The sequence below is a fragment of the Patella vulgata genome, chromosome 6, assembly GCF_932274485.2.
Source record: "Patella vulgata chromosome 6, xgPatVulg1.2, whole genome shotgun sequence".
In the NCBI taxonomy this organism is placed as follows: domain Eukaryota; kingdom Metazoa; phylum Mollusca; class Gastropoda; family Patellidae; genus Patella; species Patella vulgata.
In genome coordinates this window covers 62508157-62570972 of record NC_065884.2, presented here as the reverse complement: position 1 = coordinate 62570972, position 62816 = coordinate 62508157, and the positions used below count along the sequence as shown (strand labels likewise).

Below are 62816 nucleotides of genomic sequence, written 5' to 3'. Positions count from 1 at the left end.
CCTACGACAATGTCAATGTATGAAATTATTGTTTTGACACACCACTCACTTACCTTCTTTGTTTTACGTTTATGTGTTTAGATTATTGAAACTAATAATATTGATGAAATTTAATGATCAACCCGACGTTATACCTATCAACACATTCTAAATACATGTTGTAATCATTCTGATAACAATTGTTTTAATATCTCCATCCGTCGAAATGTACGCCAACACTATTTTCACTCGTCACATGTGTTGCTCTTTATTGACTGTACAATGTTGACACAACAATGTACACCTTTCGTCACCTTTCAATCACAAGTTTTGTGTTTATTATTCTTTTTATTATTAAATTATTTCAAAGAAAGAGGACCAATTCAGTACTTTGTCTATTCTTAGACAGAAATACATGAAAAATATCGTATCCGCCGCCATATTGGCCATCGCAGCTTTTGATTGGCTATTATTTATTGACGAAGCCAGCGGTTGTTACGGAGATTTATGATTCGATTCCTTCGCTTTATTTTAAAGAATTGTATTTCCTGTTGACATCAAATACAATGTTTATCATTGAAACTATTAAACATTGTCACAGCCAACACAGAGAAAGTCGAAAAACAAAATATTAATACATGTTTTGCTTTTCACAACTTGTTTAATTTTCAGTTTTCCTTTCGAAGCTCACAATGCGAACACGTGTTGTGTTGTTTTGAAAATGCTTTGTTTACCGTTGATATCGATGCCTGTTACCTACTTCGCCCTTGACAATGTACGGCGAAATGAGGGCGACTTCAACTTCGCCCTATTGCCTTTTAGGGCGAAGTCATCAATGGGTTAGGCGACTATTTCCCACGTCGCCCGCTAATTCGAGCCCTGCTTGCGTGTAGGGGTCTTTAGCAGTGGGAGGAAACCGGAGGACCCGGAGAAAACCCATGAGGTTGGACAGACGACCCTACTCCTCGTCATGTACAACCGGGGATTTGAAACCACGCCAGTTAACTCAATGACAGGCCTTAGGATACAGCGCGCACGTGCTAACCATTCGGCCATCCAACCCCCCGAAACAAAATATAGATCTTTATTTTAATCAGATGGATCATGATAAAACCTAATACTTATGTCTATGTATAATCGTCGCCTGTCCAACCTCGTGGGTTTTCTCCGGGTCCTCCGGTTTCCTCCCACTGCTAAAAGACCCCTACGCGCAAGCGAATTATTGAAATAAAATTTAAAAACCATATGTTAGTCCCGAAATGACCTAGTTTGTGTCGAGTGGACGTTAAACCCCATTTCTCTCTCTCTCTCTCTATGTATAATCAGGGTTTTGTGTGGTCAAATGGTATAAGGCGTGAACTTTAGATTATAAGTTCTGTCATTGAGTTTCGATTGCTCAAGTAGGGTTGTCTCAGGTTCCTTGGTTTCCTCCCACTCCTAAAGACCGCTATGCTTAAGGGGAGGCAAGGGTCGACAAATGTCAATTTTGACTCAAATTATCGATTTTTTATATTTGCATATTTGTGATGTTCATTCATTTTTATTTCACTTGTAATTAAAGAAAATACATATAAAGTGGTTTATGATAGAAAAAATGCACTTTTGAACACTCATGCAATTCAAATTTTGCTGTTTTACCTCTTTATGTCTTAATTTCTCAAAAAGTAAAATATCAACAGTCGACAACCTTACAAAAAATTGTTCTTGAAAAGTTTACAACAGATATGTCTGAAACTTACACACATACTTAAGTAATGTTAGTTCCATGCAAATAAGGATTTTCAGTACTCTAAATGAATTTTTAGTGTAGTAAATTGGCATTTGAAATCTCTCATTGAAAACAACATTTTTCATAATTTTTGTTTTGTTGAATAGATTGACATGCAAGGACACAATAACAACACCATATTGATAATTGCACAGAGAAATGTCCTAGGAACATTTTTAAAAAAGTTCCAGGCTTCTACCTTTGATACTTTCAGAGAACGATTTTTTTTAAGCAGTAAAAATGATTTTTTTTGTTTCCATGGTAACCAGTAAAGCAGATTCCCCCCAAACTGCCGATTAGCCTATTTTGTCGATGTGAACAATTCCTGAAAATTTCAAGTTGATAGCATTATTAGAAGCCAGTTATTTAAAAATTCATATTTGTCGAGCAGTGCCTCCCCTTAGGAGAATTAATGAGGTAAAATTGAACCATATGTAACTCCTGAAATGACCTGAAATGGACATTGTCTGAGTGAAGAAACTGGACTTTCAATAGACTAAACAAGATATTTCTACCTGCATAATTATATTTCTATAATATTGTTTATTTTTACAGAATTACGAGATAAACGTTTTTTTACTCCAATTCACTTGGCTTCTAATTCTGGTAACCATGGTGTGGTCACGACCCTAATAGAGGGAGGATCAGAGGTCAACAGTAGAGGATTTATGGGATTGACCCCTTTACATATAACAGTAAGTATTTTGTTAACTTTTTTAGTGATTTGATTCAAATCTGCAAAGAATGATTTAGAAGAAATGAAATGGGGTTGAATGTGCTACTTTTTCAGAACTTTCCAGGCTATAGAAGATAGGCAGACACAAGGCATTGTGCTATGAGGCAAATGCTGGTGTTTGGACAAAATTATCACACTTGTGAACATAGATCAATATATTCTACTAGCGGTTGACCCGACATAGGACTGGTATAGCTACAAATCGGAAATAGCATAACTCTGAAACCGGAAGTGGGAGGCCATTGCCACCAGGCCTACGTTACTCCCGAGCTACCCCTATACACCAAAAGTTCAGTGCCGGGAGAGCCCTAGTGTAGCCACCAAATCTGAACAGATAGACAAACAAATGACAGTCACAAATATTAGTATAGATAATTTTCTTTAAATCACATAATTTCACAGATAAAAATTTAGTTCTAAAACTAGGTGTGCCACTCCTCGGTCCGAGCTACCCCATACACCAAATTTCAGCCCCAGGACAGCCCTAGTGTAGCCACCAAATCTGATCAGATAGACAAAAAAATGACAGTCACAAATATTAGTATAGATAATTTTCTTTAAATCACATAATTTCACAGATAAAAATATAGTTCTAAAACTAGGGTGTGCCACAAGGACTATGTTACTGCCCGGCCCAAGCTACCCCTATACACCAAAATTCAGTTCCGGGATAGCCCTAGTGTAGCCACCAAATCTGAACAGATAGACAAACCAAAGACAGTCACAAATATTAGTATAGATAATTCTGTTAAAATAACATAATTTCACAGATAAAAATTTAGTTCTAAAACTAGGGTGTGCCACCAGGACTAAGTTACTTCCTGGTCCGAGCTACCCCTATACACCAAAATTCAGTACCGGGACAGCCCTAGTGTAGCCACCAAATCTGAACAGATAGACAAACCAACGACGGTCACAAATATTAGCATAGATAATTCAGTTAAAATAACATTATTTCACAGATAAAAATTTAGTTCTGAAACTAAGATATGCTTCTCTTGAATTAAGTTAGTAAAAGTTGTCCTGTGCATGTTTTTTCTTCCACAGTCCCAGAAAGATCACCAGAGAGCAGCTGTAGTTTTACTAGAGAATGGTGCTGATGTGACATTAGTTGATGACCAGGGTAACTCGGCTGTTGATCTCGCCAAGAGCAAAAAAATGCGAACAACATTAAAAGAAGCATGGTCAGAAGCGACACAAAAAAAATCATCTCCGAATCTGGCTCCTATTAAAGCTCCCAGTAGAGAAGAGAAGAAAGCTCCCATCCAGAAGAAGAAAGGAGAAGTTATATTTGATGTAAGTATTTTGAAGCCCATCTGAACATTTGTTTTGAAAAAGTGATAAAGTTAAAGCAGTTTGAGGGGTAGGTTTGTTGAGGGATTGGGTTCTTTTTGTCCCATTCGATTGACTAGACAGAACTTCACTTGTCAACCCCACAGCTCCTGACTTGTCCTGTGAACCAATAATTTTGTTTATCAAATAGTAAAGATACATTATGTCCAAAAGTCATTTCTAAGCTCATTAACCCTTAACCGGTCATTGTCTTACTATAATCACCACAACGTTATACAGCTAAGTGTTATTTAGTTTCGTATTTAACTGATATGACATGGATGCGTGTCAGACAGGAACTTGTCTTGTCAAGGGCATTGAGAAAAAAAAACATGTCTTTGTTCAACATTTTTTGACAAAAAACGTAATTGAATGATGTCAGGAAGGTTAAAGACTCTCAAGGTCGTTTAAAATGCTTATGAATGATTCCAACTCGGATTATATCGATGACACTGATTGGTGTAAACAATCTGTCACTTATAATTATCCGGCATTAGTCGATTGAAATAGGCATACAAAATATTTCACTTTAGCCTTTATTTAGCCCGACCACTTGACGTCATGAAGTCAAAATGACGTCGACCGGTTAAGCTTTAATAAAGTTTCAGGTCACACTAGTACAGATGTTAGGCACAACACCTGGTTCGAACATGAGAACTCGTGATTAATGAGTGAGTTGGCATCTTGTTCTACGAGCCAGCTTCCACAGGTGGCCATTTTAGACTGATGACAGCCCTGTAACCACAAATGTAACCGAACATTTGATGAATACGTTTACTTTTTAAGATTCTTTTTTATTGAGTCAGAGTTTTATGTTGTTGATTTAATTTTTTCAGGGTTTGGTAGTCATGACAACACCTGCTCAAACATCTAGTAAGTGACAAAATTACTGTGTGTGATCTTTTGCAATTCACCATATTGAATCAATTCTTCACAGTACTATTTTGTTCTTTTATCTTATGGAAATATGACCAATAACATTGTTATAGACCAGTAATGTTGAATATGTATTTTTTAATAAAATGGAGATTTGTAATAATTTATATTTTTTTTTATAGGACCAGTGATGTCAAGATCAGGAACAACTCTCAGTAATGCTGATAAAGCTCGGAAAGCTGAGGAACAGATGATGCTAGATATTGATCATGGAACTTTTACTCACATGCCCAACGTCAAGTAAGTAATACACACATGGTCACACTATATCCACGTACCACACTAGGTCCATATACCACACTAGGTCCATGTGCTACTTTTTCATGCCACACTAGATCCACATACCACACTAGATTCACATACCCACATACTACGAGATCTGCATACCACACTAGTCTACATACCACACAAGATCCACACGCAACTCTGTTTAAATTGTGGCTTAATATTAAATGTTATATTTTAACAGAGAAGGGATGAAACGGTTGAATGCATTAAGGGGAGGCTGCAAATCCAAATCCTTACCAAAAGTATCGAAAAGCTGTGTGTCGCCGTCCGAGAGTTTATCACCAGAACTTTCAGAAGGTCGACGAACCAGACAGGGAGGAGAAAATGTGCGACGATCTTTAGAAGATGGGAGAAATATCACTACACCACGGAAATCAGGTGAGTTCTAGTTTGTCAGATATTCTCGACATGTCCCATCCTTAAAAAGGGGTGGATGATCAAGTGATCATAAGGTCTGTTATTGAGTCAAGTTTTTTGTAGTCAGGTATTTGTTTTTTATATACAATATTTTATTCTCAGAACAGGATTAAGGAACCGGCTATACTGTTATACCTCTCTCTTAGTCGGGGACCAACTGATAATTTCGATAAAAATTACTGAATTATATATTGTATTGTTTATCTGTGTATTTTAGTAGCATATACACCAGCAAGTAGAAGTAGAACAGGAACGACATCATCAATAGAAGACCTAGATCTCTGTATACAAAATAACAGGTAAATAAAATCAACCTTATCTCACTCTAGGACCAGTAGCAACTTGACCGTTGAGCTATCCCAACCACTGACAACCATAAAACTAGTATGACCGTCCACATCATAGATCGGGGGTGCGGGGGGGGGGGGGCTGAATGGTTAACACATGCGTTTTGGATCAGAAGGTCATTGAGGCAAGTGACATGGTTCCAATTCCCCGCTCATGACAATGGAGTTGGGTCGCCTGTCCAACTTTGTGGTTTTGGTCGAGTCCTCTGGTTTCCTCCCACTGCTAAAGACCCTTGTGAGCAAGCAAATTATTGAAATAAAATTGAACCATGTGTTAGTCCCGAATTTAGCTAGTTTGTGTCAAGTGGATGTTAAACCTCATCTCTCTCTCTCCACAGTGAATAAGGTGCTAGCTCAATAGCCACAATATGTAAAATATTGTTTGGCCTTTGAATGTCCCTTGAGGGATTGACCAATCCCTTGCAAACTACAATATTTTAAAAGAAGTTGAAACACTTAAACAAATATCAATCTAAAAATAGTTCAGTTCCATTCAGTATTTACAAAGATGCAGTGCTTTGAAAATTTGTCAACATTCAGGCGATATAAATAGGATTTAGTATAAAACGAGTGACCCATATCTAACATTGAAAGTTTTGAGTTTATTTTTTGTAATTAAAGATACATTATGGGTGATGAGATAAAGAGCTGGCAGTTCTCACTATTATAGTTAAAAACTAGAGAATGTAAAGGGAATTTGCTGAAAATTTCAGTCACATTGATCCACTCTGAACCGATATTTTAGCAATTGAATTTCCGGTCTAGCCACGATCATCATTACTAAAGTCGGTACGATAAAAAAAACATAGTCTTGATTATCCATTTCATGATTAAATTATGAATGGAAGTCGAAAGTGGATTAAGCTGTGGAAAATTTGACATTTTCAGAGACTTTTATGATATTTTAATTTATTTATTACAGATTATCTCCTGCTTCAACTTTTGAAAGAAGTAAATCACATCACAGAAGCGATTCCGATCCATTTTCATCTCCGAGTCTGTCAGAATTAACTGTATCTTATGATAATATTATCTCCCTTAGAAGAGGTCAGTATGTTTTATCATCATGTTGGTGTTCATGGATAGTTGAGCAATTGGGGCATTGTACTCTCTAGAGTAGCCCAGGTTCAAGTCTTTTTGTCGGTTAGAAGAACTTTGGTCGTAATCAAGCATGGTTCCCACATGCCAAGTGTAACACCTGGGGCCTGTTTCACTAAATTTTAACTAAGATAAAATCCAAATTTTAGTAATTTTATTGGATAATATTAAATTGATTTTAGTGCTTAGCCAATCAAAATTGAAGTATCAACTAAAATTTGAATTTTATCTTTAGTTAAGATTTCGAGAAACAGTACGTAAAAGAACCTTTGACAGAATTCAAGAAGAGTAAGGTGGAAACGCCACTGTCTGAGCGAAATTCTCCTCCCTTGCATTTGAGTGGACGTTAAACCCCATTTCTCTCTCTCTCCTCCCTTGCATTTTCATCCTAATTTTGCATATTACCAGTTGAGATTATGATTGGGTTTACCAAGTTTGTCTTGCCAGGTTAAAAGTGTCAAAAGAAAATTATGTTTTATTGAAACTGTGTATTTGTATGACCACAATTCCTCCTTTGGCTAAAATTCATCCCCTAATTCCTCTCCTGGCTAAAATTCCTCCCAAATTCCTCTCCTGGCTAAAAATCAGTAAAGGGATTTCAAAATTTTTCTTGTTGGACATTGTTACCAAAAATAAAGGGACATCACTCTTATCGTTATTTAAGCAGGCAGTTTTTAGACCACACACAAAAATCACATGCCAACAAAATATTAAAATTCGTACGTAATAAAAAAATAGGTGCACTTCGTTATTTTTCATATTTAATTTCCGTACGGTATTCAAATTTGTATCAGTAATAATACTACAAAATTAAGTGATGTTGTAATACGATAGAATGAAAGTGTACCGACTATACTGCCGATCGGTACAGTTTCAAATTCCTCCAAAATTACCATATTTTTCGGGTCATAAGTTTTAGCCTAAAATTCCTCCCAAATTCCTCTCCTGGCTAAAATTCCTCCCAAATTCCTTCCCAGGTTAATTCCTCCTTTGGCTAAAATTTCTCCCACATTCCTTTTTTGGGTAACATTTCATCCCATTTCCTCCCCTGACTAAAATTCCTCACCTTAGATTTGAAATTCTTCCCTCAGAGCCAAAAGCTTGCTGTTTGATAATCACTGAACTAAAAACATGCATGTTGTATTATTTTTATTTTTCAAGGACGAATTGAGTCTGATTCTACTACACAATTTAATGAAGAAACAGATGATGATGTTTTTAGTGGAGCACAGTCACGTGTGCTTCGTACACCTCTAGACCGCGAAATAACTGTTCTAAATATTCCAACCACAATCCCAGAATCCCTTAGTCCTCGAACTTGCCAAAAAGCAACAGTCAGCTATCTTGGTAAGCTTTAATACATGCAAAAGTCAAATTTATATTGAGTTCATCAGGATTTTCCATCATGGTTACTCCTTATCAGTGTGTTCGCCTTATTTTATATACTGTAGCCTTTCTGATTAGTGGGAGTTTGGTGTTCTAGTGGTTTAATGCATGAGTGTGAAATCACAAGGTCTATCATTAAGTCAAGAGGCGTGGTTTTGATTCCCTGCTTGAATATGACAAAGAGTAGGGTGGTCTGACTAACCTTGTGGGTTTTCTCTGGGTCCTCCGGTTTTCTCCTTAAAATAAAATTGAACCATATGTTAGCTCTCTCTCTCTCTCTCACTCTCTCTCTCTCTCTCAGTAGCATTATGTGTTCCAGATAGTAGTCATACCTTGCCTTATGTATGTCACAACTATGGGACAAAAAATGGTTCCTATACCGAATATAGTGAGAAAGAAATAGACATATCAAGTATTTTAAATCATAAAACAAAATTGAAATTTACACTTTTGATTTTGTTATTTGTATATTTCGTAGATACCAGCAGACACCAGACAACAGGTAGACAACAGATGTCAACACCAATTTGTATATCTCAGAGATCGTACAGTTTTCTTGATGCTAAACTGGTTGATGTGGAAGCAGGTGGAAACGGTTCAAAGGTATGTGTGATCATTGATATGACAATACTGGGTATTACCTCTCTATTAGAAGTATGGTTAATGTGATTTATTTTCTCTGGATTTTGTGGGTCAGTAAGGCCCTAACTCATTTACAAGGGGATCCCGGGTTTGGTCCCAGTGCTCCTTGGGATTTCCCAGCTTTAGTTTCCCCATATTATTATTAGTGTCGCATCATGAAAGCTGTGGCAAGGAACACCCTCTAATCATTTGCATGGTCCCTAAAGCATATTGGTGTGTGCATAAAAGAATCCTTGATAGTTGGGGTTTGATGAAGAGTAATGGAAAGGCTGCTGTCCAGGGAAAATGTCCTTAATAGAAAATTGCATGACATATTCCATTCTTTATTAATTAAGTAGAACTTTCCGATGGATTTTCTTTGAATTTGAGATTTTCTTCCACACATATAGATCCTATCATGTGTAATACGGATATACCATGTGCTGATCCCATACCTGCTTTGACTGGTTGTGAGAACATTCTACACTCATTATGGACATTCTGTGATGACTGGTTAATGGAAATTCCATGATGACTGGTTAATGGGCATGCCATTACAGTTGGTTAATGGACATTATATGACAGCTGGTTAATGAAAATGCCATTACAGTTTGTTAATGGACAAACCAATACAGTTGGTTGATGGACATTATATGACAGCTGGTTAATGAACAGCTGTTAAGAGATTACAGAGCAAGTACTGAATTTTGTAGAAATCATATTTATACTTCCAGGATTCATCACCAAGGTCAGATGAAGAAGATGTACCATTGAGTCGGGCCGGATCGCTCAGATTAATAATGGCTGCAGAATTACTACGCAATCGTTCTTTACTTAAAGAAGAATTTGTTCTGGAGGAAAGTCGCACAAGAGATCCGATGATGCAGTCATCGGGAAGCGATCCATTATCCAGTGGCAGCAGTTTAGCATCATCTCCACGAGATACAGGTATTAAGACTGGACTATCTGTTTCAAGCAAGCTTCCTGGAATAGACGTTCGCACCAACGGCATAAGTAGTGGAGGAAAACCTGTCAAGCGTAGTCAGAGTTTCACGCAAGGACTAAGAGCAGCCAATCAGAATAAAGAAATTTTTAGTGTACAGCGTCTTTCAATGAGGAGAGTAAAGGGTCAAATGCCAAAAAGGGACAATGTGAACAATTCTGTGGGTAATTCCAGTAGTGTTGCTGAATGTGAAAGAAGTGTTGATACAAATGTTGCGCATAAACTTGAATCACAAACTTCGAATGTTATAAATGAACGAAACAATGATTTAAAAAACATAGATGAAAACGACAATAAAAAAAATGATATATGTGATGTGAATAAGAATAGTAATAAAAAGTGTGAAATGAGTAACAAAAATAGCAGTGCCATGAATTTGAAAGGAGCGCAAACAAATGTCTCCAAAAAACAGGTAACAAAGCCCCAGGTGAAAACTGTGGACAGTGATGCTGAAAAATCTTCAAAAGCAAACAAAAACTGTGTCAGTGATGCCAAAAAGACAAAAAAATTTCAAAGCGGAGCAAAAGATCTTACTGTGAAAAATAAAACTGATGAAAACAGCAACTCAGATAAAAATTTAACTGATAATCCAAAATCAAAACCACAATCAAAAGATTTCAAAGTTTCTTTTAAGACTCAGATTGTTTCACCTGAATCGTGCACCACTCCGAGTGTGACGTCTGCTAAAACAAGAAGCATGTCTGCTGTTTCATCAAAATCTGTTAATTCAACCATTAGTGCTGCATCATGTAAAACAAATGTGTCATCTGTTGTCGGTAATGTTGGGGAGGCGGTAGTAAGAAATCGTAATGTGTCTGCTGTGAGTTCTAAGTCTGTAAATTCTTCAAATTCTGACCAAAGTTTCAAAAATGGTGATAAAGCTAAAACAGCTGTTGATGTAGAGAAAAATAAAGCTTCGGAAACCCAAAATGATAATAGCCATCAAAATGAAAATGTAGTAGAGAGCAGTAATCGCGATAAATCCAACTCAAGTTCTTTCAAACCAGTTTCAGTAGTTGCAAAATCAGTTAAAGACAGTCAACTCCAAACCCTTAAAAACCAAAACACTAACTCAAACCCATCTGTTAAAACTGACTGTCCGAAGCCAACTAGTGTTCAACAATCATCAAAACCCAGTGTTTCTTGTCCAACTAAAAACAAAATTCCTGCTAAGAAAGTCTCATCTTTGTTAAAAGTTATGGGTATAAAGACTGCTTCAAATGTTAAAGAATCTTCAGATTTCCAACAAACTTCTAAAGTACAAATAAATCAGGGTAAAAGTAGAAATCCTCAAATGATATCTCAGAGCTTGACCAGCATTCAAACTCCTAAAACTCCCAGAAAAGATGCAGTTATTACTGTGCCATCAGCAGCTACTACTGCTGCTTCTGGGAGTTCAGCTGCCGTCTCAAGGAAGTCTTCTGCAGCTTCAGGGAGTTCCTCTGCTGCTTCAGGGAACTCCTCAAAAGCAGGATGTTCACAGAAGTATAGAATAAACTCTGCAGGATCCCAGTCGAGTGTACCACCGCCTAAACGATCTGCATCACCTGCAAAAATGATTTCTGTTCAGAAATCACATTTGATGCCAAAGACTAGTGCTAGTACGAACAATAAAAACTCTGCTCGATCTTGTACCATCAGTGGAATTCAAGTGACCTTATCTGAATCCAGTACTCCAACTCCAGATAAAAGTGTAAAAATAAAAACAGAATTAAGGAAATCTTCTTCCAGCTCAAGCATTAATGCCCATGAAGAATCTTCCGGTTTAAAAACCTCCAAATCTGAATCTCATATACCCAAATCTTCCCACAAGAAGAAGCATTTAGAACCCAAAGAACCTCTTGTTCGTATATCTGTTCCCGGTGAAGAGCCAAAAGTGAATTTATCGCAACAGAATCTGAACGATTTTCTCGCAGAAATGCACACACCTGTGATCGTTAATCCATTTGAAAATTTTGTTGCTCATAACAACGAGGATGCAGAAAATCTGAATCGTGTTTCTGAAAAGAAACCTGACTATTCAATCGCAAAATCTAAAAAGGATGCCACAGTAAAAAATAAGACCCAAACCAAAGCAAAACCTATAAAGAGTGCAAGAAAACCCAGGGCACCGTCGTCAGCTTCTAGTCGACAGACTTCTGCTGGCAAGAAAAAAGGTGGGAAATGTAAAACTTCAAATAACACTGATCAAGTTCGTCCTAAAAGTGGCCGAGTTCCAAAGAGAGTCAAGTCGGCGAAGCGCAGCAAAAAGGGTACAAGTTTAGCTGACCATGCTGCTAAACATGATGTAGCATTGATTTCTGGGATTGGTTGGCAGTTAGCCACTGGTTGCATTGACAACTCTGATGTTAAAGTGGCTACTTTCATTGGTTCCGATTCGGATGTGTCAGACATTTACGATGATCCTGATATCAATACAGAACGTGATCTGTTACCGTCTCCATGTCCTTCACCTTTAACACCTGTCATTCTCCCCAGATACTGTGAGGTCAAATATGAAGATGAATCACCTGAAGTAAAATTTCCACCAATCTTTTCGGACAGCAACCATGACGATTTCAATTCAGATGGATATAATGAAATAACAGCGTCCCTTCACAGAGAAATACTGAGGAACAAAATGACTCCAATTCCAGAATCTCCTGGGAATTCGTTAGGTTCCTTGGTAACAAAACCCAAAGCAAACTTTTATGAAGCTATAACTGAAGATATTAGCCCAGGAAACCAAGCAAATAGGGATGTTAGATCAAAAAACTGTATAAACTCTGCACAACAAGGTGAAGGTCATTTAGAGGGTAATCAATATGAATCTCAGTCAAAATTTAAGGAGTATACAACAAATGATCGCAACAGCAGATCTGGTTGTGTTTCACCAGAATCAGATGAAAATGAAGAAAATATTAACGAGGTTATTGACGAAATATTAAACCTGACCTCATCATCCTTGAACTCTACACTGAAATCCAACAAGTCGATTAGATCTACCAACAGCACTTTAACAGATGTTGATGCACGAATATTGCGCGAACTTCGGAAACCTGTTGCTGGTTTTCATGCTAAATGTGCTGAAAGTGATGATGATGATGGTTCAGATGAATCTATCATCGAGGTAACCCCACCAAAGATCAAGGTCACTTCTCAAGCAGATGATGAAGGTTCAAAGTTTAATGATGAAGTTAATGTGCGAGCAGAAGCCAAAGAGTTAGCAAAGGTGAGTATCACATGAAGTGGATTTGGTTTTCGTGAAAAGTGTAATCAATTAAGTCATTAGCATTAGCTTCCTATAAATTCCCAAAGCTGCAGGAAACTACTGCTCCCTATATATTCCCAGAACAGCCAGAAACTAGAGCAGGACCATAACTAGCTCAGAGCAACGAGGGGGCCGGGAAGTGTTCTCAGGGGTGCTGTAAAATTGACGAACAATATATATCTATTGGCAACAATTTTTTCACAAGGGTGTCGAAACTTTTTGCAGGGGGGGTGGGGGTGGGGGGTTTCCTGGGCCCCCTCCCTAGCCTGAACTATATCCTCAAAATGGCCCCAAACTGTTTTTCCCAATAAATTCTCAAAACCACATGAGCTACAGATCCCTGTAAAGCATCCAGTTGGCCCAAAACTACTGCTCCCTATAAGTATAAAGCCGCAAAACTGCTGGAAACTACTGCTCCCTATAAAGCCCCCAAACTGCCGGAAACTAATTCTCCCCATAAAGACCCAAAACTTCCAGAAACTACTTATCCCTATAAAGCCTACAAACCAGTGATGGGATTTCAAATTTTTTCTTGTCAGACATTTTACCGAAAAGAAACCCCCCAAACGGCCTGAAGTTATAAAGCTCCAAAATACCGGGGTTATTATGCCCGAGAGGGAGCAGTACTTTCAGACCGTAAAGGTTAGTCACTATATGCACAGTGATTTAATTCATTGGCAAAAGTAATGCTGTTGTCAAGGTGAGATGCATTTAAGTGTTTTGATTTTAGATTTGTTTTTAATTTATTAAAGTTTTCCTTTGCTTTTCAGGTTGTTCGAACATTTGGTAATCTTGAACTGCATGCTGGTGGATCTTTTAGATCAACTAGTAAACGGTCTGGGCGACGAGACTATCCCTCCATACAACCAGACTCAAGCCTTCGGAAGCCTCCTTCCGGTCGCGCTTTATCTCCAGGGATCAGAGGTCACGGTCGTTTCCAAGAACTCAAACCAGTCAGTCCAAGAATGAAAGAATTAAGAATGGTAGGCATACATAGTTTGGTATTTAGACATAGATCTTTCATTTTTCAGAAAGACCTTCCTCTTGTAAATATGCTAAGCTTCACCCACATTTTCTGGAATTGAATGACAACAATTATTTAAGCAAGTTATTGAGCCTTCATAATAAGCATACTTGTTTTAAGTGCCCGGACGTTTATTAACTCCAATATGATACTAACTTTTTCGAGAGCCATGGTGGCTCAGTGAGAGAGACATTGGCTCAATAACCTGGAGGTCCTATGTTCGCTCCTTGGGTTGGTCAAGAATGTTTATCTGGATTTTCTAGCATTGACTCCCCCTTGTCAGTGGTGCAGGGCCGAGGGCCATGTATAACAGCCCATACTTATTATCATATTATCGTAGGATGCCAGTCAAATAAGGCCATATAACACAGCCCATACTTATTTCTAGAAGGGAAAAGGCTGTAGCGCCGCTGTAAAAGCAAAATTTAAAAACATTAATGAATGTCAGTCTCAAAGTATTGTTTTTACAAGACTCTAAAGCCCATTTCAGTCCACTAGGCCTACAACTTTTTAATTGTTTTCCTTCAATTCTAGAACACTTGATACCACCTCTCTGGTACTTTTGTAATTAAAATAAAATTTATCTACAGGATCCAAGACGATCGTCGGAAAAGAAATCGCCAGAAGATGCAGTTTTAGAACAGTTACATGAAGTAGTTGATGCGGAAATGCTCGTCCAGTCTCTTGTTCATGTTATTAAAGAAGATGCGAACAATTCTAATCAGGTAGGACTTTTCTAAAATAGACATGAATTAAAGAGAAACGGAATGAAATGAGGTTTAACGTCCTACCGGTCTTCTCCGACTGGGCTAATGAAAGCAGACAGACAGCATGTCGTGTGCTATGTACAAAATTTTGCACGGACAGCGGCAGTACAGCCTTCTCTTATATCAAATTCCAACTGCCAATGGATATTTTACATGCACGCTAATCTGTGCACGGGACCTCGGTTTTTCATCCCGTCCAGACAACTAGACAGCTGTCCTTGTTAAGCCCTCCATCTTGCACCACTGACAAGGGGAAACCACGCTGGAAAATATTGATGAACTTTCTCGACCAGTGCAGGGATTAAACGCGTGACCTCCAGGCTAGCGAGCCAGCGTCTTACCCACTTAGCCACCGTGGCTCCCTGAATTAAACAGAAAAACCTGACCGAAACATATTTTAAAATAAAATATCTATTTATCCCTTATTCCAATTTCCTAACTCATTTGGTTTCGATAACCCGGTTGTACATGACAAGGAGTAGGATCGCCTGTCCAACCTCATGAGTTTTCTCTGGGTCCTCTGGTTACGTCCCACTGCTAAAGACCCCAACGCGCATGTGAATTATTGAAATAAAAATTAACCATATGTTAGTCCCAAAATAACCTTGTTTGTGTCGTGTGGACGTTAAACCCTTCAAATAACACAGTATGGTATATGCCTGTCTAAATTATCCTGGTTGCTGTATGAAATTTGTTATTTTTTTAGATCAGCCATTTATCCCAGAGAAGAGGAAGTGGTGCCAGTTCAGCTTGTACAAGTGACAGTTTAACCTCGACTATAGATGAGACTATCCAGTGGAAAAAAGGCAATGTTTTAGGAAAAGGAGCATTTGGAGTGGTAAGATTTACATATTATGTAATTGTCCCCACCTTGTGGAGAAACTATATGGCACTATTAAAATGGATTCATCCATCTGTCTATTACATGCTTCGAAACACCATAACTCTACTTCTCATTGGGGTAAAATATTCATACTTGGTATAGATATTTCTCAGGTGAATATATTGACTGGGTTTAAGCAATTTGTATGTTGATGCTTTGGAACATGATAACTCTGATTCTATTTGAGTGGCAGTTATAAAACTTGATGTATAGTTTTATTACATCAAAACCTTGAGTAAGTTAGATAATGAGTATTTTCAATCTTAAAATTGTACACGGCACAGAATCGGCCATCTCTAATAGAAGGCTTGATCTCGCTATAACTCTGTACATCTTATCAAGGCCTTCGCGTAATACCCTGCATATTTTGGCACTAATTTCGATTGGGTATTCACCCAGCTTGTGAGCTGATCAGATTCCTTGATCATCCCGAATACTAAGTCTCGCACTTTCCAGCTAAAATGTCTACTTGTGATAATCAAGTTGCAATGTTCAAGGTTCGTTCAATGTCAAGGTTTACGTGGAGGTCGCTATGTTTGATTGGAGCGTGTTTGAGTCACAACCTCTGATTGGACGCCACTGTTCACATGTCTGCAATAAAAGAAGATATCATAGCTATAAGTTTGGGAATTGTACAGCAATCTAGCAACGTCTAGATGTTGTAAAAAATCACAGTCGTTGCTTCAGGAACATGGGAGTCGAATAGCTTCCTAACCTAAAATGAGTGCTCACATTATTTCATACATCTTTTTAAGTTCAGGTTGGCCGTAACAATCTGGAGGTTAGGATACCTTGTACATGTTGGTATCAACGTAAAAGAACCCCTTGCAAAGTTTTCTCCTGCACATACTCCTCGCAGTGTTTCGTTTGATTAGAGCTAATCCCACTACTCACTGCTGTAAAGAAGGCAAATTCTTGTTCTAAATTATGACTGGTCAATAGTCCGATTAACAACCAATAGCTAACTGCGTAACAATACCAAACAGAGCTCCAAATTGGACCAAATATGTTTACATAATGTTACTTAATGACTCACGATTTTATTATGCCCAATTAACCAGTGCATAGCAGAATAATTGTGTGAAAAACGAGGCTATCAGCACGGATATAATGTAAACAATACTGTTTTGAGTCGAACAATACTTTCACTGTTTTTAATACCTTAAATCACTGTCCAAAGTTTTAGGGAAGGCCCCTGATTAAAAGAAGGGCTGTCATGTTACTGTGCTTGGGGATAGATTTGATTGAACGGGAAGAATAGCAATGGCCGGAGAGGGATTTCTCGGGCCATTGCTTCAGGAATATGCCTCATGCACTGCATGGTATATTCTGTCTTCATTAGCCTGTTGGTTGCAGAAAAGTAGAATGTTTCGATACAATTTCATTTCCTTTTTATTTTAGGTGTTTTGTGGTTTAACAAATGAAGGGGAGTTGATCGCTGTTAAACAAATTGAACTCAATTCCATGGATCATGAAAAAGCTCAGAGGGAGTACGAGAAAGTCCAGGAGGAAGTTGAACTCTTAAAGAATCTCAAACATCAGAACATCGTTGGATATCTTGGCACGAGTTTTGAAGATAGCATCGTCAGTATATTCATGCAGTTTGTCCCTGGTGGATCGCTGGCTAATGTTCTTGGTCGGTTTGGAGCGTTGGAGGAGTCAGTGTTTCGTCGATACACCAAACAGATTCTAGAAGGTGTTGAATATCTCCATAACAACGAGGTTATTCATAGGTAGGTTTTTGATGAGTGTACCAAGTTCTCTGCCCACGGAATAGATTGTGGGTTTAGTGGTACATTTCGGTGAAGGAAACTGTAATGATATAGAATTACAATGTGAAGATAAACAGCTAACTGCGTAATTAAAATGAGAATATCCCCTAAATGACCAAGTTTGTGTTTAGTCTATGTTAAACCAATGACGTGTAAAGGGTAGATACCTGATGCCAACAGTGCGAGAAATGTAACAAAGTTAACAGATAATTTAAATTTTAATTTTTTTTATTTCACTCTTTGATTGGATATATCCCAGGGGCCATCACCCTCTCTACCCCTACTCTCTGCTCACCACTGCGTTAAACTCTATTTCTGACTATATTTAGGGGATCACGGTGGCTAAGTGGGAAAGACGCTGGCTCGCTAGCCTGGAGGTCAGTTGTTCGATCCCTGCATTGGCCGAGAAAGTTCATCCAGATTTTCCGGCGTGGTTGCCCCTTGTCAGTGTTGCAGGACGGAGGGCCTGACAACGTCAGCTGTCTAGTCGTTCGGATGGGACGAAAAATCCAGGCACCGTGTACACATTGGCGTGCACGTAAAGTTGGAATTCGATATAAGAGTAGGCCGTAGTGCCGCTGTCTGGGCAAAATTTCCCTCATAGCACATTGTATGGTGTATGCCCATCTTCATTAGCCCAGTTCGGAGCAGAACAGTAGAACGTTATTTCATTTCATTTCTGACTATATTTTATAATAGTTGTTTTGTCTTACAGAGATATAAAGGGAGGTAATGTGATGCTGATGCCAAATGGTATAATTAAACTCATTGATTTTGGATGTGCCAAACGTCTGTGCTTTAACCTAAGTATGAGCCAATCACAGATTCTCAAATCCATGAAAGGAACTCCATATTGGATGGCACCTGAAGTTGTCAGTGAAACTGGTCATGGGAAAAAATCTGACATTTGGTGAGTACCTTGAGTTGTAGAGCAACAGTTGTTCTTCTATTTCTTTATTTTGTTGAGCAACAGTTGTTTGCTTTACTAGAGTTGTATAGGAAAAAAATGTTGTTCTGCTTTTACTTGAGTTGTAGAGCATCAAATGTTTTGCTTTGTAGAGCAACGATTGTTCTGATTTTACTTGTTATGCAAAATTTGATTGATGTTTTGTTGCTATGATAAATTTGATTACCTGTTGCTATGAAAAATCTGACTGATTCTCTGTTGCAATGATAAATTTGATTGTGTGTTGCTATGATAAATTAGATTCTCTTTTGCCATGATAAATTTGATTCTCTGTTGCTATGGCACATTTGATTGATTGCCTGTTGCTATGTTAAATTTGATTGATTGTTGCTGTGTTAAATTTGATTGATTGTTGCTATGGTAAATTTGATGATGTATTATTGTTATTTTAACAGGAGTATTGGTTGTACTGTATTTGAGATGGCCACCAGAAAACCTCCATGGTAATATTATTTTCTTACTAATAATAGCCTACTTTATGTATGAATCATTGAATTTAATTATCTCAACAGGTCTGTCAAAATGGCTGCCCTAACTAAATCTACCACCATAATTGTTTTCATTCGGGTAGTTTGCATAGGAACTGAAATTAACTTTTCTGTGAAGGGTTCCACATTTAGCGTAACTGGCATGGTTCCGAGGCAGGTTATTGTAGACTAATGTAAACAGGTTATTTTCTTGAAATTTATCGCGACCTGGTACGGGGATCATGATAGCTGAAATCTGCTGAAACATATTTGCTGTGTCTAATTACACTATTTCATTTGACAGAGCTGTTACAAGACAGAATTCAATGTGACTCAGTTTCTAGTCCGTGAATTTTCAAAGGTTTAAATTTATTTGTAAATGACTTAATTGTAGTTTAATCGTTTCAGGTCTAATATGAACCCTATGGCTGCCATTTTTGCAATTGGTTCTAATCGACCAGTGCCTGAATTAGCAGAAACATTTTCTCTTCTAGCCAGAAAGTTTGTTAGTGATTGTCTAACTCGGTAAGTTTGAAATAAAATGAAAAATGTTTTAATTTTCTATGTTTCTACACCAACCATGCTAATGAAAACTGTATAAGACATGCAGTTTGCTGCTATGTAATGGAGATTTTGCTCGGACATGGGTGTTTCTGCCTACCCTTCATCAAATACTAACTGTCAAGATTTATTTTACATGGCTAGACCTTGGCTTTTAATTCCATCAGAAGGACTATACACTTTTTCCATGCTATGTCCACCATCGTGCACCACTGACATGAGAAAATCAGACTGAAATATCCTGAGAAACTTTTTGGGCCAACTACACCGGGATCAAACCCCTGGGACCTCTTGATTATAGTGAGCCAGCGCAACTCTGGCTCCTTGTTAACTTTATGTAAAATATTTTTATTTTTTTATTTTAGTGATCAAAATGATCGACCATCAGCGACTGAATTATTGTCTCATCCGTTTATCATAAAGAAACCACCTTCCAGAAAATAACAAGTCAACTACCTCCACTGATGAAATCATTCTGAATTGCCATTAAATGAACAACCTCGCATGCTGAAAAATGTTTGATGTTCCTTGGACCTTCTCACACCCGAGATATGAGAATAGCTTTCTGTATCAAAAAATCATTTACTAGTTCATGTGGAGCCACAACTGTGTAAGGTAAAGGGTGGTCTAAGGTGCCCTCATCAATTTAAGTATATTATATTGTGAATTAAAATCATCTCAATATATAGAACAGCTGGTGGATTACATAAAAAGTACAACAAAAGTCTTGGTTATTCTGGTGCATTTTTTATTTGTTTGTGATGTGCCAAAATTTGAATTGTGATACTGAAATGCTGCTTGTAGGGAATATAATTCTTGGAACATGTCAACATGTATTATTTATTTTTAAACGTGGATAAAAATCCTATTATCGTGTAGGTTTGGAATAGAAGTATAAATTATCTACTGGTGATTCTGTGCAGTTACATGACAGAGGTCGATGTTAGCCATGTTTGAAAATGTTTTTTGAAAAATATGCTAGTTTAAATTGACCAGTGAATCCAGAGACATTTCGGTCATTTTTTATCTCAAGTGGTCATGACCGGCATATATAACCAAGCTAGAACCCATCCTGTCGAAGCTAATTAGAAATTAATGAACACCAGAGAAAATATATGAATATCAGTGGATACATCAAGTTTCTGGGTTGGTCGCTACTAAAGTGAGCTATTTATGCGTTTTCAAGAGAGTGATGTTTTAGAGAATGTGCAAGTTGAAAACTAAATAGAAGTATTTATGAATATTTTAAAAGTGTATGTGTGTTGTGTTTTATATCTTAGGAAATAATAAGTGTACCAAAGTTGAAACATATCAATTTGATATTTTATTTACTGCGTGCCTGGAAATAGGGATTTAACGAACTAGCATTTAACAATTTGAGCTTTGTGCGGGACGTATTGATAAAAGACAAATCTGTGCTGGACAAAATGACAGATACCCAAGGGATTATGACTGACAAAGTCTAAATTTTTTCCAGACAATGTCCAGGACAGGTACCTGGTTTCCAGGCTCATTATTTTATTTATTACAAAATTGTTGTACAAATTAGTATAGTGGATAGATAGCGTGCAGTTTTCCAGTGAAAACGATTTGAAAAGGGTGTTATATATATATATATAATCTGTGATATAAGCTCATATACATAACGACCTATGTGTGGAATTATTTTTTTTACTGCTGATGTGTGACCTTATTTACTGCTGTATGGATGCGGTTTACGTGATGCAAAAAAACCTAGAAGGCAATTACATTCAACATTTGTTTTAAAAGAATCACTGCTGATAAATTGTAACAGATTTATAATTATATTGTTTTTGATTATTTTAATTTTACCCTTTAGCACTTGGTACATGTAAATAAAGACTAACTCAGGTCCTTGAAAATAAATCAGAGAAAAGTTGTTAGGTTTTTTTTTCATGCCAGCTTCAGATCATAAGGTCTGTGTCATTGATACCAGTTTTATGGTTTTAATCTCATGCTTGTACATGATATGACACAATACAACATGACTGCTAGGTCGTTAATCGTTCACATCTATGCAAATGATTCAGTAAATTTGAAGCACTAAAAGGTAGAAGGAGTCTTAGGCAGGCCAAATGCTAAAGGGTTGAGTTATTTTTTGTGATTAATTTGATCATGTGTATATCTTGTTTATGATACAAATACGTTTTTTTTTTTGTTTTTTTTTTAATCATAACCATATCTGGGATTCCCTATTGGTGTTTTTATACACTTATTAGTTTTTTTTAAAATTGTTGTACTAACCTGTAAATATGTATAAATATATTTATAATTCCCCTATTAACTCAACGTCTTTCCCTATTAACTCAACGTCTTTCCCTATTAGCTCAACCCCTTTCCCTATTAACTTAACCTCTTTCCCTGTTAACTCAAACCCTTCCCCTATTAACTCAACCCCTATCCCTATTTTGTATAATGAGTGACAAAAGATTATTACAAAATATCTAGCTGTGGTAAGACTTTTTGTAAATAAATATTTTGATTGTAATATAATAATCCAGCAAATGGCATTAAAATATTCTGTGATGGAAATAATCAAATAAACAATCAGGGACAAATCCAGAACTTTCAGCAGGGTTGGGGAGGGGGGAGCAAAAATTTAAGATCTTTATATTTAAATGTAGCAGTGACAATTTGTAAGTGGCAAAGGTGTGAAAAGCACACAACTGGGGCCTGAGGGTATAACTAACCCGAGAAAATTTTGAAAAATGGAAGGCTGTGGATATTATATCTGTCTGTTTCGAACCCTGTTGACCACCACATCAAATCTGTAAATCAGAGTGTCAGAACTTCTAACTTAAAAGATAAATATGAAACAGTGTTGATAAAGATTATAGAAAAACTATGTTTTGTACAAAGTCCAAACTTTAATATAAATAAAAGAAAAACCTAAATCGTGGTGCAAAATTAATCTGTTATTTATTTTCAGGTATTAAAGGGCATCTAACGGAAACATATTTTCATAAACATAGCTATTTACGGTATTATCGTATATCTGTTTTAATCTGTTGTATATAACCAGAAAGTATTGAATACATCATCTAATACATATGTAAAGAGCTATTTTCTAAAACGCCATATCCATTTCAGGTTTTCGTAAAAAGACCATTAAGTTTTCATTCAATAAAACAAGAGCTAAATAAAATTTAATTTTTACCTTCTAAACTCATAGGCCACATTGGTTTGAACATGTTCTGTGGGAATGCTTATCAACTTTGTTTCTTGGGTTTTGTTTTTTTGAGGGGCGGGTAACTTAAAATACAAAAGGTCCTTGTTTGCTCCTCTTTAAGGCTTTTTTTTTAAGTTTTAACCAAAAAAAACAAACTAAAAGTTACTTTTTTTTTGGCCTAAATTGTACCTTAAATATCCGAGACAGGTACAAGAAGAAATATAAAAAAATGAGTTATAAAAGGCTAAGGCCTGAATGGTGGTTATTAGGTTTTGGAAAAGAGTTGTTTATAAATGAAGAAACCTGTATTGTTATCATATAGTTTTATTAACTTCATAATAAAATCATCTTTTACATTTTATATTGATTAATTTTTTTTTGGTATCTTTTCTGCAACCCCTGGGCTATAGATAACATGGAACCTAGTTTTTCATGCCATCCAAATGACTGGGAACTTCTCCATGCCCAGGCGGGGTTGGATGGCCGAATGGTTAGCACGTGCGCGCTGTTTCATAAGGTTTGTCATTGAGTCAACTGGCATGGTTTTGATTCCCCGGTTGTAGGTGACAAGGAGTAGGATAGTGACAAGGAGCAGGATCGCCTGTCCAACTTGGTGGTTTTTCTCCGGTTTCCTCCCACTGCTAAAGACCCCTATGCGCAAGCGAATTATTGAAATAAAATTGAACCATGTGTTAGTCCCGAAATTACCTAATTTGTGTGAAGTGGACGTTGGCACCATCATTTCTCTCTCCATGCCAGATCCTCCTACATGCACCACTGACAAGAGGGAAATCGGGCTGGAAATAAAATGGGGTAAAACCTTCTTCTGTGGCTCAGTGCGTAAGATGTAGTTTTGCTAAACTGGAGGTCCTGTGTTTGATACCGACCCAGGTGTTGGCTGAGAAAGTTCATCAGGATTTTCCTGCATGGTTTCCCCCGGTCATTTGTGTAGGTTGGATCATAGGATGAAAAATCAAGACCCCTTGTAGTGATTGGCATGCACATAAAAGAACTCTTGACAATTAGAATTTGAAATAAGAGAAGTCTGTAGCGCCACTGTCAGGGTAAAATTTCCATCACTGCAAAATGAATGACATATACCTGTCGATGCAGAAAAGTAGGATGTTAAACCCCATTTCATTTCTGTGGTTAAATGTGCATTTCCACATACATGCCAATATGTGGTCCTCAATTTTTTGCACTGCCCTAATGACTAGACATACTTTCCTTGCTATTCTGGTAGGCACCATCCCTGAAAGTCATCTCTGCTGTGATTATAAAGAGAATACACCATATAAGGCAAGAAAGGTTTTTAATCATTTAAAGTGTTTAAATAAATCAACAATAAATCGCAAGTACATGTAGTCTCGGTCATTCCGAACCAGATAGTCTGCTTCAACTACAACAAATATTAGTCTGGACAAAATAGTAGCCATTGTTTCTATGGTAACTGGAGCTCCTGGCTGTTTCCATATACAGTTCCACACAATGACATACATGTACACAAGATCCTCAAAATGACCATTGATACTTGATACAAATTTAGTGCTATTTTGACCAGACAAGATCAACTTTCAACAGGCTTCACATTCATACATAATTAATGAAAGAAAAAAAAATATCCATAAAAACAAGGGCAATAACTCTGTATAAAATTACAGGGATACACTGATTGTGGGTAGAATGTAACAAAAAAGGGATGAAATTATGCCAATGAGAGAAAAAGAATATAAATAAAACTGATGTGGAAAATTTTGAAGATATATTTTCCTTTACATATATAGGAGACTATAAACTGTATAATTAATATCCGATGTTTAAGTTGATCTTTCTTGGTTGTTCTAGGCTATACAAAAAAACTCAGTTTCTCAAGACAATCCTTAACAAAAATCTGATGCGAGAGGGAGGTTTAAATTTTTGCTCCTGAGCTAAATGACTTCTCATAGACATAGTTCAAGGCAGTACATTATTTCATCATGTTGTTTATAAGATTGTATAATTATCCAGTAATATTTATGATTGTCAGTTATATTTATAAGGGTTGTTAACTGGCCAATTGAGACTACAACACATTTCTGGAGTTACTTCCTGTACGTGCGGTAATTAAGTAACACATGATTGAATACATGACATAAATATTATAAGTGGCACTGTTTTTACAATAATGACATTTATCCCAGTACAATTAAACAATAAATATGCCACATCAGCATTAAATGTACAGAATGAATTTACATATTGGTATTAAATACACTTGAAGGAAATTTAAGAAAACAAAAGTAACAGATATATCATGAAAATATAACAAGAAAAAACATCATTGAATTAATTAATCATAATATTGAACAAGGTGGGGAGGTAAAAGAAAATAAATATAAATATAAAAACAAGGAAAGGTATTTTTCTTGGTTAATGTAAAACATGAAATTATCGTCTGCCATATTATTGGAGGGGTATCATATCCTCAATTTATTGTTTAATTTGGTTATAACCCAATTTTTAATGTATTGGAATATATTCGCTTGTGTATAGGGGTCTTTAGCAGTGTGAGGTAATCGGAGGACCTGAAGAAACCCCACAAGGTTAGACAGAGGACCCTACTCTTTGTCACTTACAATCAGGGAATCGCAACCACGCCACTTGACAGTGATTAATGAGCTAACAATTCTCGTTACCATTATTTGGGGAATAAAAACTGGAATTTAACATCCACTTGACACAAATCAGGTAATTTCTGAGAGAGAGAAAGAGAGAGAGGTGTGTCTAACTTCCTCAACACAAACTAGGTCATTTCAGGACTAACATGGTTCAATTTTATTTCAATAATTTGCTTGGACGTAGAGGTCTTCAGCAGTGGGGGAGAAATCAGAGGACCTGGAGAAAACCCATGGGGTTGGACAGGTGGTACTAGTACGACTGGAAAATCGAAACCACGGCAGTCGACTAAACCATTCCAATTGACTCAATGACAGACCTTATGTTCTAAAGCTCACCTAATAGCTTAAAAATTTCATGTTTCACTTCATATGAAGTTAAAAGTGCAAATGTCAACAAAAAAAACCCCAAAATGGACATTACTCGACTTTAATTCTATTTTCTAGTCGAATGGAAAAATAAACAAAACCTACGACAGCGCAAATATTATCCAATGTCATTCGTATCTGATTCCAATAATGGACGCCACGATTTGTCCAGTAAAATAAATCTCCGTCCACTACCAATGTCATAAAAATAACAACAAAACTTGAAAATAAACAAACATCTCGAACAAAATGTCCGGAAATAAAACTCAACGCACATCCAGCCAACGCTACAGTTGCAAAATATCTACTCCAATCTTCACCAGGAACATGGTCCATGAATGCCCTTCTATAGTCTGGACTATTATTCAGCGTATACATGTACGCAAAGAAATATATTCCTAAAAGTATCTCCCCTATTCTCTGCAACTGGTTCCTGCTTGCCACAGATTTCTGGTTGTCAAGGAAACTAGCAAACATGATATATATTCCAGCACAACCGACATGTCTTGTAGCAATGTGAATCTGTAACAGAAATAGAAGAATTAATTTCAATATCTCAATCCGATATGACAATAGGTGGGACATGTTTTTAGATGGAGTAAACAAATCAAAGTGATCAAGGGCCATAACTATGGCAGTAAATATCAGAAATCGTTGACAATCAGTAGGATTCTTCGTTTTGTGATCTTAAACACTGTGCATAAATTTAAAATCAATCGGATATTAACTTTAGCCTCTTCAGAGTCCACAACTAATTTCTAACAACGGACATATTATTGTGGATGTATAAAAATGCCCCCAGTTTACGTAATGTACTGTCTCACATTGATTTTTGATTGTTGAAATTTCATTTTCTTTTTAATCCAGTTTGGGGGATCGTGTGGGCGACTGATCAGACATACATGTATGCGCTTTGGATCATAAGTTTTGTCATTTTGAGTACAGTGGTGTGGTTTTGATCCCCCAAAACTCTCATCATCGTACTCAGTACCTATTGAAATTCTACATCATGTTTGAATATACAGATCACAATTCTATGGAATACAATTACTGCTTTTTACTGAGCGACGTTTCGACTAGGCTTCTCTAGTCATTATCAAGCTATGATAAAAAATGAAACGTATCTGATCAATGAGTTTGACTGCCACATCTCCATACTAAATGCCATTGAAACAGTTTATCAGACATCAGTATGGAGATGTGGCAGTCAAACTCATTGATCAGATACGTTTCATTTTTTATCATAGCTTGATAATGACTAGAGAAGCCTCGTCGAAACGTCGCTCAGCAAAAAGCAGTAATTGTATTCCATAGAATTGTGATCTGTATACTCTAGTTCAATTACTAAATGCCATTGAAACAGTTTATCATGTTTGAACATTGTACCTCAATTTGAAGTAAACTATTGTGTTCAAAGACGTGTGACAGACATACAAACCCATTTCAATGGTGCCCTGCTTTCTCTCAAAGAGGGATAGAGAAATGGGGGTTTAACGTCCACTTGATACAATGGGGTCATTTCATAACTAATGGTTCAATTTTATTTCAATAATTCTCTTGTGCATAGGAGACTCTAGCTGTTGGACAGACGACCTTACTGAATGTACAAGCAGCGAATCGGACGGAACCACACCACTTGACTCAATGACAGACATTGTAATATAACGTGCACACAGCATACTTAAACCTTTTGTTTCCTCAACCCCCCACTTTCTCTGAAAGACGGAGAACAAGTATAATGCCAATAGTTACAAACCCTGTGCCATTCTCCATAGTTGAGTTTAGCATTGGAATAGAAAGTGTATGCAAAGTAAAGCAGTTGGCCTGCGTAAATGAGAACAGCTTTGTTAGCCTGTAGTCGAATGGACATCAACACACCACAAACAACACATATACCCAGATTTATGTAGATTATGTGAGGATTTATTGGTGGAAAGCTGAAAATAAAATAAAAAATATAAAAATATAATATCTTAGATAAAGAAAACATTCAAAATTTTATAAAAGATAGGTTGCCAGGCAACAAAACATACGCCCACAGCAGCTTAATTGTCCGAGCAGTTGACCAGACATACAGATTGGATGATAACGTCATTTGATCGGTGTTTACAAGGTTCAACATAGTAAAACAAGGGAAATAACTCTGGAAGTTATTTATTATTAACAGACAATTCACTAATCTAAATAATGTATGAATCTATTAATACAGATCGGATGATAACTCGGCATATAAAAAGGATCCAGAATGCATTAAGTTGGTGTGGCCATCCTCTATAATTAAAACTTCCTTGTTAGATGGAGTCATCCAATATCAATGTCCAATCAAAATTCTACCTCTTTGCACACATAAGATATGCAAGTGTGACATGATGAAATGAAATGAAATGGGGTTTAACGTCCTACTCTTCGCCTGCACCTAACCTGGGCTAATTGAAGACGGGCATACGCCATACAGTGTGCTATGAGGGAAATTTTGCCCGGGCAGCGGCGCTACGGCCTACTCTTATATCGAATTCCAACTGCCAAGGGATCTTTTACGTGCATGCCAAAGTGTACACGGGTCCTCGGTTTTTGTCCCATCCGAACGACTAGGCAGCTGTTTTTGTCAGGCCCTCTGTTCTGCATCACTGACAAGGGGAAACCACGGTGACATGATGAAGTGTAACACTACAGATAATAGAACATCGGCATAATGATTGGAAATTTATTATGAACATGAAATAGAAATAAGTCGGAAGGAACTCTATTCCAGTCCAAGTCTGTTTAGTTAAATCTATCAGAAAAATTGTTGATTAATTTACTATGTCAATTATGTAGAGATCAGCAGCTTATATAGTATCAATAACATGTGGGGTTCAGTGTATCTAAATAAATGTTAGTCTTTTATATGTATAGAATCTAAATTTGTTAAAAGTTATGGAGGACTTTGTCAGGAAGTAAGGATGGACAGTTTTTTGGTTCAGATTATTGAATGGTGAAAATCGTTATAATATTGGGGATGTATTAAATTCACGCAAGCATATTCTTCTGATGAAATTGTACTACTAGTACTATAATGCATGTCATTTTTGTCGATTTCAAACCCCAGATCGAAGAATATTCCTCAGGACCTTGTTCAATTGTTGATTTGCCTGAGCCAAGGATAGGGCTCTGGCTGGCCTGAGACTCTCCTACTCATCTGTTGATGGATATTTTTATTTGGCCTCTGGGCATATTAAAAGAAATGGTATAGGCCGTGTTCGAACAATTCACAGGCTATATATATACCTCTCTTTCGGAGATCTTTCGGCCAGTAGCATAAGTAACGTCAGTGCATTAATGAATGGAAACTTAGCGAGCAAAAACTCAGAAAGAGTTTTGATCCAGCGAATCTTTTTACTGGCGATCGCCATTTTGTAAAGTCAAAATCTAACGTGGAAAATATTGCGAAACGTGCAATAAATTGTATAATGTGAGATCAAATTTCAATAAGAAAAAATAATTTGACAGTCTTTAATTATTATAGGACGTGGTCCTGTAAACAAAACTGAATTTTTGAAGTAGTTATCCCATTGTTTAAAATATTTTTAGAAGAAAGAAAGAAAGAAATTATGTCAAAGGGAGATTACTACAATTAATAATTGGATTCAGACAAGTAATTTTTTTTTTTCAAATCACCAATGAGAATGATTCTATTATGTTAAATTATTATAAGATGTTTTCGGAAGACGTGACTTAGCTAATGACAATTATAATTTTAAAAAAAACCTTTGAGTAATTATGTCAAAGACATTTTGGAGAATTATGTAAAATATCTATATTCACCGTTGTCATGGTAACAATTAGATGCGGGATGATCTGGTAAAACGGATGCAGTGTAATTTTACATACATAAAATTCTCCGTCTTCATTAGCCCGGTTCATGCTGCAAAATAGGACTTAAATCCTACTCCATCCATTTGTTTTTATTATTTGTAGTCGAAATAAGATACCTGTTAGACGTGAAGAGACTATATTAGTGAATAATTTACTTTCAATTTTATCTTGTAAGCGACCTTGCGTCTTAAAATATAACTTCAGCGTATTGTTCTCTTGATTGATTACGGATATGTATTTTGTGGTTGTACCCAAGACCGAATTAATATACTACTTAGGCTTTTTTTTGTAAATTCGGTGGAGTTGTCACTTAAAGATGCATTATGTGAGCTAAATCTGTGTAATGGATTTCTTTATTTTGGCTTGAAGTGTTATATAAACTATTATTTAGTCATTTATTAACTTTGTATCATATTATCGTTTATATTGCGTTTGATAATGACAAGAGAATACTTGTTGAAACGTTGCACTATTACAGTTGCTAGTGATTTTTATACATAAAGCTGTGTTTTTGTGATTTCAATGCCATTGGCCCATAACCAACTCTCTAGAAGATCGAATGGCAGAGATTTAAATGGGTTAAGACTCCCGCGAGATAATCCTACGATAATAATAAAAATATCTGTGCTACATCTTCCAACACCCATAACTTCGCTCAGAATTTGAATGAAATTTTATCTATTTTAGAACTATTATTGCAAGAACGACCAACACTCTTTATCTAAATTTTATATAACGCATCTTTAATTTATCTGAAGGACGCAACACATTTCATTTGAACCCCCTCCATATCCTTTTTTTGAAAAAAAATATAATGCGAAGTTATATGGGATTCTTTGCCGTATCAACTGAGGCTAAAATTATTATCGAATCGTTCGTTTAATTTAATCGATTTCTGATAATTCCTTTCAGAGTTATTGTCTTTGGTCACTTTCATAATCACCGTGATCTAATGTGTGTATTTTCGATCATAGGGTCTACTTGTTATTGAGTTAGAAATTGATGTAGTTTCAGCCCTGCTTGCACCTACCGAGGAGTAGCGTCGCCCCCCCCCCTCCTTTCTCTCTCTCTCTTCTACCCAAAATTATGGAACATTCTTTTTTTTCCTTAATACTAATAGACACTCAAAGATATCGGTTAATTTGACTTCCAGTGACTAATATTTTATCCTAAACACTGAAGATGAAAAGGGATTACATGACATTTTTATCTTTTTAGATAGCATGTACATGTAAATGATTAAAGAAATATTCTCTAGATATTGCAGAGAAATGAAATGAAATGGGGTTTAACGTCCTACTGTTCAGTTGGGCTAATACAGACGGACATGTACGTTACTTTACGTGTGCGCCAATGTGTACACGGGACCTAGTTGTTTTTTTGTCCCATCCATATGATGATATTGTAAAGCATGATCAAAATGCAATGAAATGGGGTTTAACGCCCCCCCCCCCCCTTTTCTTCGTCAACCGGGCTAATGAAGAAGGACAGACGTCATACAGTATACCGTGTGGGAAATTTTACCTGTACAACGGCGCTATACGCATACCATTATTACGAATTCCGAAATCCTCATACCTAGCATAATGACGTGCACTGTTTACAGTTACCCGACAGGCCCAATTTTTTAGGCCCTTGACTTTTTTTCTCATTTAACATGTCCTATAAATCGGTCTTGGTATAGTTTTCTGTAGGCACTGAAATCTCGGTACCATAGCAGTCCGTATCTGTATTATTTTACAGAACCTAACTCCAGGAAATAAATAATCAACACTATATGGTAATTAAAATGACATTACAGGGGCTGTAGACTGCAAAGTATCGATATAGTTTATTAAAAGATTCATTTATTAGTTCACTTATTTCTATCCAATCTTAACCAACAAACAATACGAAAAAAGTTTCCCGACTGATTGACCCTATTTTTGTGACCAAGTAAACGTTATCACGTGTATGTTTTTTAATTGGCCTATTTTTTTTATTTTTTTATTTATTGGCCTATTTTTTTAATCTTTTTTGTGGAGGTGCAGTTACTTCATGACTTTGGGATATATAATACCCAATTTCCACAGCTTAATCGGCGCTAAAATATACTAAAATTGTTATAATATTCAATTAAAAAACAAAATTAAAACATCAGCGGTTGGTAAGGCCCATTAAACGTTTTTACTCAAGACGCTAGCTTTTCATAGCGTCTGCGGAGGATGCCGAATGGTGTGAAAATTTCGGGAGATGCTAATTGTAGGCCGGTTGGGGAGGTTTGGGAATTTTCTGATTCCACAATGCCATGGCCGCTTTATATAAATGAGTATTTTGAGGAATACTAACCCTAACCCTTTTAAGAGGGGTAAAAGGGAAACTGGATCCAAGTCCAGTCTTCTAAAAGGGTTAGGGCTAGGGTTACGGTTAATATTTCCCAAAATACCCATTTATATAAATCGGCCATTGTGGACTTCGGTAATTCCCCCCCCCCCCCGCCCCACCACAACCGGCCTACAATTTATCTAAGCATCTCCCGAAAATTTGAAATGATCATGCGTATCGCTTTAAATACTGAACGGTACCGGAACTATTTTTTTGACTGATATTTCTTTTGGACTTCCAACTTCCAAAATTATGTAGTTATTGCATTTGGGGATTCTAAATCCATTAATTCAGCCATGGACTGTATTATAAGGTCCATGATATCCCTTTAATAATGGAAAAATAACACAAATCGTTTTGGCCTACTTTCCCTTTAAACTTTAACATAAAAGTCATTCATTATAAGTATGGCTCATGGACCAATAACAACCAATTAATTATGTAACAGTTATCTTATCAATCAGCAGGTAGTCCTACACTACTCGCATGCCATTCCATAGTCCACGTATAGTTTATGAGTAGGCCTAATTGTATAAAACCCGTATACAATAATAAAAAAAAGAGGTAGGGTGGGAAACCAGCGAGATCTGCCTGCCACGCGTGAACAATTGCATCATAATTTAAATGAAAATGGCGTGACCTGTCAGGCTTGTATTAAAAGCTGTCAGCCATAACCACACATCATTCATTAGTGGCTCTTGCAGAAAGTGGACGTACTCCCTATACCCAAGCGGAAGAATCAATCCACGTGTAGAAAAGTATCGACCGGATATAACGCAGCTGAAGCAGACGATACGAAAAGAAGTCGGGACACGATAAAGAATCTCGAAAATAAAGGTTTGGATTTCTATTACTGAATGTTGTGTGTAATGTTTACCCCTTGTCATTTCTAATCATTCAAATTTCATTTACATAAAATACGGATGTACGTATTTTCCCTGTTCGGAATAAAGCCGGTTGATTCCAGTAACGCTATGACTCCTTGCTGGATAACCATTAAAAAAAAAATCTCGTATTTTTCTCCCTGCAAGGTTATACGAAGTTCTAACATGGTCACAGGGTTGCGATAGGATAAGATAAAATTATGAAGACTGTTTTTCTTATGTCGGAGTAAATTTTATTGTCCAAGTCGACCTTCGATCACGTAACCCGAGGATAAACAGTTAATTGTGTAGCTTCGATTGTCCGAACTCATTCATTTGAGGTTTGATGAATACTCAACGTCGTACGATGAGTTGACCGACCAATCATAGTTGATTATGTTAAATAGCACACTAGTCTCGATTAACACGACGATTTGTTTACATTTATTACCTCCCTTGGATAAATAAAAGCTGTTTGTTTCTCCTCCCCCGCAAAGATTATGCAATTTATTTTAAGAATTATCACCGTTTGTATTTAACACACAAACGTTGTTTTAGCTCATTTAAACAATCGAATTTATATATCAGTAGTCGAATTGTCTGATGTAAAAAGATGAATTATTGCAATTTCGCGTAAACCTTTGACAGAGCTGCCAATTTCTTTAAATGGTGCTTTATCAATAAAAGATAACATCTCATGTTTGGTCACGCACAGGTCAAGTCAATATCATGCAAGGTACAAGGATAATATTTTATTGATGAAATGAAATGAGGTTTAACGTCCCACTTTTCTGATTTTATTTGTGAAGAAACGACTTGTAGGCGAAATTTTAATGAAATAGTAAGATTTTATATTTAGATAATTCCGACCAAATGACCAAAGAATGTCTTTTATCACACGGATATTTAGTACAAAGTATACATTTGAACTCTCGGTGAGTAAGACGTTGCCTCGTTAACCTGGAGGTCCCGTGTTGACCGAGAAAGTTCATCGGCATTTTCCGGCGTGGTCCCGGCCCTTGTCACTGGTGTAGCTATAGAACGGAGGGTCTGACAAGGGACACCGTATAGTCGTTCGGATGGTACGAAAAACCAGAAAGACAAATGGGGTTTAACGTCCACTCGACACAAACCAGACAAACCAGGTCATTTCGGGACTAACATGTGTTTTTTTATATTTTTATTTCAATAATTCGCTTGCGCGTAGGGGTCTTTAGCAGTGGGAGGAAACCGGAGGACCCGGGGAAAACCCACTAGGTTGGACAAGCGACCCTACTCCTTGTCACGTACATCCGGGGATTCGAAACCACGCCAGTTGACTCAATGACAGGCCGTATGATACAGCACGCTTAAGGGTGACCGTCAGCGAGTTTCACCCGACAAATTCTGAAATCAATCGTAAAAAACCTTTGTATACAATTTCCAGGTTTAGCCATAGTTCTGCTGAACTAATTTAAGGGATTTTGTATCCTTGTCAACTTCAAAATTGTGAAAGTTGAATCTCTAAAAGGAATATCAGTCCACAAATGGTCCAATTCCATGTAATGAAATGAATGAATATATTTCAATACATGTATGTCAATCATCTGCACCCTTGCATACGATATAAACAGACTGTGTTCAAAACAGCCAGCACAAAAAATCTTCGTTGTTGTACATTGCAGATATCGCAGACACGCCAAAATCTTCTGATGGCCCTCTGTTTAATCCGACTGAATCCAAGTCCTACGCGTATCGATTGTTCATATTTTGATTTTGTTTTCTAAATTGAATGTTAAATAATCAATTTGAGTATATTTTAGCATGGGTTAAGCTGTGGGGAATTAGAAATTATCCTAAAAATGCAAATGGCGGTCAACAGCTTTAAATACGGTATCCTAATTTAATTATTATCTTCATAATTAACTATAAAATTACACACTTTTTTTTTCATGGTAAAACTCATATAATTTTATCACAGACAGAAAAAATAGTTCATCGACATAAAATTTAATAATAAATTCGGATGACTGTTCGTTCACGTATATGGTCATACCAAGCCAAGGCCAATATCGCCGACTATAAACCGTTTGTCCCATTACCCGAAATAAACTGAACTGGGATTAACGTGAAATCCCACTGTTCTGCACTTTGAAGGGAAATGAAATGAAATGGGGTTTAACGTCCTACTGTTCTGCCCCGACCGGGCTATTGAAGACGGCCATACGCATTAGAGTGTGCTATGAAGGAAATTTTGACAGCGACGCTACTTTCTATTCTTATATCGAATTCCATTTGCCAACGTTTTTTTTTTACGTGCACGGACATTTGTGCGCGGAGCGTCGGTGTTTTGTCCCATCCGAACGACTATACGGTGTCCCTTACCAGACTCTCTGTCCTGCACCACTGTCAACCGTAAATCATGCCGGAAATACCGATGAACTATCTCGGCCGATGCAGGGATCAAACACCCGACCGCCAGGCTAGCGAGCCAGCGCCTTACCCACTTAGCCAACGTGGCTCTCACCCGGTCTTATGTCCCACAACTTAGAGGTAGGGGGGCACGAAATTTTAATTAGTGTAGTACCATGTAGTGCTACGAGTCGCTGGCTAGATGTGGAAAGCCAACATGCCAAAAACTCCCCACATCCAACGTGTGACACATACTCTCTTCTCTGCTACATATTTTATTAGCCTTGTGATCGTCTAGTATTACGTCATGAATTAGCCAAATGTGGAATATACATGCCTCATACCTTGTATACCAACAGGGATTATTTCCTAATTTGGTCAACAAACACATTCCATCCCTGACCTTTAAGATGGCATATGACAAATGTGTTTATTAATCTTTTAGTGCAAGCAAGTCATGTATGATAATATGATCATATATTTCTGTTGTTTCACGTACTGTATTGCTTGTCTATGAATCTGTAACAATAATTAGTCAAGACCATGATATTATTATACATGTGCTGTTTTGTACAAATCTCGCCATCAATATTACTACAGAACGTAGCTATAAAAAATTGAGATATGTTTTCAAAATAAGTTAATTTTATACTATTGGAACTAATTAAACATATGTAAATATTGTCAGTAAAGTTAATCAAGCCGTGTTTTTAACATAACTGATACGGACATTCATTATCACGATGTATTAGTCATGCGCGACCCATAAAGGTTATCTAGTCGCGTATTTTGATTGGCTGTAAACACGTCAAGCCTGTTCTTTTTTAAAATGTCGGGCAATTAAAGCCAGCTTTTAACGCTTCGATTTAAAAGAGATGGTTTGTACCCGTGTCAGGTAGGACTATATGCTTAATTGTAGTTGGATATGGCAGAAATGTAATACATTGCAATAATCAATAGCTGTTTTGAAGTAAAACTTGACAGTTTTGCTTATTGAAGTACGATATTATTCACAACAGATTTTTCCAGAAGGAACCAAATAGTACCATCTCTTACACACAGGACCACCAGGTTAGCGAGCCATAGTCTTACTCATTGAGTCACAGCAGCTCCCGTACCATTACACATGCCTGCATATTCTATCTTCTCGTTTTCTGTTGACAAATTCCAACCCTGAAATTTCGGCGTTTACATCAGTCCGAATATCGGCATTATTTTCCAGAACCGGGGCCTGTTTCACGAAATTTTAATTAAGATAAAATCCAAATTTTAGTAATTTGATTGGATAATATTAGATTGATTTTAGTGCTTAGCCAATCAAATTTGAAGTATCTACTAAAATTTGGATTTTATCTTTAGTTACGATTTCGAGAAACAGCGTCCAGTACCCAGTAATTAGGCAAGAAAATACTTTGCTGCAATTTGTAGCCGTGCTAATTCTTAGCCACGGCTGTAATTGATACACTGTTCGAATCTTTGAGCAAGTAAAATTAGGTTCAATTGCAAAATTTTCAACACATATCATCACAGTTTGCATGGAAATAAGTAATTATGTTACAAATAGTGAAGAGGGAACACCGAAATCATAATCTTATCTTACCGAACAGCTTTTCTGTATTTTCGAGTGGCAATGATACCACGTGATTCTGGTTCGACGGCCATTTTAAATTGAACAGAAATTTCGCCTAGCAGTTGGGTATAATCAAATCATATAATTTTACGGCAAGATTTCACCTTTATCTCAACGAGAATTGGTTTATTATATGTTAAGCTATGTACAGTACAGTTTGGGGTCAGTGTAATTGGAAATTAAGGGAGTTATAGGCCAGTAACATTTTTGTAGTCAAATGTCTAGAAAACATTCTCAAAGGAAGGCCTTAGGACGGCCCACTACTGGAGCAAGACGGAAGATAATATCAGTAGTGGAATCATTACTAGAAAATACTGGTAAATAGATATAGTCTCACCTTAAAGGCTCAATACCACTCTTGTTGTGACTGAATAATATGTCCCAATCTTTATTCTGGTCAACAAATTGTACTATTTTAGAATATTTCAATTAATTGATGATACAAATTTCATCTTAACACACCTTATTTAAAAATTTTGAAAAATTCAACATAATGGTTTGAAACGTCTAACGTAAACCTTTTCAAATGAAACTTCGATTTAAAAATATTTTCGAACCCTCTGGACAAGTAAAATTTGATGTAATGGATAATTTACACAGCAGGTAGGACACTTAAACATCTAGTACTTAGATAGAGATATTATTTATTTTCTGGAGCTTTCAAGCCAGCAAGAGTGTTATTGTCCCTTTAAGATGACACAACAATGGCTATAGAATGCAAGTATCAAAGTAAGTGATTGTCCCCCGCCATTGGAAGAAAGCGGGGGACTAATGAAATGGGTCTGTCACTGTCTGTCTGTTCGTCACACTTTTTGGGACACAATAACTCTCCTTCTAATAGAGCTAGAATGTCCAAACTTGGTGTAGGTGTTTATTAGGTGAATGACGTGATGGAGTTCGAAGATGAGTATTTCATTGGTTGATGCTTTGGTGCACGATAACTTTAGTTCTAATTAACTGTATAATTTCATTACATCAATACCTTGACTAAGTTCGATAATGAGCATTTTCTGCTTAGCCTAAGTAGCGATAAGAAATTTGGTTGGTCAAGACTTTGGACCATAACAGATAGCAACTCTGCTTTTAATTGAGAAAGAATGTTTAAACTTGATGTACATTAGATGAATGTCTTGACTGAGTTCAATGATTAACATTTCCCAACTAAAGCTAAGCTGAGCTAAGCAATTTCATTGGTCGATGCCTTTGAATAAGATAACTTTGATTCAAACTGATGGAGAGTGACGAAACATAGTGTATAGTTTCACTACCAGTTACTTCAAAACCTTGACTAAATTTGATCGTGAAAATTTTATGTTTAGACTAAGTATTTGATTGCTCGATACTTTTGAAAGAGATAAATGTGCAATTAATCAATATGTGTCATCTATTTATTTTGGGATACCGACGGGGGTCATCAGCCTGGTTGTTCTTGCTATAATTGTCCATGAAAAATGAATATATTGAAAATTTCATTCAAATTACTTTTTTTTCTGAACAATATTGGCGTCAATCACTACCATAGCGCTACCAAAGAGGCTATGTATAATCTGTTTCACAGAGGTATCGCGAAAGCCTTCTAATAACTCTGTATAAGATGACTGACCTTTATAAGTTCAAGTATGCCTTCTACATGTGGCGTCACATCATACAGCGTTGGTCATTGGCGCGTGCATTGTTTACATAAGACGTTGTAGCGTAAACCTTTCCGGGCAGAATGGTACCTTTTACTCATTTTATATAGCCTACCCATTTACACTACTTCTAACACCTTTATTTATTTTCCTAATACTTCGAGGTAATTAATCCGAACTACCGGTGTAAAATATTCACTGCTGATCAGTGTGACTATGTACTATTATTAGGCACATGTTTTCTGCGCAGTTTGCTGCGAGGTAATTAATTCTAACTGATGTCAAATATTCACTGCTGATCAGTGTGGTTATGTATTATATACATGTAAGGCACATGTTTTCTGCGCAGATTGCTGCATTGTTTGATGTTTCTACGTATGTCTTCTGTGAGACGTACGCCCCATTGTTCTTGTCTACTCTTAACTTGACCCAGTCGGCATTTACTATTCGACCCAATACCCCCGTGTTCTAAAAATGTCTGACCATGTCCCACTTAAACACATTAACACAAAAATTATATCTCAAAATTTTATTTCAAAATGTTATTACAAGATTATTACTCGATGGATTGGTTGATTTCGGTTAATAAAACATGGGCGCGTTGCGTTCTGGCGGAATTTCAATATAGAGAAAATCAATATCAACTCTTGTATCAGATCATCCGCCAACTATGGTTGGAAAATTACTGATTTACGTCAAAATATATGGCGACTGTCAACACAGGGACTTTACGCGTCGAACATGTTGGTATGTTAGGTTGAGAATGTCTCCGAAGATTCTAGAAGTCAACACTAAAGCCGGCTTCACACGCTGCAATTTTCCATGCGAAACATTTTGACTATGTTAGCTAATCACCGCATAACATAGCTTGTGGTGACATATATAGCTAATCGTGTTTTAGCTACTCATGTCATGCTATAGATAAAGTGTGTCATATTATAGCAATTCTTGGAGTATCTTAGATAATCGTGGGATATTTTATCTAATCATGTCATATTATAGCTAACCGTGGTATAGCATAGCTAATCGTGGCATATTATATCTAATCTAAGCATATCATCTAATCGTGGCATATACTAGCTGATCGTGACATAGCATCTAATCGTCACACGGTACGACTTATGTCCGTCCTATCGCAGGCCATCACAATATAAACATAACGCCGTGTGTGAGGTCGGCTTTCTGACTATAAGTAATTAGCATCCTTGGAATGTATTATAAACATCTATAAATTGTAATCTTCACGGATGCTGTGTCAGCTTAACAAATACATGTCGAGGTTTCAGCCACGTGAATACAAATTCACATGTCTTTTAGCACTACGTCAGACCCCTGTGTCTATTTACGTAGCGTTGTCAGGTTGGAATTTTCCAAGGCCCACCCTCCCCTTAATGTACGATGTTCTAGAAAGATCGGGAATTAGCATATTCAAACCACGTCATTAATTATTGATAAAAATACACGGCATTCCTGGCTATCTTGTGGAAATTTCCAGACGCTTCTTTAAATGTGAATCCCTGGTATAAATGTAGTAAAATATCTAATCGTTTACAGTTGCTTAAAATATCAACTAGTGAATTCATTCACAAAACATTGGAAAGAAGTACCGAAACATCTACGCACAATAATATTTTAAACAGACATATTAAAGACTATTTATTGCAAGACCGAGACCACTGCTGATTATAGATAATTGTGAATAACTAGACCGTCGACCACAGCGGATTTCATTCACACCGAGACTAACAAGATCGCTTACCACAGCGACATCTTAACATAAGACCGACGAACACGTTTAAACCGACTTCAATTACTATCGATTCTTCCACCTGAAGATTTTAAAAGTATCTTTTCACCTGAAGATTTGTAATATATTATCTGTTTCCAATACAGGTAGGCGGATTATTATTTCTGTATTGCGCTCTAACAAATTTGTATTAAAAAAGTCTACTGCATGCTTGATTTTACCATATTTATTTTAGTTTAATATCCGCTTCTTTTTATATGATCGTCGCTGAATAAATGAAGAAAATTCCAAGCTCTGTGTTTTGTTTATGAATAATTTTCGGCAATCTTTACAGAGCAGAAATATGTTTCAGCGTTCACTCAGGGTTCGGTTATATCGAGACTAGTAATCGCATTTTTAATTTTCAATAATTCGCTTGCGCACAGGGACTCGTTTGAAATGCGACGAGACGGGATAAAACCATATAGCCAAGGTAAGAAACTGAATCTGAATCTGCAGTCCCGCATGTTACTACTGGCAACAACCATCGAAATTTAAATGCGCTTAAAGATGTCGATACCGGCGCATCGTAAGTAAATAATGTCACACATGCTGTAAACCATGGCTTAGTGTGTATGCACTCGGCAGTCTTTCTATAATTAGAGAATATTCGAGAAGGTCGTCTCGCCAGACACCAATGCCAAGGACGAATCAAATATGCGTCTCAAGGTTAAGATTACATAACTATCTGTTATTGTATAGCATGGTATAGGCGAATCGCGTGATTTAAATTTCCATTTATTGAATTGTTTTCTACTAATAGCAATATTGTTAAAGGGACAATAACACTCTTGCTGGCTTGAAAGCCCAAGAAAATAAATAATATCTCTATCTAAGTACTAGATGTGTTAGTGTCCTACCTGTTGTGTAAATTATCCATTACATCCTATTTTACTTGTCCAGAGGGTTCGAAAATATTTTTAAATCGAAGTTTCATTTGAAAAGGTTTACTTTAGACGTTTCAAACCATTATGTTGAATTTTTCAAAATTTTTAAATAAGGTGTGTTAAGATGAAATTTGTATCATCAATTAATTGAAATATTCTAAAATAGTACAATTTGTTGACCAGAATAAAGATTGGGGCATATTATTCAGTTACAACAAGAGTGGTATTGAGCCACTGTAATGACGCTTGGGTTCGAATTTCGTGAAAATCGGACCAAAACTGCTGGACAAAATGATCGCCCCCCGTACGCAAATAATGTAAAAATATGGTAGGTCATAATTTTGATCAGATTTTGATGAAACTTGAAATATATCTTTATAACCCAAAGATCTTAGTTCCTGTCGATATTCGCACATATCGGATCGCTATCCATCTCTTGCAAAATGTGGACGTATCCTGCCTGACAGCCGCTGGTAAATTTATACATAGTTTTTACGATCATGAGACAATAACACCTATGTATTTTCAAAGATTTCCGATAATTACTGATTATTGATTATTATGACCCTAGATTACTTCGAAAAATCTTGCGGATACTCTACAGGCCAACGTGATCATTCGATTGACTTTAGATTAACACAGGGCTTAAGGTTTTAATACGAACAAGTATATTGATTTTCAATTATTTATGATAACTTGGAACGGCTAAACCCATGATATTAAATGTTTTGTATACTAAACGTTAGCATTCTAATTATTTTCTGATAATTGCTTAATGAGTAAGTCTTAATCAGATTTTAATGATAAATGTTTTATTACCGACAAAAGAAAAAATATATGCGATAACTCTTGTTGGCTGCCCGGACGGCTTACTTGCTGTGGGCGTATGTTTCGTTGCCTGACAACCTATCTTTCAAAATGCAGTTGCATTTATGGGACGGTATTACCTTTAGGGTGTAAATATACAAATTGTTCCGACTTTTCCTATATCACTTGATGAATTTTAACCAAATTTGACAGACCTGTTTCTGGGATGTGATTATTCCGGTTCGTTTTGTTTGACGGTGCGTTCTTCACCCAAATGGCGGAGCAGGGGATCGGTTACAGATTTCCGACTTAACAAGTATTATTTATTCTGCTTAATCTGAGGTGCATTGTTTTTCTGATACGAAGATATACGGAAATACAAACTATGCTGTTCGATTCAATTTCCTAATTTGTTTTTTTTTTGTGATATTTTTCAGAATAACCTTGATCGACCTTAAGAAAAGATGTCCGGAATAACAGTTGAAAGCCCGAATGTAAAATACACGGACTCTCATATTGAGGCTAAATATTCCTACGCCAACACCAAAGTTAGGCGTGAAAATGGGAGTTACGTGGTTGAACCAACGAAGACTCAATATACGTTTCGTACTGAAAGAAATGTACCCAAACTAGGAGTGATGCTCGTTGGTTGGGGTGGAAACAACGGTTCAACATTCACCGCCGCCATCTTGGCTAATAAGCACGGTTTAAAATGGAGGACTAAAGAAGGAGAAAAGAAAGCTAATTATTATGGAAGTATAACCCAAGCTAGTACAGTTTGTATCGGTAATGACGATGACGGAGAAGAAGTTTATGTGCCTCTAAAACAGCTGTTACCAATGGTGGATCCTAATGATATCGTTGTTGATGGTAAGTTTCACACAAAATTTCTCTTTTTTTAAACTGCATTTTGTGTGATCAACAAATTTGTAACAATTGATAATCGAACTGTTCGATCGAACCACACAATGATCGGGTCATGTGATAATTGAAGCGTAATATACTAAAATCTAATCGATGCATCTCCCTACCCCCGCCACTCCCAAACGATAATCGAATCAGACGATGATCGATTAATTTCGCACCAAAACGTTAATCCAAGTCCAACCATGCGATAATCTATTTCAGATTATCGAGTCATGGCTTTTTGTCAAAATTCGCAATCACTGAGATACGTTTTGATCAACATCACTGACAGGGTATAGGCCGTACTCGATTGAACATTCTGGAATTATTGAGTTTTCACAACCTCTCCGTCAATTTGGAACCTTCGGGTCTTACAATCGATCACTTCCAGAATGTTGTTACTAAAGTATTATATTTTATTTGTTTTGTAGGTTGGGACATTTCCAAGTGTAATCTAGCTGACAGTATGGCGAGAGCCAAGGTATTAGACTACAACTTGCAAGAACAACTCCGACCCTATCTACAAAATTTAACTCCACGACCCTCTATCTACATCTCGGACTTTATCGCTGCCAATCAAGCGGGGCGAGCTAATAATGTACTGACCGGAAGCAAGCTTCAGATGATTGAACAAATCAGAAAAGATATTCGAGACTTCAAACAATCCAGCGGCGTCGACAAAGTAATAATTCTTTGGACAGCAAACACGGAAAGATTCAGTGACGTCATACCGGGTTTGAATGACACGTGGGATAATCTAAATCGTTCTATCCGAGCCGAGGAAAGCGAGATTTCCCCCTCGACTTTATTTGCCGTGGCTAGTATACTGGAGGGCGTCACGTACATTAATGGTTCCCCACAAAACACTTTTGTGCCTGGAGTTATCGAACTTGCCGAAAAGAAGAAAGTTTTTATTGCTGGTGATGATTTTAAGTCTGGTCAAACGAAGATAAAGTCAGTTTTGGTGGATTTTTTGGTCAGTGCTGGAATTAAACCAGTCTCAATCGTTAGCTACAATCACCTTGGTAACAATGATGGCAAAAATTTATCGGCACCAAAAACATTTCGTTCTAAAGAGGTAAGTCATTAAATAGTTTTAAATAGAGAAAACTTCAGAACATATGATACCACTTTTAAATTTTACTAGAAATGCTAACCATCTCTATGTATGACGTATCAGGTGCCTTAATCAATAACACTTAAAATAAAATATTGTCATTGGCTGATTTCTCGTAGATTTTCCGGACCTTCCGGTTTCCTCCCACTACTAAAGACCCCTAAGCCCAAGCTAATTATTCAAATAAAATTGAACGATACGTTATTCCCAAAATTACCTAATTTGTGTCGAGTAGCCGTTAAACCCCATTTCTCTCCCTCTATAAAGTTATATTAATGTGTTTTTTTAACAATATTTTTCAGATTTCTAAGAGCAATGTTGTTGATGATATGGTTGCATCAAATCATCTACTTTACGATAAAAACGAGAAACCCGACCACTGTGTCGTCATCAAATATGTACCCTATGTTGGTGATAGCAAACGGGCCATGGACGAATATACATCAGAGATCATGATGGGCGGAACCAATACCATCGTTCTTCATAACACGTGCGAGGACTCTCTCTTAGCCACACCCCTTATTATAGACTTGGTCGTATTGGCCGAAGTGTGTGAGCGAATCAAGTTTAAAGTAGAGGGTGATTCGGATTTTCAAAGATTCAATGCAGTATTGTCCATTTTAAGTTTCCTCACTAAAGCGCCTTTGGTACCACGAGGAACACCAGTCGTCAATGCCTTGTTCCGACAGAGGGCGTGTATTGAGAACGTATTGCGGGCTTGTATTGGACTGGCTCCGGTCAATCACATGATGTTAGAAAACAAACACGAGATGATCACGCGAGCAGTATCAACCAATACGAACTTATTAAAGGAGAAGGTATTGGACGATAAGAACAGTCCATTTGTTAGCAGTAGTGACAGTGAAATTGATATGTAAGTGCTTGTTTATATATATAATTTTATTATATTATATTCAATCTGTTTGTATAATAGTATGTCAAATAATGTAAGTACATTGTCCTTTGGAGAATCCTCTACGGAGAAAAACATCCAAAATAGCGAAATACACCAAAAGACCGACGCGGACTGTTTGGGACTATTTGGTTGGCCAGTCTTTGATTGGTTAATATTTATGTACATTCAGTTGACTTTCTGAACTTTGTGAAGTTATGACTTGCCTATAATAATTTATGATAACTATTGATCGACATTGACGGAAATTCAGTTACAGATTTGTAAAAATATTTTAAATGACAATGTACCGTTAAATTCTTTATGTAAACCTATTCCATTGTCACTTATAAACAAATATGTATATAGTTTTTTTATATGCAACTGATGTACCATGTTGCACGAAAACTTCGTAACCTCCTGGGGCTTGTTTCAATAAATTTTAACTAAGATAAAATCCAAATTTTAGTAATTTGATTGGATAATATTATATTGATTTTAGTGCTTAGCCAATCAAAATTGAAGTATCTACTAAAATTTGGACTTTATCTTGAGTTAAAATTTCGTGAAACAAGCCCCTAGTTCCCAAACCAGACCTAGATATTTTTCTGAATTTATCAGGCCAGATTGTAAAATGTACATTCGTGACTTAATTGTTGTAATTTAGTAACATGTTACATTACCAGTGCAGTTACACACACGCAAACGTATACACCTCACAAAAGTTCGCTGCGGATTACAACGCCTGAAAGTGGTAGTGTTTTGCGTGTTATGTAAATGCACATCTCTAATCTAGCTCAAGCATTTTTCTAGAAATGATCCGTCTGTCCATTGTTTTTTTTTTCTTAAAAGGGGAGATAAACCTCCTCGCCTCGATGTTAAATATATTTACATAGTTGTAACATATGTTTGATAATTTAATGACAATGTAAAAATAAAATTTAAGTGTGTTAATATATTTTTTCTGTTAGTTATTGCCCGTTTCTGTAATTAACCTGGGTGCAATATGGAGCAGTCTTTTGACCTGACAACGACATCTTAGTTTGGCGATGTCCAGTAGCCGACACGTAGCAATGGACGATCACTGGACATGGCGATGTCTGGTAGTGGACGGCCGCTGGACCAGGTGATGCCCGGTAGACATAGCACTCGACTTTGCCATCTACCCTAGATGTAGCAGTGGCCATGTAAGATATTCCTGGCGAAGGCGGATAGACCTAATCTCTGGCAATGGTCGCTGGATTTAGGAATGGTCCCTCGACTTGGCCATGTCTGATGTTAAGGGCTCTTTCGCGCCAGTGGGGAGCCACGCTGGAAAATCCTTGGCCCTGTACATGGCAATGGTCGCTGAAAGTCCCTTGGCCCCGGACTTGGTAATGGTCGTTGGATCTATAGTAATTATCGCTGGACCCGGCGATGGTCCCTGGATTCTTGATCTAGCTAAGGCCGCTAGACTTGACTATGTCCAGTATTTATGGCGATGGCGACTGGACTAACAAAGGGCGCTAGGTGATGCTAATTGTAGGCCGGTTGGACGTTCGTAAATTTCTGATGATTGCAGAATCTATCCCAGAAGTATTTTTAGAGAATACTAACCCTAACGCTTTTTAGAAGACTGAACTTGGATCAAATTTACCTTTTACCCATCTTTGGACTAACAAAGGGCACTTGGTGATGCTAGTTGTAGGCCGGTTGGGGAGGTTCGCGAATTTCAAATCATTGCTGAATCGATTCCCGTAAATGAATATTTTTGGGGAATACTAACCCTAACTCTTTTTTGTCCAACTGAACTTGGACCCAATGTACCTTTTACCCATCTTAAAAGGGTAAGGGATAGTATTCCCCAAAATACTAATTGATATAAAACGGCCATTGCGGACTTAACCGTCGGAAATTCCAGAACCTCCCCAATCAGACATCACCCAAATGACTATCTATTGAGACCTATAAGCCCCCCCCCCCTCGCCTTTGTGCCTTTGTGTTGAGAAGGTGCTAAGGCAGCCACAAATCGTCCTGAACTGGGAGATGCTAATTGCAGGCCAATTGGGGAGGTTCGGGTGTTTCCGGAGTTTAAAATGGTCGCTTTATATTTATAAGATTTGAGGAATACTAACCCTTTTAAGAGGGGTGTAAATTGAACCCAAGTTGTCCAATCTTCTAAAAAGTGTTAGGGTTCAGTTAGGATTCCCCAAAATACTCATTTACATAAAGCGACCATTTTGTTCTCCGGAAACACCCCAACCTCCCCATACGGCCTACAATTAACATCTCCCAATCTCCCTTCGTCTACGGAAGGCTAAGTCGCGAAGGTAAAATGTGTTTCCACCTCGCCTTACGGTTTGTATCTGGCATGTGCAGTCGTAGAGAACCCAGAATTGAAATTTTAATATTAGGAATGCACATGACACATATAAACCGGAAGGCGAGGTGAAATTACCTCCTGTCTTTGCGGCTTCTTGTCTACAACCGGAAGGCGAAGTCAGGGAACGGCGATGGTAAGAAGAGATTTCACAGATGTATTTCTTGTCTTCTTGTCTGAGCGATGACAGCTGTACAGGCATTGACAGTTGGGCTTGGTAATGCAATCGCTATGTGCTATAGGGGAATTGTGCCCGGACAACGGCAATTCCGCCTACTCTTAGTGGAATTCCAACTGTCAAGGATTCTTTTACACACGACCCCGATTAGACACCGTTCCTTGCCATGTCCTCCTCGGAAAACTTGGGGTGGAACTAGGACCTTCTTTTTAGTGAGCTAGAGCATTACAAACTTAGTCAAGGATTCTTTTACACACGACCCCGATTAGACACTTGGGGTGGAACTAGGACCTTCTTTTTAGTGAGCTAGAGCATTACAAACTTAGTCAAGGATTCTTTTACACACGACCCCGATTAGACACCGTTCCTTGCCATGTCCTCATCGGAAAACTTGGGGTGGAACTAGGACCTTCTTTTTAGTGAGCTAGAGCATTACAAACTTAGTCACCGTGGCTTCTGACTTGCCAATGACTGCTACACTTGGAGATGTCCAGTATTCACGACGATAGCCGTTAGACCGAGCGATGACAGTTGGACTTAGCAATAGTAGTAGAATCTAGCAATGACAGCTAGATTGTGGATGTCCAGTGTCCATGGGCCACAATGGCTCGACTGTGGCGAAGGCCACTAGACAGGACGAAGGTTGATGGGGCTATATAGGAATGATAGCTAGGCTTGGGAATATCCGGTATTCATGACGATGATGGTGGCCGGTGGACTTGGCAATAGTTGCTGGAACCATAGAAGTAGTCGTCTCTAGACTTTGGCGACCGGGTGTTAATCAATGGACTAACATTATCTAATCATGAAAATCGTAAATGAAGAAGACATTTTTCGTCCTAATAATAGAAATAAAATGAAATAGGATTAAAATTTACACTGAACAAATAAAGAAATTAGATTTTACATTGTCTAAATTTAGAAATTACATGAATAGAATTTAGAAATTAGACGATAGCACGACATTAACGAATTTAGAATTTTGAATCTAATATGCCGCCATATATTGTCCTTTGGACTTGCCGATGCACGTTACACCCGTAATTTGTTACTATACAAAACCGTCTAACGAAATAGTGAAATATTATCTAAACTGTATTCAACAAAACATGCAATATCGCATGAATTGAAATCTACTGGGGTTTAATGACTTACTTTTCTGTACCAATCTGGCTAATGGAGACGGGTATGCGTCATGCAGTGTGCGTTTAGGGAATTTTTGGACGGACAGTAACTTTTCCGCCTATTTCTCGTCGGATTCACGTGTCAACCAACGTGTACACAGGACCTGGGTTATTCGCCTCAATGCAACGACTAAACCGCTGTTGCTTGCTAGACCAGCCGGTCTGCCCCAATGAAAAGGGGAAAAGAGGCTGAAAATTCCTAGGAACTTGATTGAACAAAACCCACTCCCTGGAGCGACTCCCCCTCTCCCCCCATCTGTTACTTACGCCACTGTCTTTTTAAAGTCAAGACCCAAACCACTGCTCTAGTTGGCCATACTGGCGTGTGTAATGCACGAGAAAGGATTTGCTTACAATTTTTAGAACATCTGATACCACTTCTGATTTAGGAATATACATAGTTAAGACTTTTGTATGGTAAAAATTAACATGCGTATCGTTCAAAGATGTACACCGAATGAAAGTGTGTAAACCGAATGCGCGCATCAACGATTCAGTGTCGTCAAAGTTCAGATAATTTCTATAATATTAAGCCAGTTAAGTCAATACATTCTTGTCAAAATGTACTTCAGTAAAAGGGAAAGGATATGAAACATTATGAACGGGCTTTCATATTTAGATAAATGTTAACCAAGAAACTGGAAAGTAGGCCAATCGGTAATACCGCGATCCTTTCAGTTGCCTTGCTCTTTTCAGTTGCCTTGTTCATGACAGAATCAGGAAGGGAAACGCGTCTAGTCATTCGGATGGGAGGAAAAACTGAAGTTCCGTATAGACTTCGTTGTGCACGTAAAAGAACAGCCTTAGTCTGGACAGAAATTTCCTTATAGCACACTGCCCGGTTGGTGTAGAAAATGTATGATGTTAAACCCTATTTCATTTCATTTCATTTGTGCCCTTTTTTGTCCAACTGTCTACACTTCTTGTCAGCGCAATATTATATTTTATTATGAGAAGACGAGGATCACTATTTCTTTTCGGCAAAATCGGAATAATATCTTTAGAGTTATGTCCCTTTATTGCCGAAACCTGTCAGCACGACAGGGGCCAGAGGTTTGAACATATTTTTTATACGCCCACATGGAGCACATGTTAAGGTGGATGTATATTGTTCATCCCTCCACAAATAAAGACTACGGATCTTAGCTGCTGTTTCGGCATATATTATTTCCAAAGTAATCATATATCAAATTATCGACATATATCCAAGACATGTGACATGTGATAATTAAAAGAAATCGGTGGTGCTTGAAGATTGCCTACCGAATGTTAGAAAAATCTGACAGTCTATCACTGACGCTTTGTAACCTCGATATTTTTATAAAGGGGGTGGGGTACTTAGTTGAGAGAGGGGAATATGTAAGTGGGTGTAGGTGGGGTGGGAAAGGGTGTGGGGGGCGATGTCAATTATGATTTCTGGATTTTATTATAATTTATGCGAGATGGGGGTTAATAAAATAAATAAAATATAACCCGGTTGTTACTGACGTGGCATTAGAGAAAAGGCTAAAATACCTGTAATAGGTTACTTGACCCTAAAAATGCGGTCAGTCAATTGGAATTTGTCTGCAGCAAACCACGCTAAGCCTGATTTATAGGACCTGGTAAATATGAAAACGTAATGTCATTTATGTTATTTTAGAAGGTATTTTCGTTTTAAACGCCTGTGCTTAAGAGAGCAGTACCGTTACCCCTACCCCCTCTCCTTCGCCCCTAAACGTAATAGACGATCGTGGTCATCCTAGAGTTTCATTATTATTATGGATGAGGATGAATATTGATGGCTTCTATTTTTCAGCCTGTTTTATTTTCCATTTATGCAAGTTCCAGTTCATGGTGGGTTAGAATAGGTAATGTGACTTATTTATTAAAATATAACATGTATATGGGTTGCTTTTCAACATGGACAAACTAGTCAATTGCCGTCGGCCCATCGAAATTTCTTCTAATTAGAAAACTGAGTTACATTGAAAACAAAACAAAAAAAACCCCACCCCAAAACAAAGCCAATCCAACGTAAACCAGACAGGACGACCAGAATTGAATTGTCTAGAGTAACATGACGGCCAGTCTAATCCTGGCTGTCCAATGTTTCATTCATATTATTTGGCGGCTGATAGATCTTCACCATGACCAAGGTATGCCGCCAGGGCGTGATGCTGCTACTTCAGGGCTTATCGGGTCGATCGTGGTTTTGGGAGTGTTGTGTATGATGTGGCCCCACACGGCCATGGGGTCACTGGGCCGATATGTCCCTTGGCTGGTGGGTTGCTCTTTAACCACCCCATGTAAAATATCCTCGATACACGAACACACAGTATTGCAACGGGTCGGTTTACTCACGAGGGCCTGTACAATAGCGGATAGCGGATTAAAGGTCCCATGGTAACTCAGCGCTTCATCGATCATCTGGAAAGATTGGCATTGGCTTTTTGACCCTAGTTTATGGTGTACAATCCAATTTCGTGTTGCCGTAAATAGACGTCCAAATTGACTCTAGAGACTATGTATTTGTCAAAATGGTCCCATTCCCAACCAAGTGGAACGCCCTTCATTTTAATGAATACAAATAATCATCACCCAATTGACGTTTTTGCCTAACATGAAAGTCTTAGTGTACAGACTACCGGTATAGTGGGCACTACAACGTTGCTTTCATGGTTTATTTTCAACATTCGATCGTGTGCTACCAACCGTACCGACAGATGTCCAACGTCTAGACGAAAATTAGCATTGTTACCGCTACAATGTCACAGTCACGTCTGTGCACATGTTCCGGATTTGACGTAAATACACACGTGTAAAATAGGCGGACGGCCTTGTCAGATCTAAATATTAAAACCACCTCCATATTTTTTCAAGGTCACGAGATGTAAACAGGGTTAGGGCACATGATTGTTGCTGAGGATTGTGGGTTAGGTTTAATAATTGTGGGTTAGGTGGGGTTGGACGAGGTTGACGAAATCTGTAGGTGGCCTTTATATTTAGATCGAACGGGGCCGCTTTAATCCTAATAGGGTATGACCTTCTCTTATTTTTGTGCCTGGGATCTCCTCCTATAGTATACACTTCGTTGAAACCCAACTGTACGTCTACGTTTTTTGGTTTTAATCCAAACGACCAGAAACTCTTCGTCAATAGGTCCCCCGCTCTGCATCACTGACAATGGGAAAACCACGCCTGCAAATCACGAAAAACTTCATGGCCCAATACTGGGTTCGAACGCAGGATCGAATGGTAAGTGAGCCAGCGCCTTGCTCACTGAGCCACTCTTAAAGAATACCAACGTATATTTTCTATTTTAGAACTGTGAAAACTATAAAGACAGGAATCCAATGAATCAAGTTCCGGCTCTTGTTGTAAATAACAACACGCTTATCCAGTTTGTAAGTAGCTTAACGACCTACTTTTTTACACCGACTGGGCTGATCAAAATGTACATAACATAGCCATGCAGTGTGCTACGAGGGAAATTTTGCCAGGACATTAGCGCTACGGCCTACTCTTATATCGACTTCCATCGCCAATGTGTACACGGGACCATCCAAACGACTAGACACCACCATTCCTTGTCGGGCCCTCAATCCTGTTGCATCATTGACAAGAGGAAATCACACACGGAAACTCCGAGGAAATTTCTCGGCCAACATCGGGGGAGAGAACCCGAGGCCTCCAGGCTAGGGAGCCAGTGTCTGTAGTTATCTACTGGGGAACAATCCAGGCTGTTGTAGGAGCCAGCGATGTATTCGGTTCACTTTAAACCGGAAGTTTGACATGGTGTTAAGTCTCGGGTCATATAATAATGGTACGACAATGGTAATCAAACCCTTAGCACGGTAATTTAACGAAGCACTAGAGAATAATCTAGGCATTTGTAGGAGACAGTGATGTATTTGGTTCCATTTAGACCGAAAGTTTCGCTTATCTAATTATATTAGGCAAAACTATAGTCTCGAATATTTAATACGACAATAGTAGTCAACGAAACGAAATAGAATCTGTGTTTGAATCAGATTGACTGTTAACATTATTCTTACAGGAATGAATAAACTGTTGCAGAGCTAGAGAGGATGTTGAGAGAAACAAGTGGTAGATATTGTCATGGTGACGAGATAACAACAGCTGACGTTTTTCTACTACCTCAAGTTTGGTTTTATCTTCCTCCTGCACATTGACATTTTTCTACACCAAGGTTTGTGCACTGATAAAGACCCATAAGCGCAAGCGAATTATCGAACTAAAATTGATCCATTTATATTAGTCCCGAAATAACCTAGTTTGTGTCGAGTGGACGTTAAACCTTATTTCTCCGTTTCTGGCTATGAAGGAAACGTTGCCCAGATGGCACGCCAAGATGCACACAAAACCCCGGGTGCAGTTGATGCGTTTCGACTTAACCCAGTTTTCGCCTCAACCGGACTGTCACTATCATGGTAAAGACCAGTTATCTCCCTTGTTTGATCATTGACTACATCCTATTAGTGTAAATATTTGAATTTAATTATGGCATGCTCTACCTTGAAACACATGTACAATAGCTTTCAATGTATAAAAAAATTGATGATGGATGGTCTAGTACGCTTTAGAACATAAGGTCTGTCATTGAGTTAAGTGGAGTGGTTCGATTTCCAACCTGTAGCATATGGTCCAATTGTATTTCGGTAATTCTCTTGGGGGTGGAGATTTTTAGGAAACAGGAAAACCTGGAAAAAATCCTCAAGGTTAGGTATACAATCCTACTCCTTGCTCCGTACAAATGTGAGCTCGAAACACGCCACTTGATTCAGTGATAGGCCTTAGGCAACGCACGCCCCCCCCCCCCCCAACTTTATTTTGTTTGAACCAGCTATTAGCCTCTAGTTCCGGGCTCCAATACCGGAATGGGTTAAACGTATTTTAAGCCCTGTAGTATCTACACGTAAAAGAACGCTTGTCCAAAAATTTATAGAAGGGTAGGTGAATTTTATTTTACCCATAAATAAAAATGTATCTACACTGATATACACATTGTGGTATACCCTTTCCTCTAGCGTGTGGTTGTCCCCCCCCACCCGCGCTTTGGGTTTTCAGTGTCTATACAATGGCTTCAGTGACAGACAGTGGTGACAACATACACAAACAAATCACCTCTAGAAAGGTTGAGAGAAAATGATGACAAAATATACATCAACTAAATATGAAGATAGACCGAAAATGATGACAAAATACACATCATCTGAATAGAAGGGCAGACAGACAGACAGTGATGACAACATACACATCATTAAAATAGAAGGGTAAACAGACAAAAGACTGCGATTAGTTTTTATTATTTTATTTATAACAATAACAATATTATTTGAATCTTATATCCCAACAGGTCTAGAGTAAAGGTACACACATACATAAACACAAACAGGCAATATAAGTTTTTTGGTTTTCTTTTATAAATGTATACATAAAACAATCTATCCATACGACTTAAAGTATTAAATATTGCAGAGATATATACGTATATAAATATTCAGGCAAAATGAAATATATAAGAGTATTACATACAAACAACTATTCTGTACTCTAATCTCTTAAATTATAAAATATTGTAGAGGTAAATACATATATATATTTATATACAGAAAATAAAGATGACAGTCTATATAAAAATATTACATATGTAAGTTGTAAGATAATCTATATAAAAATATTATAAATATAAGTTGTAAAGACAATCTATATAAAATATTACATATATAAGCTGTGAGATGACAAACTATATGTTGGTTGGTTATTTCAGGTAAAATGACCAAATTGTAAAGGACTGGCGTGTTTAAATATTCTATATAAATATAAAATGTTTATAAGAAATACTATGACCACGTGTATTTTATATATATTACAAAGCACTTTAAATACTATATCAAGTCACTAATACACAACATCATCATCATAAGAATATCATACAAATAGAATTCCTTTTCTCTAAAGCATTAATATTATTACCATACAATTAACACATCTCTCCCATATCACAGATTGATTGAATGAAGTGAAACACTTATCACATATATTACCAGCTATTAACACTAATATTAATACTATTATCACTACTATTAACACTATTATCACTACTATTAACACTAGTATCACTACTATTAACACTATGTAGACTCACGATGTACACTATTATCACTGTAAACTAGTATCACTGTGTAAACTAGTATCACTGTGTAAACTAGTATCACTGTGTAAACTAGTATCACTGTGTAAACTAGTATCACGATTTACGCTTTTATCAAAAATTGTACAATTATAAAACATGTGAAAAATGTGTATTTTTGTGGTGCATGCGTCGGGAACCCTTTCGTATAGTCTCTGAGATGTGTGTATGCGTGCATGTACGTGTTAGTGTGTGGTAGGGTGGTTATTTAGTATCGCGAATGGTAGCTGCGTGGATTGATCAGTTTGTTTATTAACATAAATTACCAGTTCCCCATTATGTATAATATGTTGTGTGGTTAATAAATCCCACCCCATCAGTGTTTGGCCCAACGCATCATCATCTTTCCATCAACTTGCCGTGGTGCGTTCGGTCAATTTCTGGCTTTCCATATTTTAATTGACTTCAGATGTTTTCTGATCACCGACTTGTGATGAATTTTTACTCTTCCTCGAGAAAGGTCGGGAACGACGAACTTTTGGTGCAGTTGGTGGTAAAGGTGTAAATTTATTTAGTGTCTTGGTTTCTTCATCAGAAGATTTCCTCGGGTGCTTTAAATGATTCACTGATTTAGGTACCGAAACGCGACTCAATTTAGCTGGATTGGCCCGCCGATCTAAGGGTGTTCCTGGTCTCATAATCCTTGGCAGATGGACATTGTTCCCTTCAAGAACAGTTCTTTTTGCTCGAGGTGGATGAGGCATGACGGTAGTATTTAGAGTCGGCCTGGAATAGACATTAACGTACTTGTCTGAAGATGGTGCCTTTGGCCTAGGAATTTCCTCGTTGTACCCATGAAAGTCGCTTGTTGGTAGGCCAGCTGGTTTTACCTGCTTGCGGTTCAGCATTTGTACTTTCTGTTTAGCTTCTCTATCACCCTTTCTTGTCTGTTGCACCATGCTTGTCCTCTGGGTCTTTTTATCAAGGGATACCCCGGAATCAATATCTCTCTTGCTCTCATCCATGGAATTTTCTGTTACGATGGAGACCTTGGCCATTGGTGTTCCTGATTCGGGCCCTAGATGTGGACTTTGTTCCATTAAAACAGCCTTGGGTTTAGATCCCTTATCTTGGACTAGACTGTTAGATTCCATATTCTCAGCCGGCTTTAAAATTGTGGTCTGCTTCTGTACCAAATTGTCCCGGGAAATTTCAATCATACTTTCCCTTAAATCCTCAATCTCCTTTTTATAGAAATCATTGTCAATATCCAACATATTAGCCCGGACTCGCCGCAGTTTCATATCATCAGTTGCTTGTTTTAGATCCGCCTTGAGCCTACAGCATTCTTCATTTTTGTCTTTTAATTCTACAAAGCATCTGAATTAATAATACATGATTAAAAATAAACTTATAGTTAAAGATGATTAATAATAAACTTATAGTTAAAGATGATTAATAACTTATAACTTATAGTTAAAGATGTATTATGTACGATTTAGTTGTGCATGTGCTCTAATCCATTCAATATCACGGTCGTCCGATGAACTAGAGAGTTGATTATGGGCTATTATTGCTACGATAATAAACGAAATCTAAATTTTCCATTTTTACGTTTAATTATAAAATGACCGTGGTATTCAAATCCAATCATCCGATAATGATTATGTGAATAAATATTTAAACACTAAGACATTTGAAGCCAAGAGAAAGACCCTACAATAGGCAGATTTATATCTTACAAAATCCATCTTTAAATCAGCAATAAGTCGTTTAATATGCAAATTAATTTATAATCATATTGCTTAACCAGTGTCAATCATATACCCTACAGCGGGCATACTCTTATATCGAAATCTAACTGCCAAGCCACGGTGGCCCCACTGCGAGTCGAATTTTATATCGAAATCCAACTGCCAAGGGATCTTTAACGTGCACGCCAATATGAACACGGAACCTCGGTATTTCGTTCCATTCCAACGACTTTATGCTCTCCTCTGCCCTGCACCAGTGGCAAAGGGGCACTGAGCTGGAAAATTCCGGGGATCCCTCTCGGCCAACGGGCCCCCAAATATAAGATATAACGATATACACACCCTAATACAGCTTCGGGATTGGAGCTTTGTTTATATTTTTCTTCCCGAGATTCTAACCTATGTATTCTCTCTCTTAAACTGACAGTCATATCAACACTTTCTTCATATCGTAATTGAAGATCATCAGTGAATCTACAATAAAAACAGTCATTAGTAAGTGGCAAGTGGTTAATATATCTAATTATACCGTAATTAGGTCTAATTTTTTCTAGAGAGAATTTACATTTACAATGAGACCAGACCTGGTATCCTCAAACATATATTGTTATGGTTAGTCCTTGTTGGTCCAACATGATCCATTCACTTGATTTGACTCCCCCTACCTGCCCCCCTCCATGATCCATTCACTTGATTTGTCAACCCTTGTTGACCCCCCGGTCCATTCATTTGATTTGTCTCCCCCTAGCTGACATCTCCCGAGTCATTAACGTCCTGGTGACCCGGATTACTGATGTATCAACTCACCTTAATTGAAACATAATTTGTTCATTAATCCGCCTGTTGGTGATGACTAGATCTAAATTGTCGTTTTTAAGTTTCTGGATGTAAAGTTGAATCTCTTCACTTACATCGTCTAAACATGGTTCTATAAAACAATACAGCACACAAATAATATATATATTTTATATATAACCTTGGTTCTATAAAATAATAAAACACACAAATAACCACAAACTATATACCACATCTAACCCTGGTTCTATAAAACACACAAATAACCACAAAATATATACATCTAACCTTGGTTCTATAAAACAATAAACACACACAAACTTACCAACGTGGAGGCAATGTATGGGTATGGGTTGCAGAGAGGGGAGCTTAGAGGGCCTCTATGTATTCATTACATTTTAGGGGGACATCCAATCAAAGAGTGCAATTAAAATTAACTTCATTAAAATTTGAAATTAACGCTGTTAACTTAACGCGTTAAAACCAGTCGGTCACTCAACTGACTCAACATTCCCAAGAACCTAAATTAAAATCAATTCAATATAATACTTACCAGAGTTATCACCAGTCACATCGACACCAGAATCATCAAGACTTGATTCTCTGCTCTCAGATTCTACCACTGAAAGATTATTATAATGGGTTAAGTTTTTATTTAGAACCATTGGAAGAGGATAGGAGTAAAACGAAGATAGACTACTGGGGCATAGAGGATCCGAGAGGTTGTTTCCCCCAGGCAATGAGAACATATTTGAATTTTGACATACCCTAAAAAGTATCTTGCGCATGTGATGTCTACCTAAATATACTTTTACAAAATAGTACCAAAGGCGCGTACGCGATTTTCACTTGGCAGCTTCTTCAGTATTACCACACTGCTTCTTTATTCTTGTACAAAGAGGTTAGGTTTTTCATCAGTTGGGCCCCTGTCCCACTACGTATGCGACTAAACAATATCCTGTTACATAGTTGGATCTCAGAAGTTATTCAATCAGTAAACCCAAGTCTATCAAAACATCTATCATATATATTTTATTTTGGTAATTTCTTTTTTACGTTTTATTTAGGTAGGCTACCGTTTATTGATTAATTGACGAATTCTGTCTACTTTCTTATACTTTGCTACATAATAAGAGATTTACCTGGGGTCATATCTGGAGTAGAATCAGGTATATTTGGATCTCTGAATTCAGATTCTGCCACTGAAATATAATATTAACTCAGTTAGTTTTCGCTTAGAATCATGGATCAACACTTGAGGTGCTAAAACAAGGTGTCTTACTATCATACTGCAATTTTAGAAGTTGTGTCACCCGTCATTTCTTTTATGAACTTTGTTTGACCATATAAGTTATATTCGGTCTCCAAGTCTCTGGCTATTGCTAATAACTATCGAACATTCCCCCTTCATATTTTAGGTCGGTAATTACCTTCACTGGCTGTTGCTAATAACTATCGAAAATTCTCCCTTGATATTTTAGTTCGGTAATTACCGTTTTTTATTTATTTACATTTTAAAGAAATGAGAGAGGGAACGGCAACACCCCCTTAAAAGAATAGCAGAGGCTGGACAGACCGGTAGAACTGTTTAACTACTGTAATTCTTAAACTTTGTTCTGCTCAAATAATAATAAGTAATTTACCTGATGTCATATCTGGAGTAGAATCAGGCACAGGCGAATTTTCACGCGAGTTTTCTGTGACTTCAGGCAACATGTTGAAATCGTCTGTCCACAGTGGATTTGTATGAAGATGGGGGTTGTATTTAATTTTCATTCTCTGAATAAAATAACGTATTAAAATTAAGGTTCATGTATTTATTCAATAAACTTGTCAGCGGTCTTATGTCCCGATCTGTCAAACAAGGTGCTTACTCGTGGTTATTCTCGAACTCGTGGAGCTCTTGCCGGGGTGTAACACTTTGGTCCTTGAGACAATTTTGGTTCTTTGCAAAATTGTTACTTTACTCTGTCTATAGAGTTAAATCACACGTACTTAATGAACGTGAATATATAGTTATACATAAAAACAGTGATATTTGGTTAAATCATAATCATTGTCAAAATATCTATCAAATTGACCTATGGTTGGTAGACCAAAATAAGGTAACTTCTCCTATCTTAGTTGTGGGAAATAAAGAGGTTTATTCCATATATGGGATGGAAATTAACCTCAAGGTTATCGAAGAACTGCAGAAATTAGGGGGTATCAATTAGGGCGTAGAAGCGAGTTGGATCAGAACTCATTAAGAAATTTCTAGCAGCCATTATTATTGAAAACGAGGAGCCTGCAAAGCCATTATTATAGCTTAGCAATAAAGTTGTGAAACTATTTTATGCTGTAGTCTTGTTACGATCACCAAGAAACAAGCACAACAAGTAAGAAGTCATATATAGTACTACTCCAGAGGTCGATACCGGGCTTAGTCGAGAAAGTTCCACGTATGTCAATGATGCATGAAGGAGGACCTGACAAGGGTCAGTGTATACTCTTTCGGAACGGACGTAAAATTAGATCCCGTGTAGGCCTACACATGACGAGGGCTAGACAAGAAAAGTTTTTCTTGAGTTTACCATTGACTACACGTTAGACTATATAAGAAGTCATATAGTACTACTACAGATGTCGATACCAGGCTTAGTCGAGAAAGTTCCACGTATGTCAATGATGCATGAAGGAGGACCTGACAAGGGTCAGTGTAGGCCTACACATGACGAGGGCTAGACAAGAAAAGTTTTTCTTGAGCATACCATTGACTACACGTTAGACTAGTTACAGATCCGCTGGCTGTTGAAAAGTGAGGGCCCGGAGCCATACGGTGAAAATAGGTGAGGATTCCAATCCAAAATAGATTTAGATTGAACAGAGATTGGGAGGGACGTTTTTTTCCATATTCAATTGCAGCTTAGGCCAAGTTAGGGATGCATATAGAAATAGAATAAGAAATGGTCAGAGGACAGCGTCCGATCAGATGCCGTTCCCAAAGGAACTAGTACTAGTAGTACTACAGTAGTAGAATGACAAGTAGGCCTATAGCTAAAACTGAATCGTGATTTCATTTTATGCTTTTAATGATTCTGTCAACCAGTTTTATTATCTTATTGTTACTAGACCTAGAGGTATGTGTCTACATCTAGGCATAGGTAATACCGTATGATCTAGGCTACTAGTACTACCGGCACTCTATTTTAATATTTGAAACCACTATAATTCACTACGCCAGAAAAACAAAAACACAAATCATGACGAATGAGCATATCTGTGGATTTAGTATTAAAGATCGCGTTACTAATACTAGTTCCAAAAGCTAATAGACTTTACTAGGACTTAGTTTATTTGAAATATTAACAGAATATCATATATCGCCATCGGGCCATCGGGCAACCTACTTATGTGGGATTATCTATGGTGTAGGCTAGATCTATCTTCTATCTACTAATCTAGGCCTAGTACATCGCCTTTTCCCACTTTTCGTTACATTAGTCGAGTTTCTGTGTCATAATGCTAAGTTGGTTAGCTCTCAGATAATCTTAAGTTAATAAATTCACACAACTTACCTTCACAAATTAAAGAATTTTCTGTAAAAAAGCTCCTAAATTTGAGAAACTATGATTAACACATCCACCACATTGAAATGCAGGCATAACAATGGCGTGACGTCATAGCATAGTAAAAAGGGAGATAACTACGCCTGTCTATAATGCAATATTGACACAATGACAGACCTTATGAATCAACGCGCATGCGTTACCAATTTGACACCCACCCCCACCCCCACCCCCGCCTACCTCAAGAACAGTTGGAATTGTATATTAGAGATGTACTATTCAATGAGAACGACAATGGCTATTTATAGGCCTAGAGGGATTGACTACGGCGTACCAAAACAGAAAATATATAGGCCCTATAATTCGAAATCATGGAATATGAATAATAAATATAAACTCCTCTAAAAATGAAAGTGCTGGTCTCCTAAGTGTAGACAATTTTGTGTGAGCCCAACCAAAACCCACTAGACCTATCCTAATCCTATAGTTTTCAACGTTGCAAGGCTCTGCTACCGACCCTTCAGGCTCTGTCCTGTGCATTGTGCTCTAAAACTATTTCACAGCCTAGTACATCGCCTTTTCCCACTTTTCGTTACATTATTCGAGTTTCTGTGTCATAATGCTAAGTTGGTTTGCTCTCAGATAATCTTAAGTTAATAAATTCACACAACTTACCTTCACAAATTAAAGAATTTTCTGTAAAAAAGCTCCTAAATTTGAGAAACTATGATTAACACATCCACCACATTGAAATGCAGGCATAACAATGGCGTGACGTCATAGCATAGTAAAAAGGGAGATAACTACGCCTGTCTATAATGCAATATTGACACAATGACAGACCTTATGAATCAACGCGCATGCGTTACCAATTTGACACCCACCCCCCACCCCCACCCCCCACCCCCGCCTACCTCAAGCACAGTTGGAATTGTATATTAGAGATGTACTATTCAATGAGAACGACAATGGCTATTTATAGGCCTAGAGGGATTGACTACGTTCACCAAAACAGAAAATATATATAATTCGAAATAATGGAATATGAATAATAAATATAAACTCCTCTAAAAATGAAAGTGCTGGTCTCCTAAGTGTAGGCAATTTTGTGCGAGCCCAACCAAAACCCACTAGACCTATCCTAATCCTATAGTTTTCAACGTTGCAAGGCTCTGACTACCGACCCTTCAGGCTCTGTCCTGTGCATTGTGCTCTAAAACTATTTCATGGACAAGACTCTCCAGATTCAGCTAATTCTGACACCACAAGCTTCTATTGCAGAAAGTCATAGTGAAGTAACGGAGTTCTGTCAATTTGACATTTCAAAGCTGAGAAGATGAGGTGAATAAACTCCTTCAACGATGTCCCAACATATCGCGCTCTTTCGATGCTATGCCTACTTGGCTCCTGAAGAACTGTTTTGAATCACTAGTTCCAACTATCACTTCCATCATGAACATGTCGTTGTCAGAAGGCCACGTACCTGCATTTCTAAAGGAAGCTATAACTACTACTCCTCTTCCGAAGAAATCATCCCTTTCTCTAGACTTGAAGCCTGTGTGACTGACATCAAGGAATGGATGTCATCCCATTACCTGAAGTTGAACACAGACAAAACTGAGATACTTATAATATCTTCCAGACGTGCATCCCCTCACATTCCTCTCGCATGTCTCCCCTCGAACTCTGCATCGATGACCAAGTTATTACCCTAACAATAAAAGCTAGAAACCTAAGAGTCATCTTCAATTCACACATGACATTTGAATTGCATATGAGGGCTGTTTGTTGGAAATTATATTATCATCTGCGGAATATCAGTCTCATCAGAAAGTACTTTGAACGAAGCCACTGCCTCCACGCTAGTCCATGCCTACATCACCCCCTGCCTAGACTACTGTAATTCTCTGCTTCACGG

General features: G+C 37.4%; 3 protein-coding genes across 4 annotated transcripts; 2 read left to right on the top strand and 1 right to left on the bottom strand.

Annotated features, from left to right (window-relative positions):
- Nucleotides 1–4649: 4649 nt before the first annotated feature.
- Nucleotides 4650–22976, top strand: LOC126825624 (uncharacterized). Its single transcript, XM_050555329.2, has 16 exons — nucleotides 4650–4688; nucleotides 4874–4991; nucleotides 5221–5417; nucleotides 5674–5755; nucleotides 6726–6850; nucleotides 8063–8248; nucleotides 8766–8890; nucleotides 9643–13122; nucleotides 13932–14144; nucleotides 14776–14910; nucleotides 15659–15790; nucleotides 17237–17568; nucleotides 18323–18517; nucleotides 18970–19017; nucleotides 19450–19566; nucleotides 19968–22976. The coding sequence occupies exons 1-16, from the start codon at nucleotides 4664–4666 to the stop codon at nucleotides 20044–20046; spliced, it is 5589 nt and encodes a 1862-aa protein (XP_050411286.1). The 5' UTR covers nucleotides 4650–4663; the 3' UTR covers nucleotides 20047–22976.
- A 1111-nt stretch (nucleotides 22977–24087) lies between these two features.
- LOC126825648 (transmembrane protein 101) lies at nucleotides 24088–29244 on the bottom strand. The gene is made up of 3 exons (XM_050555395.2): nucleotides 29083–29244; nucleotides 27572–27752; nucleotides 24088–26337 (listed from the first exon to the last, which is right to left on the bottom strand). Exons 1-3 carry the CDS (start codon nucleotides 29205–29207, stop codon nucleotides 25867–25869), a joined length of 777 nt encoding a protein of 258 aa, XP_050411352.1. The 5' UTR covers nucleotides 29208–29244; the 3' UTR covers nucleotides 24088–25866.
- A 3476-nt stretch (nucleotides 29245–32720) lies between these two features.
- On the top strand, nucleotides 32721–45898 carry LOC126825631 (inositol-3-phosphate synthase 1-B). 2 transcript variants are annotated; one of them, XM_050555355.2, is made up of 4 exons: nucleotides 32721–32871; nucleotides 42467–42899; nucleotides 43367–44013; nucleotides 44355–45898. In XM_050555355.2, exons 2-4 carry the CDS (start codon nucleotides 42494–42496, stop codon nucleotides 44928–44930), a joined length of 1629 nt encoding a protein of 542 aa, XP_050411312.1. In that variant the 5' UTR covers nucleotides 32721–32871; nucleotides 42467–42493; the 3' UTR covers nucleotides 44931–45898. The 2 variants fall into 2 exon arrangements, with proteins under 2 accessions (XP_050411312.1, XP_050411311.1); XM_050555354.2 differs by lacking the exon at nucleotides 32721–32871 and adding an exon at nucleotides 40097–40442.
- Nucleotides 45899–62816: the final 16918 nt, after the last annotated feature.

Coding starts and splice junctions, on each gene's coding strand:
- LOC126825624 (XM_050555329.2), top strand. CDS start 4,664: ATGACAACACCTGCTCAAACATCTA. Junction 13,123..13,931: donor AAGCCAAAGAGTTAGCAAAG/GTGAGTATCACA, acceptor TTTGCTTTTCAG/GTTGTTCGAACATTTGGTAA. Junction 19,018..19,449: donor GCCACCAGAAAACCTCCATG/GTAATATTATTT, acceptor TAATCGTTTCAG/GTCTAATATGAACCCTATGG.
- LOC126825631 (XM_050555355.2), top strand. CDS start 42,494: ATGTCCGGAATAACAGTTGAAAGCCCGAATGTAAAATACACGGACTCT. Junction 42,900..43,366: donor TAATGATATCGTTGTTGATG/GTAAGTTTCACA, acceptor TTTGTTTTGTAG/GTTGGGACATTTCCAAGTGT. Junction 44,014..44,354: donor AAACATTTCGTTCTAAAGAG/GTAAGTCATTAA, acceptor AATATTTTTCAG/ATTTCTAAGAGCAATGTTGT.
- LOC126825648 (XM_050555395.2), bottom strand. CDS start 29,207: ATGGCGATCGCCAGTAAAAAGATTCGCTGGATCAAAACTCTTTCTGAG. Junction 27,753..29,082: donor GAAAGATCTCCGAAAGAGAG/GTATATATATAG, acceptor TTTTATTTTCAG/CTTTCCACCAATAAATCCTC. Junction 26,338..27,571: donor ACTATGGAGAATGGCACAGG/GTTTGTAACTAT, acceptor TTTCTGTTACAG/ATTCACATTGCTACAAGACA.